The sequence below is a fragment of the Lactuca saligna genome, chromosome 2, assembly GCF_052625555.1.
Source record: "Lactuca saligna cultivar CGN05327 chromosome 2, ASM5262555v1, whole genome shotgun sequence".
Lineage (NCBI taxonomy): Eukaryota > Viridiplantae > Streptophyta > Magnoliopsida > Asterales > Asteraceae > Lactuca > Lactuca saligna.
Genome location: NC_136418.1, coordinates 31,914,894 through 31,986,982, shown reverse-complemented (window position 1 = coordinate 31,986,982; position 72,089 = coordinate 31,914,894).

Here is a 72,089-nt window from a genome sequence, read left to right as displayed (position 1 = left end):
ACTCATGGGGACATGGTATTTGGACCGTAAGCACCTCTAAGGTCTTACTCTTGAAGAGTAAACTCCTTATCTAGGCCCTACACATCCTTACATGCTACTCGGGTCACTTCTAACACTTGAAATAAAGCGTTTTCACGTATCAGAGTGTATTGTCTTACTTATTTGGTAGTTCAATGTTTAATTAGATACCATTTTGTATCTCTTCATATTACATAGGAACCTCACGTGATTCAAGCCCCGAACTGACACTTAGCATTTTAGCCGACACATTTCTCGTCTGGTGAGTTCATACCCCTACACTTTTTTTCTGTGTTTTCAATGTTTTTAGGGGGGGGGGGGAATACAAGCAAAAGTACAAGAATATCTTGTACTCAACCTAATAGTTCTTTTAAAATGTTTCATATTTCGTATACTTTTAAAAATTGAAACCGTATTAACCAACCGTTTGATTTGCAGAGTTAGTTTTCCAACTTATTGCAAATCTTATTATATTGTGTTATATTATATATTTAAAAAATGATTTTCCACTTCATTATTGTTAAAAGTCAATAAACTTAGAACTTTAGATACATCCTCGGTAACACTCCACAGAGATACGCGAGTGAAGGACCCCCCTATGTAACAAGAATCACAAACAGGAATTTCCGCATTATTACTTGTAAATTTGTTAGTCTTAATAATTGGAGACACGTCCTCTGAAACACTCTACAGAGATACACGAGTGGAGGACTGCCCCCATAACTAGAGTCTCCTGGATGGAGAAGGTGACTTGAGTGTATAGATCTATATGGGTTTAACTGCCCCACACCTCGTTGCTAGCTACAGTGGGACCGACAGGCCTACGGGTGATGTAAGTCATAAAATAATACTGGACTTCTTATTGCCATATCTAGTTTGTCGTATGGTTATGGAACTCGCAATTTAGGTAACAGAGATTTACTTATTGGTAATAATGGATCTAGTAAACTAATAACCTTAAGAATTAGTTTACTTCTCACACATTAGTTTTATATAGGTGTTAAAACTAACATACATTTCAAGGAAAACCATGATTTCAGGAAACTTCACATAGACACTTTAAGTATGGTAGATACTTGTACATTACATTTAGAACTGTTAACCAACTACAAACTTTTAAGAAAAATAAGGGTTTTTCATGGGATAACTGAACTGTTCTTAACCAGATTGTGTAACAAACAGATAACTAAACTTTTCATATAAGAAAATATGGGATTTTCTTGGATAACAACTTTTCAGAAAACTAAAGGAAACTTATTCATTTTCAGAAATAAAACCGCTTATGAACTCACTAGCTTTATGCCGATTTTCAAACTGCTTGTATTCTCAGGTCCACATCAGAGAGGTACTCGTGATCTTTTGGAGAAGACGGAGCATTTTAAAAAACACGTCTATACTTTTGTTCAAACTAATGTATAGATAAAACATGTATTACTTTACTTTCAATCAAATGTAAATATTCCTATGTAATGTAATGTTTTGTGTTTACTATGCTTGCTATGTAAATTGGTTGTCATACTTTACATGACGTCCTCTGCCCCGGAATGTTTCCGCCATCGGTTTCGGGGTGTGACATACTAGCTTCTTGGCAACCTTGTGACTTTCCCTGATCCAAGTGCAATTCATGTGCTTCCGTTAGTATAGGCCTCTACTACCATTCACAACTACCCGTACTCGTTCCAAGTATTGTATCGCAGTCTTCCAATTCACCATACCAGAAAATCACATAACAACTTAACACATCAGATAGAAAAACGAAGGTTTTATATTATTCCTTGAAATGATACTATAGCTACTACATAAATTGATCTTCGGATAGGAAGTCGTCATCCTTTATTCCTTGCGTTGTTATCTGGTTCGTCGAGGATCATGTAAAATGCCATTGGCTTTGGCGATGCATTAGGCCTTGCTGCTTCGTTTTTCTTTGGGCAGTCTCTAGATATATGCCATTCTTTGTTACATCCAAAACATACCTTCTTGTTGAATGTGCACTTGTTCGCATAATGGCCAGACTTTCCACACTTGAAACATATAACATGTTCGCCACATTTTCCTAAGTGTTTCTTCTTGCACTTATCACACTATTTTGCGTCGCCTCTTCTTCCTCCTCCAAACTTCGATAGTTTACTCTCTTTGTTGGACCTTGAAGATCCTTCAAACTTCCTCTTTTCTCCTGCCTTATCTTTTTTTTTTCTAGACCCCTTTCTCTTATCTGGCTCTCTTATTCTTAGGTACTCTAACGATTGTTCTCAAAGTAGTTTCCATTTTGACCGTTGGGCCAAAGTCTTCGGGCAATCCGTAAGAGAAACTATCTATCTAGGAGAGTTCAGTAGGCACCAAGTAGGGAAATAGCTTCATCCTCTCAGTGAATACGGTGACATACTCATCAACACTCATCTTCCCTTTCTTCAGGTTCTGAAACTCGTTGTTTAGGTCTATCAGATCTATCTTTGAGCAGTACAACATTTTTAACTTCTTAGTGACTGCTTCCCAAGACATTCTTATGGCTTCTCCTTGTGGCATTGGATTTGCCAGCAACTTCCACCAACTTAACACTCCAGTCTTTGGTTGTCTGATTGCAAAGACGGTCTTTTGCTTATGGCTGCAGTCACAACTCTCAAATACCATCTCCATCTTGGAGATCTAGTCCGTAATCTCCACTAGTTTTGGGCTTCTAAAGAGACTTGGTGGTTTTGCATCCATGAAATTCTTATACATCCGCCCATCCTTGTCATTTCCCTTCTCCGGTCCATTCCTCCTTTCCCTTTGGTTTCCAACTTGATTCACAGTGCGGTTATAAATTCCTTCCTCTGATTGTTCAACGATCAACTCAGGTTACATAATGGGCACCTTAGGTTCATCCCTATTTTCGTGCAACATCTACCTCATCTCTTCTCCTTGCTCAGCCAGCATAGCCTGAATCATGGCTTTTGCTCCAGCCATTGTGAATGGCTCAGGAGTGGCTACTACAACAGGTATTTACTCAATCATTGGTGGTTGAGGCAGTCGATTTCTATTTCCATTTGCGTTTCCACTTAGGGTTCTTGACATTTTCTTCAATACATCAAATCAGATGTGGTGCAAAATGATGAGAATTAAGATATGAAAGATTTTATTTACGATCGACCTGTAAATCTCCTTATTCGTCCGAAAAGTTACATTCTAGTTCTAATATTGTAATTAAACATTTAGAAGTCTGAACACATAAAGTTTCTAGATCCGGTCGGCAATAGACTGTAGATCCGATCATACAATACATATCATAAATCATTTAGGACATAAAAGCATGTTAGACATTTTCCTAAATAAGCTAGTGCTTCTTTCTATTTAGGTGTATTACCTTAATTTATTAGACACACTGTTGAGTCCATTTGTGTTGCGTCTTGGGCCACATATATTTTGTATCCAGATTGGGCATGTCCATCCGTGTCTATCTAGATTAGTTTCAGTGTTATCTTGATTAGCTGTTAGGGTTATAGTATATATATGCATGCATGTATGCGTATATTAAAGAAGTTGTGAATTACGCTGATTCTTGTAACCCTAAACACCTCTACAGATTAAAGTTCTTTATCGAGCTCTTCTGAGGTGTTATTGCATTAATCATACGACATATTCAGTGCCATGCTTTTTTTCTATATTACGTTCTTATTTAAATATCCTGCTTAGAATCATACGATCCTAAAAGAACTTTGTTCTAACAATTGGTATCAGAGTAGGAGATTGTGTGATCAGTACACATTCCTTCTGTATTCATAATACTATAGGGTTTCTGCTTTTATCGTATAACTAGAATCCATCGTCTTCATATCAATGACAACTCTGTTTTTGATAAAACTATAATCTCAAGTTTACAAGTTTGATTCTAGCAGCTCACCATGTCTCACGATGATTTGCATACAAACCCCATTAACATCTTAAACATCATCGGATCAACAACCAGACTACCCATACTTTATACTCAAGACTACGAAGTATGGGCTCATCACTTTGAAGATTACATGGTTGGATCTGAAGACAATGGCTATCTCATCTGGGAAGCTATCACTCTTGGACCATTTGTACATTCAGGGACAAACACGACTGTTAAGATGCAAAAGGATTACAACAAGTTGGTGACAGATGTTGAGAAGATGCCACTGGATGAGAAGGACAAGATCTTGTGTAACGTTAAAGCCATGCGAATGATAAGATTCGCCCTGCAATCTGACACCTTTCGGCTAGTAGGTTCATGCACAATTGCTAAAGAGATCTGGGATAGGTTGAAGGAATTTTACTCAACTGATGAAGATCTGGAACACTCCATTCAAACTCTGTTACTGTCAGAATTTGGAGTTTTCAAACAGAAATCTGAAGAGAAGCTTGTACAAACCTTTGATGGGTTCAATCATCTCATAAGTAAGATGATCAAGCATGGGATAGAGAGCAAGCTAATCGAGCAGAAAGTAACGTTCATGAACGGGCTGAGACCAGAATGGATGGCTGTGGTTTGCACTGTGAAGGCACATGAACAGTTCAAATCGTACTCGCTGGCGAAACTAGTAGGGATACTAAAGTCCCATGAAAGTGTTGTAACCAAGGAAGAAAAAGTGGTCACTGGTGTGGGATCGTTGGCTCTTGTTTCTAAAGGAAAAAGTACTACAAAAGAAGAAGAAGAGTCAGACATGTCAGAGTGCGACCTTACAAGTGAGGATTATGCCTTGATGGTCACAAATCCAAAGAAATTTGGAAGGCGAAAATTTCTCGTCAGCAAGAACCGAAACTGGCAGGGAAGTTATAGTTTTGAGAAGATGAAGGATGAATCGAAAGTCTCCTCTCAAAAGGATGAAGAGGAAAAGGAGATCAAGCTTGCAGAAGACTCTGGATACGACTGCAACTATTGTCACAGCAAGAACCATTTTGCCAAAGATTGCACGTTGAGAAAGATGGTTGAGAAAAGAGAGGGTGAAGATGATGAGGAATATTATATGCGCTAATTAGAAGAAGTCAAGAAGAAAAAGAGGGTGAAGATGATGAATGCCTTAATCGTATAGGAGAATGCTGGGGAAGATGAGTTCGGTGGCGTAGAAGTCTGGTCAACCGACTCTAAAGACGAAGAGGTTAGAAGGCCCACTCATGGAAAGGTGTATGTGGCAAAGAATGAAGGTTCGGGTGGAAAGTTCTTTATCGTCACTGGTGGTCCATCAACCGAAAGTGCAGATACGGAACCGAAACTGACAGAAAACAAGTGTTTTGCGGCCAAGCCGGTGAGTGAGAAGATCATCGACTGCGATCGATTGATCAAAAAGGTACATTCTATTCTTGAGTCTCTTAAAATTTCAAAAACTGATTATTAAGAGGAATTAAACGAATTAAACTTTAAATTTTCTAACCTAAGTAGTAGCCTCATGCAAACCCGCTTAGCGAATTCTAACATAACTGACCAACTCAGCAGGGTGTCACCAAAAAGTGAGGAAAGGAGAATATGGATTCAGCTGAAGGAAGCGGAGTTAGTTAGAGCTAGGGATGAAAGTATTTATCTGCAAAGAGACAATTTAAAGTTATTAAAAAAACAAATGTTTTCTGTTTAATTGCTAAGCGTCTTTATACTAATATTGCTCAATTACATTTAAGCTGTGAAATTGGAAAGAAAATTCATAAAATGATTTTGCCCTTTCTTGAATTTAAGGAAGATGAAGTTATAGCAGAATGTGAATCAAAAGTTTCCTCTGAAGGAACATCAATGTCGTATAGGCTAGGTTTGGATAAGATAGAAACCTTCATTTATTCTAAGGAACATAAAAGTATGTTAAAAGATATCTTAGATGAAAATGATAGGCTAAAGATTAAAACTGAAACTATCCAAACATTCGATCTGTCAAATGCCAAAATTGTTAAAGATAATAAAATAAACTTAGATAATTCGTCTGAATTTGATGCAGAAAGCGAGATGAGTGAAATCTAAGTAGAGGATGAAGTTGATTGCTCTAAGTTTATGAAAAATGAAACCGAGAATGAAAAACCTCTTATATCAAAAAACTCGGTTGAGTTTGCTCGTCTGTCAAAAGAAAAGAAACCAAAACTCAAGGAAAAGGCCTTGGTCTATCAAAAAGTTCAGCCCGTGCCAAATCAGGTTTATACTGTGACTGGGGTCACTCAAAGGCAAACGAAAGAATTAAGAATCATAGTTGACAAAGATAGCGTTGAAGGATGTGAAGACTCTTTCTAGTTTGCTCCTATTAACAACGCAGACGAGACTGTGGGACTATCTGAGAAAATCACATGGAGAGTCAAAGGTAGATACATACCAGAACCCATCAACAAACCCTCCAGTTTTGACATTCTAAGCACAAGCGGAACCAAATATGTTCCTGAGGAACCAATGGTTGAACCTGATGTTCCAATCAAAAGGGAAGAACCGAAAGTTCTACTCAAGTGAGAGGTAGCACCGAAAGTTCAAACTAAAAAGAGTACATAATCTAAAATGGAAGGTAAGACAACTGTAACTCATAATGAGAAATCAAAGGCCAGCATCAATGTCCACAAATCTCAGAAGGAGCTAGCTGAACAGAAACGCTTGAGAAATCAGAGATATGCCACGAATCTGAATGAATGGAAAAGGCATTGGAATTCTCAAAATCCCAACTATGAGCCTCCCAGGAAAGGATCCATGGAAAAGGGAAAGGAAAATTTGAAGGAACATTTTAGTCCAAATTCCTATTATTGCCAATCCCAAAACCGAAAGTCATGTCTCGGTCTTGAACCCACTTTCCTTCCTCAACCGAGTTTCGGTCCTAGACCTAGTTTCGGTCCTAAACCCAGATTTGGTCCTCGACCTAGATTCGGTCCTCGACCCAGATTCAGTCCTAAATCCAGATTCGGTCGCAATCCTAGTTATGGATCCTCCAAGTCCAAAGTTGAAGCATATTCTTTAAAGGACATCAAAGGAAATAGAAAGCTGGTATCAGACTATGAGAAGGAAAATAAGAAATCCTCCACTAAACCTAGGAATCAAACGAAAAATCCTAAATCATCAAAAGCAACCCCAACTGATACACCAAAATTTAAAGAAGATAAAACAAAAATCAAGGTGTATACCATTAAAAGAAAAGATCAAACCACTCTTATTAGACGAACTTATTTAGTTGATGATTCTGTCGTTATTCCTTTCTCTGTGAAAAACTCACCAGGACCCAAGAAACTTTGGGTTCCTAAATCTGCTTGAATTTGCAGGTAATCAGTGACGAGCAGTTTGACGATGAATGGTATATAGACAGTGGTTGCTCGCGTCACATGATAGGGAGGAAGGAGGAGCTAAGGGATTTTCAGTCCCTAAAAGATGGTGGGTCTGTGAAGTTTGGAAACAATTCCTATGGAACAATCAAAGGATACATCATGATAACTGATGAGATTTGTAATCGAGTTTGAATCAAATTCATGTTTGAATTTAGGAAAAGTAACACGATGAACACGAGAGTAAATAGAATATTTGTTCAGCTCGTATTATGCTTCTGAGTTTACAGATTACAATGAATAATCTGTAGAGAGTGAGTGAAGTAGTATCATTAATCACTTAGTACAGACCCCTATTTATAGGAAAACAAAAGCATAACAATACTAAGGACTAGACATTAAGACTACTCATTATAATGCCTTAGTACAAATAACATTACATCCGAAGACTCCTTCTTACGAAGACAAAATATACTTCATAACAATCTAACTGACTCTTCGACTATTACAACACTTAAGCCCTAACAATCTCCCCCTTTGGAATCAAGATCGAAGTCTTCAATTCATCAGTGATTGAATGGCGTACATCAGCACTCTTCGGATCTCCATGTACCAAGAGATAACTTTCTTCGTCTCTTTCTTATCTCCTTCCGAGTTCTTCTTGTAGTGGTTCATACGAACAATTAAGTTCGTATATTATGAGTTGGTGTATCCCTCCACTTCGCATGTTTGGAATAACAACCGCTTAGCTCTTCCAGCTGTGTCTTTTCCTACAAAAACGATCCCCAATGGCTTTAAACAAATTTCTCCATCTTCGAATTTGTTCAACTCATTCTACTTCTTCGATGGCGCCATTGGTGCAGTAATGTCGATACCTTTGACAACTGCGAGTTCGACATTAGTCTGGGCAAAGCACTCAAAATAATTCTCCAAAAATATCTTAATGTGCTTGCACCCAAGGCTAAAAACATTTGGTTCTGTGTCTTGGAGAAAAGAAAATGATTTGTCTTTGAGCATCAAGGCAATGTTGATTAGATCATATGTGTTCATCAAAGGAAAGTCTGCCACTGTGAATTCTTGTAACTTCCCACTCGCTCTTGCTACAATGTACTTTAAATTTTCAAACTTCCCTTCGAATATGACATCCCATTTTATAGATATCACCTTCTTAATTTTCTCCAAAAAACATACTTCCTCTGGAGCCTTCGCCAATACTGCATGAAACCTTATCTTCATCTTCTTTCCCTCTTTAGTTTCCATTAAATTTGCTTCAGCCTTGAACTGTGGCATAACGAACATCATTTCATTGACTGGAAAGTCAAGTTGACCAAAGTTTGTGTTCGTCACCACATAGCTCTTTTTCGGAACCTTTTCGAATGATTACACATAATCAAACAAAACTCTGTACTCGATGGTTTCGTAGTTATAAACTTTTGCTGGATCACCTTTATCAACATTCGAACCATCCAGAGCTCTTTGTCTCATTATGCTCTGTACATGCCTCATTCTTTCCACCTCAGCTGCCACCTCAACTTTCTTCTCATCTTTTGTCTTCTTAATCAAAACACCTTTTCCCTTTCTTTCGATGCTTGACAAAACCATTTTTCTAGATGAAGAAACATCAGCGTGCTTTCCAATCACAACACCTTTCGAACTTGGTTTTGGAAGAGGAATTGTTTTGATCACAATCGAAGTAACTGGACCTGCTGAAATAACACTTGGTTTTCTCATCACCTTCGAAGAATAAACTTTTCCAACTACCTTCGCATCATCAGTTGTCTTCATTTGTTCCCTAGCCTTTGATTGATCAATCTTTTCTCCCCCTTGCACCCCTGTGAAAGCAGGTGGGGCATCTGTAACAGTCGGTAGAAGGCTGGAAATGCGAAGAAGTGGAGCTAAGTTTTTGTGGAGGATGGCTTCGAAATGAGAAAATTTCTGAGAAAGAAATTCTTGAGAAACAATTGGAGAGATAGACTTCGAAGACAAGTCTTGGAGTTCTTTCAACAAACTGACCAACTCTCCAAAATTTTGTTCTTCTTTGGCAGAAAGAGTGGTTAGTTCAGTATTCATCTGCTCAAACAATTTTACACATTTTACAACAACGTCACAAATAATATCAATCTTCTGATTCGCTGACGCATAATCTTGTTGAACAGCCTGATCCTCCTTCGTCATATCTTCACAAAGTTCTCTGATTTGCAAATTAACATCTTTGCGTACCTTTTTTACTTCTTGTACGAAGAGCACATGACGCTCCATCGTAACAATCTTTAAATCCTTTAAACCTGTCACAAAATCAGATTTCAGAGAATTGATGCGATTCTCTGTAGAAATATCATTTTGATTCACCTTCTCAAGAACTCGACTCTCCGAATCCGTAATCAACCCTGATGCCTTCGAAATCACCCTTCCTTCCATCACCTTCATTAAGGAATCAATTTCCATGCTTGTAACTCTACCACTACCCACATCTGCTTGGGATTGTAAGATAGAATTCAATTTCGAATTCAACATCTTAAACTGCTTCATGGTCATCAGCATGTGGTCAGGCAAATCTTCTTCGGCTTGATCAAAATGAAGAGCTTCGAACATTCCTCCAAAGCCTTCGTTATCAGTTTCAACATCAGCAGCCATGGTTTCATCAATAGGTGAGGATGGATGGGGTGGATCAGTTGATTGAGATGAGAATATAGTGGTGAATGGTTGATCCATAATAAGTTGAAATGTAGGAGAATCAGTTGTGGAGGTAACCTGTGGTAGTGAACTTATTGCAACAGGTGAACTGGTCTTCACTTCTTCTTGAAGTTTAATCTCTGGTGTCTCAGGAACTTGCTCGACTTCTTTAAGTCTTTGACTCTTCTTCAAAAAATTTGTAAGATCTTTAGCCCTTCGTTTCTTAAATAATGATGACACCAGAGCTGGAATTTCCCGAACTGTGACCCCTTGATGTGAGACTTGGGTTTTCTTCACCAGCTGAGACTTTCGCTTTATTTTGAGACGTCGAAAAACACGCGTCTTCGAAGGAATTGTTTCTGTCGATGGAGACGCTTCGATTATAGGTATATCAACCACTAAGGTTAAAATTTGAGATACCTCTTCGACAATATCAGCTGTATCCACTGGAAGTTTCTTCTTCTTCTCTACCTTCACCACTATTTTCGAAGACCCACCATCTGTCTTCTTTGATTTCTTTGGCTTTTTCTTCTCTTCTTCATGTAACACCCCTGTAACAACAGTTGTGTCAATGAATTGCAAATATGAGACCAAAACTTGATTCGTCGGATCCACCTTCTTGAGCATCGCATCCGGAATGCGAGCTATTGATGTAAAGACAGCCTTATCATCATTTACCTCCTTTAGACTACCATACATGTGAAACACCGCCTTGTCTTCGAACTCCGGAACTTCGATTTTCTCCTTGTGGTAAACATACTGTATTATCAGACTCCAATAACAAGCACAAGAAATCCCCTGCTTGATACTTGTCTTTGAAATGCTAGTTAAGAACTCTGTCCACAATTGTTCAGAGTAATCCACTTGCAGATCATAATACAATCCAACAACCATTGCATATACCTCCATCCTTCCTTTATCAAGACCCACGATTCTTCTAGTAAGACATCGAAGGAAAATACCAAATAAAAAATTCCATATCGTAGGTAATCCAGACTTCTTGAAGTCACTGATATGCGTCAAAGGAGGTTAATGTCCCATCTCGTTGAACATGAATACTACTTGAGAAGAAGAAACTTCAGTATAAGGACCAGAATTTGGAATCCCCAAAAATTTTCAAATCAAACGCTTGGATACCCTAATACACGTATCATTCACCATAGTGAATTCCACACAACCTATCTCCTTGTTGTATGATGCAGTGGAACCCGCCTTTGATAACCAAGACATTGGAACAACAAAAGAATCGAACATTGCTTTAGACAGAACTAAATTCTGTAAAGCAACCACCATCATTTGGAGTTCCTCCTGATATTTTGACAAATCAGATTCCACATGGTAGTTTGAACCCTAGATTTTCAGAATCGGAACACTAACAACTTCGTCTGTGGTTGGTGTTGATGTAGTCGCCATTGTTGAAGATAAAAACAGAGAATGTTTGAAGAAGATGACTGTTTGAAGAGATGAGTTGCAGAGAGAAGTTTGTATGGCAGAGAATGTTTGATTGCATAAAGTGTTATTGACTCCTGAGTTCCCCTTTTATAGGTTACCCAAATTAATTTGAAATTAAAGCGGGATGCATTTAATGTTATCCGACGTGGCACCTTGAAAATCGGATCATGACGGTAAAAGATAACCACGCTTCAAAAAGTAACTATCCCATCTCCTTGAAAACCGGATAGAATACCAACCATCTTGATTACACAGCCTGTCAAGTTTCCCGTTGTAGATTTCGAACCGTTAAACACCCTTCGCATGGAAGCAGGGCTCTTTCACTTTTGGGATATAAAGTGAAGTCATTTGCCAGATTTCCGAAATCATCAGTCTGAATTGGTTTTACTCAGAACCTCAAGGATTTTGTGTGTGCATTGTGTCAAAAGAATTAGATGAGAAAGTAAAATAAATTTTTTTTGGAATTCTGTGATGTCAAAAATCATATTTGACATAAATGCAGTTAAACCCCAGGCAAATGTTACTTCGTTAATCATCAAGAGAGATAATCAACAGCTTGTGTGGTTTCCCGTGAATTACAATCGATAACTTGTAGAAAAGTTTCGAAGGGTTTCTTTTATAAGTCAAATGGGTGGCTTCGAAAATTTCGTTACATTTCGACCTTAACATAAGGCGATAAAAACAGAGTATTTGTAAAGTAACATAAGGCGATAAAAACTTGTAGAATAGTTGTATGACCAGTGTAGTCAGTGATAACTTGGTTGCGAATGATATGTAAAGTAACAAGGCTTTTCAAAATATACTCACACAGAAATCATATTCAAGATAAAAAATATGCTGGATCTTATTGGGAACAAACATCACAGGTTTCGAATGCTTAATGAAGATCACTCAAAAATATTGAATACGATTTTGAGTATAAAAGGTACTGAAACAAAGGTTTCGTAAGTTCTGGAACATAGTTCCCCGTCAATTCATTGATTTGTTGGTTTTTAGGGTTTCACTCCCATCACAGACTCATGATGTTAGATCATAAAAACAGAGTATTTGTATGTCTAGATTGCAATTGGTTTGATCAACAATCTCTGGGACATATGTCATTGTGTGCAAATGGTGTAAAGAAGTTTAGGATGAAAAAGATTGGTTTTCGAAGCGAATGTACCTCTGTTATAGATGGACAAAATAGACAACTCTTAACCCATTTGAGAAGAGTAAGGTAGGTCTATTGACTTATGCGAATACAAGCCTTGTTGGGAAGAAATTTTCATGAGATAATTTCATCAAGGCTTTCATTTCTCACACATAGAGTCATACGAGGCTTGAGGCAACATGCAGCAGCATGCTTGTAGGGACATCCTAACTAATCCAAAGTGTATCGAAATCATACCTTCCCATAGAACACACAGATATGAATCCTTCGCATTTAAAGCTTGACAAAACTCACAATACACATGTTAAAATCTAAAAGAACAAAAAAAATATTTTTGGTATTTTTGAATTTTTTTTATTTTTAAAAAAATAACAAACCAAAATAAAATATTTTTGGATTTTTTAATTTTTCAACAAAAGAAAATATTTTTGATTTTTCAGGTTTTTCGAAAGAAGAAAAAAAATAAACTAATTAAAATTCTAACCTATTGAAATGTGTACTAATGCGAAGAGGTGAATTAGAAAGATCTTCAAATCATACGAACATGAAGCATTCGAACCGTTGACTTGAACAGTAATCTCTGATTATGTACTTCAACAAGGAATAAATCTTCTGAATGCGAAGCATTCGAAGCGTTGACCATGAACAATAACCTTTGAACACTTAACTTTTTGTAAGCAATTAGTCCTTCAGTTCACCAAAACCTTCGAATTCATCAACTTTCACTTTTATCACATGTAAATGAATTTCCATCAACCATACCCAATCCTTCCAATATACAAAGAAAAGATTTTTCATCCAATGCCTTTGTGAAAATATCTGCCAATTGTTCCGTTGTTTTCACAAAATGAACTTCAACATTTCCTTCTTCAACATGATCTTTGATGAAATGATATATGAGATCAATGTGCTTAGTCTTCGAATGCTGCACAGGATTATGACAAATTCTTATTGCACTTTGTGAATCACAATATAAAGGAATCTTTTTCATATTAATATCTTAATCACGTAATTGACTTTGAATCCAAATTATTTGTGATGTACACGCAGCTGCAGCAAAATATGCAGCTTCAGCTGTACATATCGAAACACATGTTTGCTTCTTTGATTGCCAACTGACCGATTTCCCATCTAGTAATTGACATCCACCATTTGTGCTTTTGCGATCAAGACTGCATCCTCCAAGATCCGCATCCGAATAAGCTTGTACAAAGAACCCTGTTTTCGAAGGATACCACAAACCTAACGAAGTAGTACCTTTCAAATATCGAAAAATATTCTTCACCGCTGTTAAATGTGGTTCACGTGGATTGGATTGATACCTTGCACAATTACAAACAGAAAACATAATATTAGGTCTACTTGTAGTTAAATACAATAAAGACCCAATCATGCTTTGATACATAGTGTGATCAACAGCAGATTTATCTAACGAGGGAGTTAGCTTTATGCTCGTTGCCATTGGTACTCGTAACTTTGTGCTATTCGTCATGCCAAACTTTTCTAACAAACTCTTCGTATATTTCTCCTGATTAATGAAGATGCCTTCCCTGTTTTGACGAATATTCAAACCCAAAAATTTATTAATTTTGCCCATCATACTCATTTTGCATTTGCTTTTCATTAAGTCTTCGAATTCTTTGGATAAAGCAGGGTCAGTAGAGCCAAAAATTATATCATCAACATAAATTTGAACAAGCATCAAGTGATTCTCAATTTTCTTTCGAAATAAAGTGGGATCAACTGATCCTTGTTTAAATTTAGATTGTTTCAAACATGATGTTAAAATTGCATACCATGCTCTTGGTGCTTGTTTTAACCCATGCATAGCTTTATCTAAAATATAAACATGATCAGGATGTTCGGTATTTATAAAACCTGGTGGTTGTTCAACATATACCGTTTCTTCGAGTTCGCCATTTAGGAATGCACATTTTACATCCATTTGATAAACGTCGAAATCTTTATGAGCTGCATAAGCCAGAAAAATACGAACAACCTCGAGTCTTGCGACAGGGGCAAATGTTTCTTCGTAATCAATTCCTTCTTGTTGAGAATATCCTTTAACAACAAGTCTAGCCTTATTTCGAATAATGTTTCCATCTTTGTCAGTTTTTTTTTATAAATCCATTTGAGTCCAACAATTGACACATCAACAGGTTTCGGAATTAATCTCCAAACCTTGTTTCTTTCGAATTCAGACAATTCAGCTTGCATAGCAACAACCCAATCAGAGTGTTCCATTGCAACCTTAACTGTCTTTGGTTTGATTTTGGAAATAATAACATTAAACATGCATAACTCTTGATGAGTATTCAATACCTCATTTCGTGCATCAAGTTGAGCCCTTGTCATTACTCGTGCTTGTGGATCACCAAGAATTTGTTCTTTTGGATGATTTCTTGTCCACTTATCCAATGGTGGATAATTCAGATCAAAATCCAAAGGTTCATCTTCAAACATAACATCTATTTCTGATCCATTTATGGAACATGCATCCTCAGTATCATCAAAGTGTTCTTCTTCAATATTTGGCTCTGCTTCGATATTTGGCTCCTCTTCGATAATTGGCTCTTCTTCAATTAGTGGCTCCCCCTCAACATTAACATTGGTTGACATTTTATTACTTTCACAAGAATGCTCCCCCTCAACAAAATTGTTCGAATCCAAGTGCTCCCCCTCCACTGGACCACTAGTTAGTTCATTTGTGTTTAGATTCGAAACCGAAATTGAATAATTGTCATGCTTCGCATTTTCTGATTGTTGATTATCTGGTGCATTCTTCTCTGCTTCAATTGCTTGATCTGAAATACCAAAAATCGATTCATAATTAGCATCATTCATTTGAATTGAATCATTATCATTCGAAGAATTTTGCAAAATAGGATGATTTGCAAATTGATGATTAGACATTTTAATGTAATGATCATGAAATGTCAAATTAAAAGTTTCTTCCACTTTGCGAGTTCGCTTATTTAACACTCTATAAGCAACCGAATTGTGTGAATATCCCAAGAAAATTCCTTCATCAGCTTTTGTTTGAAACTTCGAAAGATTATCCTTAAGATTCATTATGAAACACCTGCATCCAAAAACATGGAAAAATTTGATATTAGGTTTTCGATTATTGATGATTGCATAAGGAGTAACATTAAACTGTCTATGAACGAATGATCGATTCTGAGTAAAGCAAGCAGTCGAAACGGCTTCGGCCCAAAGATATTGAGGTAAATTCGAATATGCCAACATTGTTCTTGCAGCTTTGCATAATGATCGATATCTTCTCTCAACTACACCATTTTGGTTTGGTGCATATGGAGATGAAAAATTATGCGAAATGCCTTTCTCCACTAGAAATGAATCAAAAACACGATTTTTGAATTCAGTTCCATGATCACTTTTAATTTTTCGAACTGACTTCTTCAACGAAATTTCCATTTTCTTGATAAAATCAATCATCATTTGTGGAACTTCGGATTTTAACCTGAGAAAATAAACCCACGTAAATCTTGAAAAATCATCCACAATAACTAGAATGTACCTTTTCTTGTTAAGAGTAGGAACTGTCGAAGGACCACATAAATCAATATGCAAGAGTTTGATGGGTTCAACAATCTTCGAATCTATTGTGATTGGATGACCTTGTTTGTGTTGTTTTCCTACTTCGCATGCTGCACGCAAACTGTCATTATCATATTTAAGAATGGGTAAACCTCTTACCAGATCTTGTACAACAAGTTTGTTGATGTTTTGAAAATTGAGGTGTGATAACCTCCTGTGCCATAACCAGCTTATATCGGCAGCAGCCTTCGAAAGTAAACACACAGCAGGTTTGCCAACAATTGGAACTATATCCAATGTAAACATATCACCTTTTCGTTTCGACTTGAGTAAAACTTCGTTTGTCTCAACATTCGAAATGACACTTCCTTCTTCATTAAACAGAACTTGATTGCCAATGCCCACAACAAGTTGTGATACACTTATCAAATTGTGTTGTAAACCTTCAACAAATGCAACTCGATTAACAGTGAAAGTGCCATTCGTTATCTTTCCATAACCCTTAACTTTGCATTTGTGATTATTGCCAAACTTAACCACTCCTCTATTTTCTAAGCTTCGAAAATCACGCAAGTTTTCCTTCTTCCCTGTCATGTGACGTGAGCAACCACTATCGATATACCACTTGTTCTCATATTGCTCGTCACAAAGTAACTGCGATTATTGAAAAAATTTAGGTACCCAAGACTTGTTGGATCCATTCATATTAGGTTTGTTTTTCAATTGTAGAGTACAACCAGTAACCCAATCACAAACTTTTGTTTTGAAACTGTTAGTAAATTTAACATTTTCATTCGAAGGGTCAGATATATGAGTTTTTATTGTTTTCAAATTTTCACTGATTATACCCTTCGCATTTTGAGTTTGTAATGTATCACTTTTAACTTTCATGAACGGCTTCCAAACTTTAACTGAAATGTTTGATTCTTTGGATGATAAACTACCATTCGTTGAAGGATTTACATACTTTTGATATGCCTCATGTATCTGTTCTTTTGAAAACTTACTTGATTGATACATTTGTCCCTTTCCTTCCAACCAATGATCAATATTTCTTTTAGTAGTTATACCTTTCGCATTTGAGATTTTGTCAGCTTGCCTCTTCGGAAGATTAGAACATTTTGCTGAACTTGGAACATAATCCACTTTTGGTTTCGATAGATAAGACTCATGATAAAAAGTATTCATTTGTGATTTTGAAATCTGTTTTTCAACCTTTTTCTGAAAACTTTTTCTTGGAAGTGTTGTTTTTGTTCCATTTGAAACGTTTGTTTTAATATTTCAAAATGAAGCATTTTTCTTTTCACAAATTTGAGTCTTGAATATTCCTCTTAAAACTTTTCTTTCTTTTGAAAAATTTATTGATGTCATATTTAATAACTCAATAGTTTGCCAAATTTTTTTTTCTTGCTTGACGTTTTGAAATATTATTTTCCGTTGAAAAATTTTCAACTTTAGCTTTAAACTCATTTGAAATCAATTTTATTGCGTTGTTGACTGCTTTAACATCTGTTTTAATACCTTCTTCCTTCGTGAACACATTTGCATTTGTGTTAACTATCTTCTTTTCAGCTTTCAACTTTTCAACCCATATTCTTTTTGGTTTTTGACGTTGAAATATATATAAATTCGTTGTGAGATTATTTTCAATTGTGTTTTGATTCGAAAAGAAACCTTCTTTTGAAGTTTGCTTATTATCTTCCTCAACCAACTTTTTGAATTCAGGCTTTATATTTTCAACATTGCCTGTTGTTACGAAGACTTGGTTTGGAAACACAATATCATCAGTGCATTTGAAGATTGGATAAACAAGAGTATTCGATTCAAGATGATGAGCACCTTTTTCACTATGAATTTTCTCAAATTCTTGTGTATCCAAATAAACTTGATCAACAACCACTCGAGGAATTTCAATTTCTTTCGAACTTTGAATTAACTTCGAATTTGTGTTTTCTTCCTCATTATCATTATCATCGGTTTGACTATCATGTATTTCCACAAACTCCATATCACAAACTTTCAAAGATGAGGGTTTATCAGTGTCAATTTTTATGAATAAATCTTCACATTTTTCTTTCCCTTTAAAAGGATTTGCTATATTTATGATAGACAATTGAGAACAATCTACATCCTCTAAATCACTAATTTCACTAATATTATCAGAATTATCTTCAATATCAGCAAAATTAGTTTGACAATTAGATGTAGAATTCTTAGTCTTTTTCAAAATTCGAAGTTGTTCTGATTTAGTTAAGGTCTCATTTAAAATTTTTACTAAATCATTAGCATCAAGATAATCTTCGACTTTAGCAATTCCATATCTATACCTATCATCTGGTACTTTGTTAAAATTAGAAATTTTTTTTTCACAATCATAAGAAACACTATCTACCTTAGTTCTATCATATGCTAAAAATGGTAGCAATTTTCTGTGTTGTTCCTTACTTATCTCACTCGAATGATGTAACTCAGTTAATTTCCCATACAATCTTTTTGCAGAATTACAGAAAATATTTCTCTGTGCTAACAACAAGTTTATTTCCTTTGCTAAACTCTCCCTATCCTGCATAATATTCGACACTTGCAATTCTAAATAGTCAACCCTAGTGACTTTTGATTCTAACTTCTTTCTTGTCTCTAGTAATTGATCATTTAACTTTTTAGCTTCATTGCTAGCAGACACAACAATTGAATCAAAGTAAGTAACAGTTTCATCAAAAGATACTAACTCATAATTATATGCAGAAACTGGAATATTAAAGGATTCAAGAAGTTTATGTACCTTGGTAGTCATGGGCGACCTATCTGTAGACTTCGATATGAAGCACTGCCCACGTACTTCGTAAGTCTCTTCTTCATCTAAATCTTTTTCAACTTTTGCATACATGGCCCCGTGTGTTGGATTCATCATTTCTTCATCGTCTGAACCTGAGGACCATATTTGATATGTGCCATCCGATTCAGTTTCTCCATGAGCCACCAACGACAAATTGTTTGTCTTCAAATTTACTTCCTCCAGTTTCTCAGTGTAATACGCTTCATCCTTTGTTTTATTTTTCTTTACCTCCTTCTTTCTCAACAAGCAATATACTGCCAAGTGATTTGCACCATAAGAATAATGGCAATTAATCCCTGTATCACCTTTCAACAACTTCTTCATTTGCTCCATTTCATTCTTCGAATCCGTCTTCACTTCTTTCTTATTTTCATCCACTTTATTTTTGTTCACAAAACTACCCTTCGAATCTGATGACTTGTTCTTCGAAATAAAAGGTTTCTTAAAAAATTTCTTTACTCGATTGTTAGAGTAAAATGCAACTGCTTCATCATCAGAATTCATCAGAAAACCTTCTTCTTCATCAGACTTCGATTTTTCATTCTCTCTTTCTGAAAACTTCGAAACGAGTGCCAATGGTCCACCAAGACTTGCTATCGCTTCCTCAGCTATTTCATTAACCTCATTTTCATGAGATTTCAATTGATTGTACAAGTCATTCAAAGTTGAAGTATTAAAACTCTGTTGGTTTTTCACCATCATACTCACACTCCTCCACTCCTTTCGAAGTCCCATTACAAATATCAAGTTGTACTCCATTGATGACCTTGTAATACCATAACGATTACAACGATAGATTAAATCGTTGAACCAATCATAGTATACTTCAATGGATTCAGATTCTTTCTGTTTGAAATCTTTGAGTTCCACCAGGCATTGTTTCACAGATGTGATCTTTGTCTGTTCACTTCCTTGAAATTTGTCTTTGAGATTGTTCCAGATTTCTTTAGCTATTGTGCATGTTTTGACATAATTGTACACAACAGGAGGCAAGGCACCTCTTAATTCCCTCATGGATTTCTTCTCCAGTTGTTTTAAATGATTGGATTGATTGTCAACTTCCGAACTGCTTGAAGATACACCAATTGGCTGAACTGTTGCAGGTTGATTGATGTCTCCTGAAATACACTTCAATAATTCTTCATCCAATCCATTCAAGTAATCTTGCATACAATCTGCCCACTGATTGTAATATTTTGGAATAAGCATCAGAATTTTAGTGGATGAACCAAGCAAATGAGAAAATGATGTCATGGAATTCAGATCGAATGACGCCATTGTTGTACGGACAAAAACTTCAAGATGATAAGAAAACTTTGAGAATTTTGAAATCAAATTATATATTTCAAATCAGAATCACACAACGAACACTCGATTAACAAATATGTTCGCATAATCAAATACTAGATTTAGATCAAGAATAATTTTTCACACTCAAAAAGAACAGAAATTTTTTGAATCAAACAGTAGATTCAAAAATCTTTTGAACGTATGAAAATCAGATCACATAAAGGATTCCTGCTCTGATACCAATTGATGAGATTTGTAATCGAGTTTCAATCAAATTCATGTTTGAATTTAGGAAAAGTAATAACGATGAACACGAGAGTAAATAGAATATTTGTTCAGTTTGTATTATGCTTCTGAGTTTACAGACTACAATGAATAATCTGTAAAGACTGAGTGAAGTAGTATCATTAATCACTTAGTACAGACCCCTATTTATAGGAAAACAAAAGCATAACAATACTAAGGACTAGACATTAAGACTACTCATTATAATGCCTTAGTACAAATAACATTACATCCGAAGACTCCTTCTTATGAAGACAAAATATACTTCATCACAATGTAACTGACTCTTCGACTATTACAACATTTAAGCCATAACAATAACTAATGGAGACTTCTCAATCAGACAGGTGGCTTATGTAGAGGGATTGCAACACAATCTCATCAGTGTGTCGCAATTTGTTATGGGCACAGGTTTGAAGGTATCATTCGATGATGAGGGGTCTGAGATAATGGAAAAACAATCCAAGAAGGTTCTGCTGAAATCTGCACGAAAGGGAGAGATGTACCCTCTGAATCTTAACCTAATTCAAGGGACACGAGCTATCTATCTGCTATCAAAGGCAAACACCGATGAAAGCTGGTTATGGCATCGACGGCTATCACACCGAAATTTCAAAGACATGAACAAATTAGTGATTGGTGATCACATTCGAGGCCTTCCTTTTCTCATGTTTGATAAGGAGCATTTATGTGCAGCATGTGAGATGGGTAAATAGAGCAGAAGAAGCCACCCTACACGTATCAATACTAAGATAGTAGAAGCACTTGAACTGCTACACATTAATTTGTGTGGACCTTCTGCTATAGAGAGTATCGGTGGAAGTAAGTACATTCTTGTCATTGTAGATGATTTTTCACGCTTCACTTGGGTTTTCTTTCTTAAGCAGAAATCAGATGCTACTCCTAAGCTGAAGGCATTCATCAAGCAAGTGGAAGTACAACTAAAGAAGATGGTCAGAAACATCAGAAATGACAATGGTCTGGAATTCAAGAACAAGGATTTTAAGGACTTTCTGGCTGATAAGGGGATAACTCACAATTTTTCGGCCCCTTATACACCACAACAGAATGGGATTTTTAAAAGATGAAACCGCTCATTATGTGAAGCAGCCAAAACCATGCTCAGTTTCGCTTCCCTACCTTTAAACTTCTAGGCTGATGCAATTGCCGCTGCATGCTATACTCAGAATCGGTCCTTACTCAACACGAGATTCTCCATAACTCCTTATGAGATCTTAAACAATAGGAAACCGAATGTCAAATTTTTCCATATCTTCGGTTCAAGGTGCTATATTTTTAATTCTTAAGAGAACCTAAATAATTTTGATGTTAAAGCCGGTGAGGGCATATTTCTGGGTTACTATCTGTCATCCAAAGCATACAGGGTGTTGAATAAGCGTTCCAGAAAAATTGAGGAGACTTATTATGTTACCTTTGATGAAAATTATATGAAGAAGGTTCAAAGGACTGGAAGTGCCTTAGGAGACATATTCCCAGAATCTGGACAAGTCTCGGTTCCAATATTCAACCTGTTTGAGGAATACATTCGGCTATTCGATGAACCAGAAAAAGTAATTCTTTCAGAGGCAACAGCAATAGATAACAAAATCGATAATCTTAAGAAGGTCATAGACAAAGATACTAAAGAGATGGAAAGTGAACCACCTAGTACTAAGTCATCAACAAGCTCTCCAAAAAAAGATTCAACATTCCAGGGGGGAGAGCTCTACAACTTCAAAGACAACCGAAGTTTTTGTTGAGGGGGAGAATCCAAGTTCATCCCCAACATATAAAGGTTCAGATGATAGGGAAAACACGGATCCAAAACAAACAAGTGATAGTCAAATTGAAGGGGAGAAACCAATTTCCACAAGAAATGCAGACTCTGATGCTGACAGAGATTTCACTTCGCCAGTCGAGGGGGAGAAGGAGAAAGAAAGTGATAGTTCTACTAACGAAGGTGAGGGTGATATGTCAGACGTTGATATAGAGGTAGAAGCTGAATTGAATCCAGAATATGATCCAAGCTATCCTCCATTAGTGAAATGGACAAAGGACCATCCCAAAGAGAAAATTATTGGTGAAACTTCAGAAAGTGTTCTTACTCGATCTCAACTGAAGGCGAAACAAACTGCATTATTCTCTAAAGTGGAATTTTGTATGTTTAATTCGTTTATTTCCAAAATTGATCCGAAAACTGTAAATGATGCACTTGATCATTCAGATTAGGTTCAAGAAATGCAGGATGAGCTCCATGAGTTTGATTGCAACAGAGTTTGGAGGTTGATTCCTACACCGAAAGATGCTTCTGTTGTCGGCTTGAAATAGGTGGTTAGAAATAAGATGGACAAAGAGGGGAATGTCATTCGTAACAAGGCTCGGTTGGTAGTAAAAGGTTATTGTCAAGAAAAAGGGATAGATTATGAAGAAACCTTTGCTCTAGTAGCAAGGTTGGAATCTGTCAGAATCTTCCTTGCATATGCTGCTCACAAGAACTTCGAAGTTTTCCAAATGGATGTCAAATGCGCTTTCTTGAATGGAGAATTAGAAGAAACTGTCTATGTTGAGCAACCACCTGGTTTTGTGAATGAAAATTACCCTGTTCATTGCTATGTGCTGGATAAAGCTATCTATGGGCAAAAACAATCACCGAGAGCATGGTATGAAACGCTAACCCGCTTCATGAAAATGTCAAAATTTAAACAAGGTTCGGTTAACCTAACCTTCTTTCGTAAGAAGGAAGGAGAACACTTGATGATTGTTCAGATTTATGTTGATGATATCATCTTCGGCTCCATGAATCCTAGCTTAACAGCTGAATTCAGGAAGTTGATGGAGACTAAATTTGAAATGAGCACAATGGGTCCAATTAACTTTTTCCTTGGTTTGAATATTAGACAGGGACCAGAAGGTATCTTTATAAACCAGGAGGCATACACTAAGAACTTACTGACAAAATTGGGAATGAAGGGTGATTCAAAAGTGAAGGTTCCTATGGCATTTGGCACTAAGCAAACCCCATCTCTGGAGAAACCAGCTGTGGATATAACACTTTATCGTCAAATGATAGGGTCCCTTATGTATCTAACAGCTAGTAGACCAGATATTATGTTTCCTGTTTGTTACTGTGTCAGGTTTCAAGCCAATCCAAGAGAACCTCACATGCTTGCTATGAAGAACATTTTTCGATATCTGAAGAAAACTTCATCTCTCGGTCTCTGGTATCCTGCATGATCTGGATTCTTCATCCAAGCCTTTCCTAATGCTGATCTAGGAGGATGTGGACTGGATAGAAAGAGTACAACAAGTGGATGCCAATTTCTTGACAGGAAACTTGTTAGTTGGCAGTCCAAGAAACAAACCTATGTTTCGTTATCCACATCCGAAGCGGAATATATTGCTGCAACATCTTGCACCTCTCAAGTGGTTTGGATTCAAAGTCAACTAAGAGATTATGGGCTAAGTATGAAGAAGATTCCTCTCTATTGCGAATCTAAAAGTGCAATTAGGATTTGTCATAATCCAGTGCAACACTCAAAAACCAAGCACATTGCAATTAGGTATCATTTCATCAAGGATCATGTAGAAGATGGGAACGTGGAAGTACACTTTCTTCGATCTGTTGATCAACTGTCTGACATCTTTACTAAAGCCTTACCAGAAGCAAACTTTAACAAAATCATACAAGACTTGGGCGTGATGGAAGGAGAGTCGGTACTGAATCCTCAAATCTCACATTAAAAATTAAACAACCGAAATGGACAGACCGCTCGGTCTATTTCAGCTCTAGACTTTTAGGGAACTGAAATGGACAGACCGCTCGGTCTATCTCGGCTTCGTAATTTTTTGGAAACGAAATGAACCAAATGCTCGGTCTATTTCGCTTCACTCATTTAAAGATAAGGTTTCGGTTGTGTATTTTGTGCATATCTTTGTTTTGATTTGAACTTAATTATTCTATCTTTCTGTTTTTATTCTTTTTCAGAAAATATCAAAAATCCAAAAATATTTTATCTATCTGTTTTTATTCTTTTTCAGAAAATTTCAAAACTCCAAAAACATTCTATGTTTCTATTTTTATTATTTTTCAGAAAAATTCAAAACTTTCACTAAGTTTTATTTGACTCGTTTGTTTGTCTGTTTGGTTTGTTTGGTGTGATTGTTTATTCTTCTTAGGTGATACGAATACCCGTATAACCGATTGTGGATCTAAGGATGGTATGATTCAATTTTAAAATGAACTAGTTAAGGATCCCTAGAAGCATGTTGCTGCATGTTGTCTTAAGCCTCTACGATCTTGAGCAGGCCTTAATGATTCGATCTACACCTATCGTTTCTTCCAAATCAGGCTAATTTATACTACTCGGTCTAGAGCTACCTTACTCTTCTCATATGAGTTAAGAGTTTCTCTGCTCTGTCAGGATTATCTAGAAGAAGGTACATTGGTTCTTTAGCCACCTCCTTATATTCTCCATCTACTTTCGGTTCACCAATGTAACCTTTGAGACTCTCGGTCTTTACCACTGAGGTTTATGGTAACACAACATCTGTGTTTGTGATCTTAGATACATTTACCACGTGATGAGTGAAACCGAATATCCAACACCAAAAATGAATTGACGGTGAATTATATATTCAAGAACCTACTGGTTACCTAAGGAAATCTCTCTTTTTATTTTTGTGTGATCTTTTATGAACATGTCTACTGCCAAGGCATTTCTTCCCAAAGAGATCCAGTTTATTTTTTTTGAGATTTCCAATTTCTCTATAGTCAGTAAAATAATATCTCCCACCTACCTGTTCTACAGACCATATTGGTTTCACAGGTACTTCTTCCAACGTTCGGTTTTATGTTAAAACTCGAAGTTCATTTGAAGACAAGCTACCTTAAGCCCATGATTAAAAGAAGCCTTTCAATGTTTATTAACAAACAGTTGATCGTATTTTTCGGGAAACCACACAAGCACTTTAAGTCTCTGATGACTTTGAAGGAAGTGATTCTTTCCCGAAATCCTCTGCTTTCTGTCTGATAATAAGACATCACTAACATCCCATACACATTTGATTTGTTTCTTTATCTTTGTCACACTTATGCATGAAAATTTTTATTTTCCAACATTCTAGTTACTGTTTGGTTTGAGTTTTGGGTTATCTATTGCAACCAAACAAGGGGCTATTATGGAATTTCAAATGCCAATTAAAGATAAGATTTAGGCGCATGAATTTTATCGGTTTCTAAACCCATGCGTGATGACGTATACCTGCGAGTAACTACACTGTCACATCGCGCTTTTTCAGGCGACGTTCTAATGATCTCATCATTATCATCACAGTTTTCTCTCTCCAGGCAATGGTATATAAAGGGTTGAACGTTTTATTTGTCTTTTACCAGCACTCAATTCTCTCAAACTTAAACAACAAGTAAACACTGTTCATCTTCCTCTTCATTCATCAATGGCGACTTCCTCTTCAGTACATGATCAGACGGAATCATCATCCTTGCTCACCATTAAACCTAACCAAAATATGATCATTGAACTTAATCCGTTCTTGTATGACTCATATATGTTGCAGGTTGTGGAATGTCTAAAATACTCCCCCCTGGTTGTAGCCCTAACCCAGGTTGAAGCAGTCCCAATGTCGTTGTTATCACAAGTTTATTCCACGGTGACTTATGACAAAAACAAAGATCGTATCTATTTTACCATCCACGACAAGAAGACTTCGATTTCAAAGGTGAAGTTCAGTTCGATTTTGAATCTTGCAGTAGAGTCTTCTATCATCTCGCCAGACTTTATCACCACATCTCAGTTATTTTCAATGATGTATGAGATGGGGTATATCGATGTGCTAACGACTATTACCAAAGTGAAGAAATCTTGTTTACCCTCTCAATGGAATGGTGCTCACTCTACTGATTAAGGGTTTAGCATAACGAAGTGGTGGTTCCGATACTACTAGAAAGGGTTTTCTCGCTATTCTTTAAGGCCTATACAACGGGATCAGTCTTGATTATGGCTCTATAATCTGGTCTCAGGTGGTGTAGAGTCTCAATACATCGTCACGGCATTCTGAAGTTTCATGTGGATGTTTTCGGACCCTGATTACAAGGAAAGAAATTATTTCTTTAGAGATTCCGATGATGCAGGATGCTCTACCTGCTTCTATTGCCACATTTCATACAAAGAAGATAATTCTCTCTGATCTGCTCAAGTTTCCTCATTATGGAACGATTCCTAAAACCATGTATTGTGGTGTTACGGAAAAGAGCATTGTCTTCGCCGACTATAGGAAACTTCCTCCTATCGGACCTAGAGTTCTATCTCCTGAGCATCAAACAGCTTTGGATGCACTAAAGAAGCCTACCAATAGAGGAAAGAGGGTTTCAAAGAAAGAGGATCCTGAGGAACGTAAGTCCAAGTTCTCTAAACGCAAGTCTGGTGAAGGAGATACTTCTCAACCGAAATAGAAGAAAATAAAGAAGGTGGCTCGCAGACTTAGAGAGAACACCCCTCCAAGCACAGATCATGCAGATGAGAAAAGTGCGGAAGTAGAGATTCGTCATGTCTCACCCCGAGAGCCCACTCCTCCACGTTCTCCTACTCCACCAGAATCTCCAAATCATAACAGAGTTCCAACTCCATCCCAATCGCCGAAACAGATTGTTCCACTTTCTGTTCCCGCTGTTACTACACCCCTTACCACTCAAGCAACAACTTTGCCAACCCCAACACCAATTACTTCAGTTCCTATTTCTACTATAACTTTATCTTCTCCACTTATAACCGAATCAACAACAACTACCATTCCCAAATCCACAGTGGAAGTCAATGTATCTGATACAGGGGCTACTACTGTGACTGAAACTCCAATCATTACCAAACCACCTTCACCAACCCCATCATCTGATTCTGGTGCTACTCTTGGGGGAGAAGATGAGGAATTTGACTCGATCTACTACAGTCCTTACAGACTTCCAACTGATGATGAGGCCGATGCTCCTGTCATAGGTCAACAAATACATGGCATTCATGAGAAGTTGGATCGATTGCTTGACGACAGCAAAGCATATAGTGGTGTTGTTCTTAAAGCATTTCTGGAGAAAGCCATTGAATAGTATACTGAGGCAATTGACAAATATACGATGATAGTTAATGAGTCTACATCCACCTGTAAGCAGGCTACCAAAGAAGTTTCTGAGGTTGTTTATACAACTCAGATTTTCCTTGAGTCGTTGAAGTCTCATGCTGACACCCATGCAGCAAAGTATCAATCCTATGTGGACTCCTTTTCTAAGTCCCTTCACGATGAAACAACTAAGTTTGAGGTTGTATGCTCTAAGCTCAAAACAGAAACCACTTCTTTCTTAAAATCAGTGGATTCTCGTTTTGATGCTCTTGCTGCTAATCTTGCAACAGAGAGTGACTTGAAGGAAGATTTGGCTAAACAGCAAGAACCAATTGATGTTCAGAAAGTGCAGCTGGCCCAAGCAGAGATAGAAATTTCCTTGTTGAAAACTCAGAGGGATGTTTATAAAAGTTGTGCATGAGATGTGAAAGACTTGCTGACATATTTTCTTGAAGCGCATGATCCGATCTTAACTCTGACTATTCGGAATCATCTTCAATCCAAACTCCTCCCTGCTATTGCCATTTTAAGTGAAATGAAAGGTGTTTTGGAGGGAGTTGTACCTCCAAAACAAGGGGAGAGAGTAGTGCTCATCATTTTATAAAAGTTCCACACCCGAAAGTCACAACATAACCGAAGGTTAATTTAGCTTCGGGTTCTGGTTCTCAATCAAAGCAAAAAGAGATTAATGCTGACAGTGAGAGTGATGTTGATGAAACTATAGCCGATGATCTAAAATGAAAGAAAAGAGACAGATAGCTTGATGAAATGATAAAAGTGGCTAGAGAAGCAGAGGAGCGGGAACAGAAAAATAAGGAAGAAGAGGATGCCTTGCAATGCAAGAAGGCTTTGTTTCCTGTGTGGAACAGAGACACACTTATCAATCAGGCGATTGAGTTTCCTTATGTTTATTGGTTGGAACCAGTTGCTTCGTTTGATTTTGATAACTCTAAAGACTCGCAGTTTGATATGCCTATTAACAAAAAGGCTTTTACATTTCACTGCTTTTAGGCGACTGTTAAGGTTCCGCATCCACACCCGAAGGTTGATAGGGAATTGATCGATTTTTACTTGAAGAATGGTCAACAACAGTACTTGACTTGGAGTGCACAGAAGATTACGAAAGTCAAGGTACTGAAACCTTCACCTGCTAGGAGATTCGTAAATGTCAATTTCAAAATCACCCGTGGTTCAACAAACACGGAGTCTATAATCTCTCTAGCAGATCTTCCTAACCTCAATCCTCATGACTGGATTCTGCTATACAACATTCTGCTCTCTAATCTTAAGGAGTATGAGCCGATTCTAGAACATCTTAAGAGAATGTTGGCCTCCTATATCCATGAGCTTGCAACTATGGATCAGGAGATAGCAAAGGTAATGAATAAAAAGTTGACTGTGAAGCCAACACCTAAACCTGGTGATGTAAACAAGATGAAATTAGGACAGATAGATTCAGCAAATCTAACTGTCATGTTTACAAAAGGTGGAAGACACAAGTTTCTGTTTGCTCTGGTTGATAAGCATATGTTTTCAACAGACTGTTTGGAGCATATCATCAGTATCATACACCGATGCAAGCAGAACTCAACAGCTGATAAGAAGAACTTTACTGACATGCTTCGGTGGTATATTACTTTTTACCATCATATGTTAGCCATTATACCAAATGTGTTCAAAACTATGAAGAAGCCTCCAGCTGTTAAAAAGGAATGAGGTTTCGGCTCCAAAGACGCAAAGGGGGAGATTGTTGAGTCCATTTGTGTTGCATCTTGGGCCACATATATTTTGTATCCGGATTAGGCCTGTCCATCCGTGTCTATCTAGATTAGTTTCATTGTTATCTAGATTAGTTGTTAGGGTTATAGTATATATATGCATGCATGTATGCGTATATTAAAGAAGTTGTGAATTACGTTGATTCTTGTAACCCTAAACACCTCTACAGATTGAAGTTCTTTATCGAGCTCTTTTGAGGTGTTATTGCATTAATCATACGAGATATTCAGTGCCATACTTGTGTTCTTTCTTATGTTCTTATTTAAATATCCTGCTTAGAATCATACGATCCAAAAAGAACTTTGTTCTAACACACTTTTCATGATCATCACTTAGCACTCTAAGTTTAAGTCTAAAAATAAATTCATATTCCTAGTTCACTTAAACTAATGCTTTGATACCAACTATGACATCATCATTTTCATGGCACAAAATGACCGATTTTGTTTATGCTTTATAAAATCAGAGTACCTCTTTTAATAAAATGTTGTGGAATTTGTTCTCAGTAAAAAATGATAAACACATTATCAAAGCATTTCCGAAGAAAAGTATTTTTATTCATTTTAAAACATTTGGGATGTCATCGTGAATACAAACACATAAGCATAAACAGAGCTTACATTCATTATCACTAGTGATTTATATCTCCTTAATCTCTCAGTGTAATGTGACTTCATATCAACACTTGTGATATAAATAAACTGAGTGGGTCAGGTTAGGAAACCTAGTGGGTACATAGGGTTTTAAACCCACAATAATATAATTATTATGTTTAATCATCAAATAATTAACCCAATTACACATCCCGATTATCTTATTTAATCTTAAGGATCTACCATAGGATCCAACTATTCCTCGTTCATTCATTCCTAAGGAGTATCCTAAGGAATCGGCACTAAGTCTACATAGTCGCCAGGGTTTGTCTCGTATATTGACATTATCATTTTCGAGAGTCCACTCGTAATACTTGTCAATGGGTTTTTAGAGTACGCTGGCTGAACACATCATTCACAACACCTACAGGTTGCGAGCCTGCTAGTGTTCCACTAGACTATCTAGAATAGTCTGTGGTTTTCATCCATACTCTGCTAGATGATGGGGCCATCGCTTGGGTAATCATTTGGCTGGTCATTTTGGCTCATCGCTTCACACCATATTTTAGCACTCATATATCATCTCTCATCATTCATCTCATCTTTCATCGCTCATCATTTATCTCATCTTTCATCGCTCACCATTTATCTCACCTCTAATCTACCCATGTTTTACCCAACAAATTTTTTAGATATAAAATACATATACAATTTAGATCATTTAAAACATGCATAAAACGTTTCATCAGCATAGGCACCAAGTATTCAGACAGTATACACACATAGCACATAATTTATATAAAATACTTCATATCTATCTGTAAGATGAAAGTAACTATGCAATCAATTGTTAAAGTGATGATTCCAAACTCGGGTAGTGCTTTGCTTCTGACGATTCTATTTTTCCTTCGACGAAACCTAGCATTATGATCGCTAAGTTTTTAGTCTAATCTTTATTGCGACTAATTATTAGTCTAGATTTATCATTAGCTCGAAGTCTGCTTAATGATCTATCAAGTAAGGAACAACCAGTTAGGATCACATCGAAGGTAGGGTTCGTTCGGCATACAAGGTATACTGTTTCGAAATCCCACTTTAAACACCTCACTAAATCGCAACGTAGACATCATTCCTATAAGTAGATCAATCAGTATAACAACTTTGAATCACTGATAAATCTTATTTATAGGTTCATAATAACGATATTGTAACATCCATAAATTTTATGCCAAATTTAAATGTTTTCAATCACAAATAAAATCAAACAACATTTGTTTACAAAAATGTTTTGAAATCATTATCCATCAGAGTGTCCCAAAATCATATCATAAGGATGAGGAGTGGTACGGTCATGCCTTCTCCTTGCCATGATCTCCTAAAGTACCTGAAACAATAAACTGAAAACTGTAAGCCCGAGGGCTTAGTGAGCTACCCCAAAATACCAATACCACACTGACAATACCATATCATTAATAATCAATCAATCAACATGCATACTGGGCCATCGGCCTGACTGGAATGCCCGACAGGGCCTATAATCTATCTGGATCTATCCCGAGCCTTCGGCATGACTAGTCCACCTCCTGGGCCTACAGTCTCCCCGGACAACTCATAGGGTATGCTGACCTTCAGCACAAAGCATGACCGCCTCAACCCATCCAACAAACAAATAACCATGTACGCATAACTATCATCCAATGGCATATACAAACATCAAACATATCTATCTCACTTATCATAAATCATAGAATTCTCTCGTAACTAGAGCACCAACCTAGCAGGTCACTAACATACCAATCCCTACAGATCATAAGAGCATAACATACTGTCTACCCTGATTCCGATCTAACAGATCATAACCACATGTAGCATACCGTAACAATAACAACTAAAGGGCCATCCTTGGTGCCGTAGACCCTATCATTATATGTTGAGGATAACTCACCCCGCAGATGTCGACTCGGAAGGTAAACTCCAACTCTCGGATCACTTGACACAGGCTCCACCACCTATGATCATAGAACAATATACTTATAATTCCTTAACCTTATAAGGTACTCCATAACCCACTAGTCAACCCCTGGTCAAAGTCAAAGTCCTCAGTCAAGGTCAACAATCCATGTTGACCTCAACTCTCTGAGTAACCTCGGCTACTTGCCGAGTTCATTGAAGCACATTCCATCTCGCTGAGTAATCGGGGTGACTCGTCGAGTTTCATCGATTCTCGAAAAAACTTTAAGGCCACCCATCGAGTTTCCTCCTTGTAACTCGACAGATACACATGCATACATATCCTAGAGAAAACTCATCTGACTCGCTGAGTTGTTCTTCAACTCATCGAGTCTATGGAAATCTTCATCGGACTTGCCGAGTTGTTCATCCAACTCATTGAGTTCACGGCCATCTTCATGTGACTTGCCGAGTCAACCTTGCGACTCGCCGAGTCCATTTAGTCCTTTTTCCATACAGACTTGTTTTGAGCCATGCAGCAGCTCCAAATCATAGATCCAAGCTTCTAGGGCATGCTTATCACGTAAAGTTCAAATTTACGTGCATGCATGATTATAAAGGCTCTAAATGCCTATTTTAAGTTCTTAATGGAGCTTCATGCTTAAGAGGGACCACAATTATGACCAAAACTGCAACTTTATGCTTCTAGAACCCAAGGAGGGTCCAGATCTGAAGTTACAACTTCAGATCTAGCCCATCGCTTAGCTTATCAACTTAATATTCCATAAAAACCCTAAAACTCAACCAATATAAGAGATCTACAAGGAATAATGGCAATTTAGGTACCTCTAGAAGATGATAACCAAGATAAGTGTTGATTCCCACACTCTACTTGCTCCAATCTCTGTCTCCTCCAAGCCTTCTCCCTCTAAAGGTCCTCTTTTCAATCTTCAAGCACACAATAGCACACACACACACACGTATTAGGGTTCTCAAGGACTCTATAGAACTGTAAGGAGGCCCAAGGGAGGCTAAGGTTCCTTTAAATAAGGTGCAAAACCCTGGCATTTACGATTTCATCTACCAGCTCCTACTCACCGAGTCCTAATATGGACTCGTCGAGTAGGTCACTTAACATGGGATCCCACCCCGCTGCTACTCGACGAGTAGGGCAACCAACTCGTCGAGTAGGGCTTAACCCAGGAAATCTTATCTAAAACAATACCTGAGAATAAGGGAGTTACAAATATTATATTTAAATATAAGTATATTTAAAATAGGGTAGGCGTAGCTCACTTATAGTAGGTTTTATTTAAAATCGGGCTTCGCTGGAGCAGCACTTCCGAGCCAAAAAGCTCTTTTTCTTGGAGCTATTGGGATTTCAAGGGATTTCTTCTTATGCTAGGGAGGTACCCTATTCTTTGAGGGGTTTGAGGGAGTTAGAGAGAAGTTAGATAGGGAAACAAAGACTTATGGTGTGAAGAGTACATACTAAGTTTCGTTGAGTAGCCCCTAAGTTTTGTCTGTATCTTCGCGTACGAGCTCCATTTTCTATGTTATTTATAACTAGGCATTGGTATTTACGAGTACTAGAAATTTCATTTAGACCACATTGGCTAATTCTCATTCTATCTCAGATTTACAAAACTGTATCAAATTTGTCGCGCTTGAAGAGTACAGACTAAGTTTTGTCCATATCATTAACATACGAGCTCTATTCTCGATGTTATTTATATCAAAGTCTTGATATTTACTATTACTACAACATGCATTTAGACCCCGTCAGCTAATTCTAATTGTATCTCAGATTTACAAAACTATGTTGAATTCGTCGTGCTTGAAGAGTAGGGACTAAGCTTCGTCGATATCTTTCGCATACGAGCTCCATTTTTTACTCTATTTTTCTCATTTAACTCCTTTTAAAGATATCTTCATTTCTCGTTTATATTATTTTGGTTAAAAATCGACGGATCTAAAATTCGAATTTTCGGGCTATGTACTTTTATGCTAAATCTTAGAAAAATCGTAACATCCTCGTACAAAGTCAGATTTGGACGTTCTTTTTATGCACGCTCTTGGTTTAACATATACTGTGACTTTTTTTTTAAATCGCTAAGGCTAGAAAGTATTTTATCGTAAATTCAGTTTTTACGATTCCTAGTGTCGTGTCGGTTTTGTCGTAAAACTTCGACCGGTCATAACATCTTCGTTATAACTCGGATTTTGGCGTTCTTTATATGTACGGTACCCTTGTGACATATGATATATCTTGGTTAAGATTCTTTATTGTAAATAATCTTCTAATAAAAAGCCATTTTTGAGGCTTATTGTCTCCAAATTGACTAGCTCGAATCTGTGGTCGTTACAATTATCTCCCCCTTAAGATGATTACGTCCGGAATCAACAACAAAATAGGGCTTGCATAATGACTCCATACATAATATCTTCATTCTTGTTTATAACCGTAACCTGTATGTTCCTTCAAATGAATATCTATCTCTTGGACTTCTTATTACATACGATGTTCGGTGTTGCACTCGCTCTCTATCTCATGTTGGTATTTCAATCGTGACACTTAAGTCACAATCTCGATCCTTATTAGATATTTCTTCTTCTTCTTAACAAATTTAAGATAATTTCCTTCCTTCGATTACCATAATACACCGATGGGTCATGTTCTAATGACCTCTCATTGTATGATGCAACGCTTAGACTCAAGTCTTTTAGAGTAAAATTCCAGACTTGAAGACAACTTCCTTTATGCTTTAATGTGATATAATTACATTCTAGCATGTAGCACTTCTAGCTACAAGCTCTTACAATGATCGTGATACTTCTATTGCTCGTTTCAGATATCTTTCACTTCAACTATCTGGATTAAGTCAGCTGCTACATTGAACATGGTTCTCTGAACCAGGTAACATACTTATCTTAGTCGGACTCAATTTCATCAGACCACTAGGGTCGGAATAACAATCATCTTCTTAGTCATTATCAAAACAATGGTAACGACATACACAAACAAAGCGGAATCAGTTACTAGCTTATTGGTAACCTTGTGACTTTCCCTGATCCAATTTCATGTCCTGTGCTTCTGATATAGTAGGCCTCTACTACCATTCACACCTACCCATACTCATTCTAAGTATTGTATCGCAGTCTTCCAAGTCACCATACAAGAAAATCACATAGCAACTAAACACATCAGATAGCAAAATGAAGGTTTTATATTATTCCTTGAAACAATTACCTAGGTGTTCAAGTTCACCCTAGACTATGCCTCTAACAGGCTACATCATACTATACTATAGCTACTGCATAACTCAATCTTCAGATATGAATTCCTCATCCTTGAATCCTCGCGTTGTTATCTGCTTCGTCGAGGATCATGTGAAATGTCATTGCCTTTGGCGATGCATTTGGCCTTGCTGCTTCATTTTTATTTGGGAAGTCTCTAGAAATATGCCATTCTTTGTTACATCCGAAACATATCTTCTTGTTGAATGTGCACCTGTTGGCGTAATGACCAGAATTTTCACACTTGAAACATATAACATGTTCGCCACATTTTCCTAAGTGTTTCTTCTCGCACATATCGCACCACCTTGCTTTGTCTCTTCCTCCTCCTCCAAACTTCGAGAATTTACTCTCTTTGTGGGGCCTTGAAGGTCCTTCAAACTTCCTCTTTTATCATGCCTTATTTTTTTTCTAGACCCATTTCTCTTATCTGGGTCTCTATATTCTTAGCTACTCTAACGGCTATTTTCAAAGTAGTTGCCATTTTGACCGTTGTGCCAAATTTTGCGGATAGTCTATTAGCGAACCTATCTATCTTTGATAGTTAAGTAGGCACCAATTAGGGAAATAGATTCATCCTCTCAGTGAATGTGTTGGCATACTCATCAACAATCATCTTCCCTTTCTTTAGGTTCCAAAACTCGTTGTTTAGGTCTATCAAATCTATCTCTGAGTAGTACTACATATTTAACTTCTCCGTGAATGCTTCCCAAGACATTTGTGTGGCTTCTTCTCATAGAATTGGATCTGCCAGCAACTTCCACCAACTTAACACTTCGGTTTTTTGTTGTCTAACTGTAAAGACAGTCTTTTGCTTATCGCTGCAATCACAGCTCTCAAATACCATCTCCATCTTGGAGATCCAGTCCATAATCTCCAATGGTTTTGGGCTTCTAGAGAGACTCGGTGGTTTGTCACCCAAGAAATTCTTATACATCCGCCTATCCTTGTCATTTCCCTTCTCCGAGCCATTCCTCCTTGCCCCTTGGTTTCCAACTTGACTCACAGTGCGGCTATAATTTCCTTCCTCCGATTGTTCAGCGATCAACTCAGGTTGCACAACGGGGACCGTAGGTTCATCCCTATTTTCGTGCAACATCAGCCTCATCTCTTCTCTTTGCTCAGTCATCATAGCTCGAATCATGGCTTGTACTCCAACCATTGTGATTGGCTCAGGAGTGGCTACTACAACACGTATTTGCTCGATAACTGGTGGTTGAGGCGGTTGCTGTCTATTTCCATTTGCGTTTCCACTTCGCGTTTTTGTCATTTAGTTCTATACACCAAATCAGATGTTCAGTGTGAAACGACGAGAATTAAGATATGAAAGATTTTATTTACGGTCGACGCTTGGACCCCGCCAGGGGCTCTTACACTTGGACCCCCATTCATTTAAGAGCTTCTCCCCTAAATAATATATACTTTGAATCTTGAAAATCTTAAAAAAGTGTGCACTCCTACACCGTCCTAACTTGTTCAATATTCAACAAGATCACTTTTGGTCAACAATTATAATCATATTACACATAAATAATATTGATGATATAAAATCACTAACAAACCTCCCCCATTCAAGTGTAATCCTAATTAAACTTAAAACACAACATAATCAACAAAAAACTGATGCATAAATGAAATGTTGTGACAATTGAATTTTATATTAGTATATTACTCAATCCAAATATTCGAATATCAGGGTGTCACTAAGGATTGAACCCTTTCTGATGGGGATGGTGATGGTGATGGTGGTGGTCATGGTGATGGTGATGGTGATGGTGATGGTGATGGTGATGGTGATGGTGATGGTGATGGTGATGGTGATGGTGATGGTGATGGTGATGGTGATGGTGATGGTGATTGTGATGGTGATGGTGATGGTAATGGTGACGATGATGATGGTGATGCTGATAGTGATGGTGATGGTGATGGTGATGGTGTGACAACCCGTAAATTATTCCGTCGTTGTAACCTGTTCCCGTTAGTAAAACCGTTTGTCTTCCAATTTTTCTGTTAACTTTTGGTAAATTAATTAAAGTGTAACTTTTTATTTTGACCTTGTGAGTGTCCAAACCCATTTGAAACAAGTGAAAACGCCCCAAATTTTTATTTGGAAAACTTTTAGTTTTAACCACATCGGGTTACGACAACTAAATCAGGTACGACCATAAGCCTCGTTTAACATCAGTATCGGGTAGATTTCCACCGGGCCACTAACTCAATCCTTATATAAAGAATGAGTGAACTTCAATTTATATTTTTACCACCACCTCATAACCTTCTCTCTCTACTCTCTCTCTAAAACTCGAGTTTGATATAAAAACGCCTCTACAAGCTTCCAAAATCGTAAGTAATCTACCCTACCTTGTTGTTTAACTTGTTAGGCATGCAAATCTATGTTTTAATCACCCAAAACATTCAAGAACAAGTGTTTACATTTTGGGAACACCTCCCAAAACCATGAACTCCCTTAAAGGGATTTTGAAGCCCCAAAACCCTTTCATATCCTTTCTAGCACTTAGCTATGACTTATGGACTTGCATGTAAGAGCCTAGAACACCAAAATCATGTTATTTGGGTAGTAAACATGAGTTTATGGTCCAATAACATTCTTGGACCGTAAACACATCTTCAAGGACAATAAACACCTTTTAGGGTGTTAAATTACCCCTTAAACACCTCCAACGGCTTCCATGAGTGCCTAGAACCTTATATTACTTCATGAGATGCACCCAAACATACAAAAATGAACTAAACATGAGTTTACGGTTTGAGAAGGTCTCCCAAAAATGTAAACACCTTCAATGGGGTGTTTAAGTGCCCTTAACACCTTGGATGGCTTAGATTTGGATCTAGAACTTTGTGTGCTTAACCTACAACCACCAAAACACATGATTCATGGAAAAACATGACTTTACAGCCATAAACTCATGTTTTTAAGGTATTAAACTCCCTAAGTGTCCTTGAAGAACCATAAACCCTTTTTCCAAGGTTAAATCAAGTCCCGATCACTTCCTAAGCCATGGAATCAACCCTAGAAGCTTCCCTTGAGCAATGTAAGACCTTTAATCATCCAACAACACACCACCCATGAGTTTACGGCCATAAAATCATGGGAATATGGTCTTTGGACCGTAAACACCCCTAAGGGCTTACTCTTGAAGAGGAAACTGCTTATTTAGGCCCTACACACCCTTAGATGCAACCTGGATCACTCTTAACATTTGAAATGAAGTGTTTTTCACGCCTCGAAGTATATATTCTTATTTAATTAGTATTTGAAAGCCTAATTAGATACAATTATGTATCTCTTCATATTACATAGGAACCTCGTGTGTATTCAAGCCCCGAACTGACACTTAGCATCCTAACCGACACATTTCTCGTCTGGTGAGTTCATACCCCTACACCTTTTTCTGTGTTTTTTAAATGTTTTCAGAGGGGAATACAAGCAAAAGTACAAGGAAATCTTGTACTAAAACTTATTATTTCATTTGAAATGTTTCATATTTCATATGCTTTAACACTGGAAACTGTATTAACCAAACGTTTAACTTGTAGAGTAAATTGTCAAACTATTTCAGAAATTCATTATAAAATGCTATATCTTATATTTCACAATTGATTTTCCATATCATTACTGTTAAAAGCATGAACCTTACAACTTAAAAAATGTCTTTGATAACACTCCCCTAAGATATGAGAGTGAAGGACTAATAACATTAAACTTTGAACTTTAGCCACATCCTTGATAACACTCCCCCTCGATACGAGAGTGAAGGATTAATAACATTAAATTTAGAACACTAGACACGTCCTTGATAACAATCCCCTAGGTACGAGAGTGAAGGACCAATAAAACAGAATTTCCCGTTCTATTTTCTTTTAATTCATTAATCTTAAGATTGGAGACACGTCCTTGTAACACTCCCCCTAGTTACGAGAGTATAAGACTACCCCTATAACCAGAATATCTTGGAGGGAGAATGTGACTTGAGTGTATAGATCTATACAGTATTGACTACCCTGCACCTAGCTGCTAGCTACAGTTGGACCGAAAGGTCCAAAGGTGACAAAAGTCATAAAATGATACTGGCCCCACTGCGAATGTTATCTAGTCTATTGTATGCTTATGGAACTCCCAATTTAGATTATGAAAAATTTTCTACTTACTTATTAGTTTTATATACGTGTTAAAATTAATGCACTTTCCAAGGATAATAGGGTTTTCAGAATACTTATCTTAACACTACAAGTATGGTAGATACTAGTACACTGTATTCCGAACCGATAACCAACCACCAACTTTTAAGGAAAATAAGGGTTTTTCGTAGGATAACATAATCATTCTTAATCAAACTGTGTAACAATCGGATAACTAAACTTTACTTATAAGAAAATATAGGATTTTCTTGGATAACAACTTTTTCAGAAAACTAAACAAAACTTGTTCATTTTCAGAAACAAACCGCTTACGAACTCACCAGCTTTATGCTGATATTTTTAAAACAGCTTGTATTCTCAGGTTCTCCTTAGACAGGTATCCCACGTTCTTTCGCAGAAGACGGAGCATATGGAATTCACGTCTTTACCTTTGTTCAAACTAATGTATCTATAAAACATGTATTACTTTTTTCAAACAATTTTAATGATTCCTATGTAATGTAACGTTTTGTGTTTACTATGCTTACTATGTACATTGGTTGTGATACTTTAAATGACGTCCTCCGCCCCGGAATGTTTCCGCCATCGGTTTCTGGGTGTGACAGATGGTGGTGGTGGTGATGATGATGATGACGATGATGATGGTGATGATCATGATGATGATAATGGTGATTGTGTTTGGGATGATGATGACGATAACGATGATGATGACGATAAGGATGATGATGACGATGATGATGACGATAAGAATGACGATAAGGATGATGATGACGACTATGATGATAATAACGACGATGTTACGACGACGACGACGAAGATGATGATGACGATGATGATGATAATGATGATGATGATGATGTTGGTGATGGTGGTGGTGGTGGTGATGATGATGATGGTGATGGTGATGGTGATGGTGATGGTGATGGTGATGGTGATGGCGATGGCGATGGTGATGGTGATGGTGATGCTGATGCTGATGCTGATGCTGATGTTGATGCTGATGATCATGGTGATGGTGATGGTGATGGTGATGGTGATGGTGATGGTGATGATGATGATGGTCATAATGATGATGATGGTGATGGTGATGATGTTGATGATGAGGATGATGATGATGATGACAATGATGATGACGATGATGACAACGATGATGAAGTTGATGATGATGATGACAATGATGATGACGATGATGATGACGATGATGAAGTTAATGATTATGAAGACGAGGATGATGATGACGATGATGATGACGACGACGACGACGATGATGATGATGATGATGATGATGGTGGCGATGGTGATAATGGTCATAATGATGATGATGGTGATGGTGATGACGGTGATGATGGTGATGGTGATGGTAATGGTGATGAGGATGGTGATGGTGATGGTGACGGTGATGGTGATGGTGACGGTGATGGTGATGGTGATGGTGATGGTGATGGTGATGGTGATGGTGATGGTGATGGTGATGGTGATGGTAATGGTAATGGTGATGGTGATGATGATGATGATGATGATGATGATGATGATGATAATCATGATGGTGGTGATGATGGTGATGGTGATGGTGATGGTGATGGTGATGGCGATGATGATGATGGTGATGGTGGTGATGGTGATGGTTATGGTGGTGATGATGGCGTTGGTGTGACATCTCCAAAATCACGGCTAGAAAAAAAACCGGTTTTATTTATGTTTTTAAAATAATTTCAAAGTAAATCCATTGATTTAAAAGAGTTCCGGAATTTATCCCCAAAACACAATATGATAAAATAAAGTTTATCATAGCATTTCTATAGGAAATGTATTTTATTATATACCAAAACTCGGGATGTCATGTTCCGATACAGACATAAAAGCATAAACAATAAAACATAAACCTCACATACTGGGCTTCTCGCGGGCAGAGCTTTGGCTCGAAACTCATTTCTTCTTGGGATCTTCGAGGCTTCGGGACTCGCTTCGAGCTTTGGGATGATATCTGGGCATCGGGTGTACTTCAAGATGGCTAGAGAGAGTATCGGGAGTGAGAGAGTGAGGAATTAGCAACCATGGTCGGCTGCCCTTCAACTTCCATTTATAGGGCTGAATTTATGTGCTCACGTCGTGAGCCACGACTGCTAACGTCGTGAGCTCAGTATGTCACTTCGTTCGTCATTCAGCCACTTCCTCTGGAAAGCTTCCATTACCCGGTCACGTCATGAACACTATGCTCACATTGTGAGATCTGACACAGGTGGAAGTTCATGCCCCAAACTTTAGAAATTCATATCTTTCGCAATCAAGCTTCGCTTTCGACGTTCTTTATATGAATGCGTAGGTGACATTATGCTCTACAACTATCGGTTAGACTCTGTCGGCTAATTTTGACTTTAACTTTATTATATTCTTTTATTAAGCCGGGACATGATAACTCCATTAGGAATTCACAACTCCTTCCTCTGACGTCTGTTTTCGTCTGTCTTTTTATCGCTGGACTACTATCAACGAGATATTCGATTTTTGTTTAGATTGTTTCAGCTAGAAATCACTCGATCTCATATTCGAACTTCAGGGTGCGCACCACTAAGTCGAAACTTCAAAAAATCATAGCTTCCTCATACGAAGTCATATTTAGGCATTCTTATGCACGATCTCGGTTTAACGTATTTTACGACTTTCTTTTATATTACTAAAGCTAAATAGCGTTCTATCGTAAATTCACTATTTATGTCACACAGTGTCGTAACGGTTCTGTCGCGAAACTTCGCTAGGTCATAACTTCTTCGATATAACTCGGATTTCCACATTCTTTATATCTTCGGAATCCTCGAAATGACCACTACAACTTCATGTATAGATATCGGGTTTATCTAATATTTTATTATTACACTTATTCTTGTTCTTAATTATTTAAGTCACACAATTTAGCATAAAACACATAACACTCAAAATAATACATTTTTATTATTTCACAACGGTTTACAAAGGTTAACCTAGACTATTACATCATCATTAATGTCTAGCCTCGAAAAACGGGTGTTACAGATGGTGATGGTGATGGTGATGGTAATGATGATGATGATGATGATGATGATGATGACGATGATGTATGTGTATATATGTATGTATATGTGTTTGTGAGTATTTGTATGTGGATTTATTAATAAGCATTATTTAAACCATTAAACGAGTAATGGATCCTATATGTGCACACACAAGGTGGAAAAAAGGACGTTTGGTGCCCGAAAAATAGAAAATAAGAAAAAATATGTAGCTAACTAGCTACGGATTAGGTTCGGAATATGCTTTCCACTAGAATTTCGTAGCAAATGCGTAGCTAATTAGCTACGTATTTTTCTTATTTTCAATTTTTCGGGCACCAAACGTCGTTTTTTCCGCTCTGTTTTTTTCACACCTCTATTATACATGATTATCTATATTTTCACCAACTAATATATATTAATATCATTCATAAAGCCGTGTGCAAATACAGGATCCACTACCCGTTTAATGGTTTAAAACTATAATGCTTATGATCTACATTCACATATAAATACTCTCAAGCATGTATACATACACATATACACGTACATATATACCACAACTCATTCATGTATATAAATATACTTATACAAACATAAACCCATCACAAGTTGGTGAAAAGTATAGTCATTACATTGTTAAACTATGAAACGTGTACTTGATCCCAAAGGTGCACACAACTTTATGAATGATATTAACAACTATAAGTTGGTGAAAATATAGATAATCATGTACAAGATAATTATGAATGATTGTCTATATTAAATTATACCTATTAACATCGGTCATAAATTTGTGTGTATCTTCGAGATCTCTTACTCATTTAATGGTTTAATATTGTAATACTTATTAATATTTGTTATTTTTGATATGCACACATGTAGACATATACACACATAGATAAACATAAACATGCACATACACAAACACATTCAAATACATACATATACACATATGTACTTACATACATATTCAAATACACACACATGCATACACATACACATACACATACAAATAAACATACACACACACATTCAAATACACACGTACACATACATATACATACACACATACACATATACACATACATTTACATACACACCCACATCCATGTACATACACATACATACATACATAAATACACATACAAATATACATATTTTCCTTTATTATAATCATTTTTCATTATTTATAAATTAAACATAGTTTATTTCAACTTATTGATGTGTTAAACGTAGCTTTTTACGTTTAATCGTTTGTTTGTGTGTTAAATACATTTGTTACAAATATTATATATTATTATGATGTTTATAAATATTATTATTAATAATATTATTAGTATGCATTTTAATTGTTGGTGTCTTAAATATGTAAGAAAAGTTGATCCAAAAAAATTAAGAGTCGAATAATAAAAAATAATAATAATGGGTGTAATCATAATAATAATGGAAATTATAAATCTATCGCTATTTCGTAGCTATTCTGTAGTTATTTTCTTCCGTCACTAGCCCGTAGCTATTTCGTAGCTAACTAGCTACATAATAGCTATGGATTTGTATACGTAGCGATTCCGTAGCTAATTAACTACAGAATAGCTAGGGATTAGCATCCGTAGCTATTCTGTAGCTACTCCTTAGTTATTCTATTACTAAATTAGGGCGTTCCATTCTTTAGCTGATCCGTAGTCATTCCGTAACTAATTAGCTATGGAAATTTTCCGTGGGAGAACCACCTATTTTCTAGTAGTGTAAAAATACATCATATATATGTTGACCCCTATGAGTCTCTAAATTTCGTAAAAAGCCTATGAAAGAATATATCATAAACTTATTGACAACAAATTAAAAAATAAACTATAATCTTATTTTATTATATTATATTCCAAGAATTATCTGGAATTAATAATATCATCTAACAGCGCCACATAAATTACAAAAGACAACAAAATTCACATTCTCTTTCTTCACAATCTGCCCGTGGGTTTCTGGTTTATTTTTTTAATGTGAGATATAAACAGTTAAATAATCATTTATATAATGCAATTTACAAAATGGGTACCATAACTTATGAGGTTGAACATATGCGGTATATCTATTCTTATGCGATGTTGTCTTACTATTGGAGTGAACATAACTCATGTAAGTGTCATAGGAAAGCAATCAATACCATATGTAAACAAAAAAACATGATCTTTTAAGAATATATAGAAACCTGTATATTCTAATATTAGAGATAAATCATATGATATCCAAATTTTCCTTTAGATGTTGTCAAATCTCAAAGAAGCAATTAAGACTTCAAATAGGTAAAAATCAATGTTAATTAACAGGTGACTAAGAGTTTTTCTAATAATCAACACAAAGATCACATATTTGTTGATGTGGACTAACTTTTGTTCCTCTGTAGTCAACCACATAGTAATCTGGTGTGGATACAGTAACCCTGGAGTATGAAACAATTTTGTTCCACCAAGAAGCACACCCTCCACCCTAACAATCCCTAATGTAGTCCCCGGTATTGGACAATCGGTCAAAATGGTCATTTTACCACCTATGGATTCTGATTGATAGAAAGAATCCAACGGCACAATAACCCCTTTTCTATCCGTCCTTTACTTTAAAACCCTATACCAAAAGAGAGATGCCCTTCCACTTTCTTCGAATCCTACAGCTTCCAATGTCGTCTTCATACCTACCGACCATGGCTGAGATTGTCGGTGGCGATGATCTAGACTTTTCTTCCATTCATCCTTCTGTCAAGTCGGTCATCATTCATGCCCTCTTACGACACCGTGACTGACCACCAACAGCAGCGACGTAGCATAGATAAGTTTCCAAAGCAAAACCTAAGTTTTAGAAGTAATTTCCTACATAATTGGCAATAGATTTATGAAATATATATCTACTTAGCGGATAAGTTAAATAAAATCAATATGTATAGCTAAAAGAAAAAACATATCCTGAAAACATAAATGGAGAGCCAAAACGGGAAAACCAACGTCGGTCACTGCTAACTATCAGACTAAGTTAACAAAGAAGCAATCTCAGTTTTGGAGAGGTGGGGTTTTGGATGAGTTTGGAGAGAGACAGTGGGTTTTGGAGGCATCAGTGTCGTCGAAAGCCATCAGCGAAGGAGGAAGTTTGTTTGTGAGAAGCAATGTATCAGTGGTTTATGGAATGAATGAGAGACAAGAGAAGGAAAATAGGATATGATCAGTATATGAAAGAAATCGAGGTGGTCTTGAAAAAACCTAGCAGTATGCTATTGGATATCAGAAGCGGTGGATTATAAATGGAAGACACATGTGTTGTCACACCGAATTTTGTGTCACATCTGTAAAAAAATAATTTTCCCCCATATTAAAACCAAGAACAATTGTAAAATATTCAAAATGGCATAAAATGCCCCATAATAAAAACAAAAACCAACTGTAAACACATCCATAAACAAAGGACCATTTCTGCCAAAAAACCACACAGTTTATTATTCCTAACAATGATACAACTTTAATATATACTAGGTGTAAGACTCGTGTACTACATGGGTATAGTAAAAATATTACTAAAGCATAGAAGATGTCATGCCCCAAACCAAAATAGTGGAAACGTTCAGGGGTAGAGGAACTCATGTACAGTATCATATCAATGCATAATAGTAAACAAGCAAAAACGTCAACAATTGCATTAATAGAATAATTTAATACAAGTTTTTATGTATAGTTTGAAAGACACCCAAATATGAATAAAAATAAAAGATAAGTCTTGAACATGCTCCGTCTTCTCAAATGTCTGGTCCAGATGTACCTGTCTACTATTGACCTGAGAATACAAGTTATTTTGAAAGAGTAGATCAGCATTAAGGTTGGTGAGTTCATAAGTATTTAGTGTCAAATGTTGTATAAGTTTTATGAAAGTGTTTGTAAATGTTTTTAGTGTTTGTTGTAAATGTTTGTATCTCCTAGAAAATCCAATATTTTCTACTAGAAATGTAGCCTTCTACAAAGACCTGAATGTTCTGTATGTTGTTAATTTGTAAAAGTGAGTGTTTTTCCCAAGTATGACTATCATTACCAAAATATAGTTTACATTTCCGTTCATGTGAGAAGATCACAATTGGAATGCAATGGGAAAATAAAGATGTACTGTAGTATTGTATATAAGTAACTACCGATGTACTAACTACCTTAAACCAGTTTGTTTAATTAAGGTAAAATGTGATATGATTATAACCATACTGATTGACCAGTGTATAACACGACGAACTACTGGCATCGAAATTGATGTGACATTTGTCACCCCCTGGCCTGCCGGCCAAACTATAGCGAAAAGTCAGGATGAGGGATTGTCAGTCCCGTATAGATCTATACACACAATGCCCACTCTCCCTCCAGGAGACTCTTGTTACAAAACATGACACAGTAGTATGATGTAATTCCATGAAGTAGTGGCTCACATTAACGTTACAGTATTCTTGTATTTGTATAGTATGCTCGGTCTGTTCTAGTGTATTATGTGTTCTCTACGTATAGTGTATAATTTTTTCCTCCTTGTTTCTCATTATAGTATGTTCTTTCTGTTTCTTGTTATAGTATGTTTGAACTGACTCATGTATGAACTAACACTTGTATGTTTCATTGTTCTTAGAAATAGTTAGTAGTAAACCTCTAAACTATACCTATTATAGTTTACTACTAGTGTTGTTTGAATGACTGTGTATGTTTGTACACCTTTACTAGCAAAAGGTGTTGAATTGAGATAAAAGCTTGTATATCTATATACATATACATAATATATAACTAAGATTCAAACAATACTCGGACAAACAACCGGATACCCTAAGTCCACAACTAAACAAGGATCAGGAAATAAAGCGAGTTATCAGTCCTAAGCCCTTTCAACCCTACTTATATAACTATATCTATATAAATATGATTTTGACAATATATATAAGTTTAAAAAGAGTTTTTAGTAAAGAGTTTAGTATATAAAAGAGTTTTAACCATTTTAATGGTTATAGTTGACTTGATGTCGGTTTATAAGATGTTTTGAAATAGTTTCTTTGATAACACAGTTTGAAGTATAAGTGATCTACTTGTTTTGATAGCTATAAATCAAGTGTGATTGATTCGATAACTATAATGTTTTCTACTTATATCCCCCCACCCCCATAAAAGCATTTTAAATCATAAAAAGTTAAGTTATGGGTATGAACTCACTTGGTAGAAGTGACGATTTGACGAAAAGTATACTTTACTCGAGCAGCACTTTGACCGGAAAGATGTTGATTTCTCGGAAATCTCGGGAACTTTGGGACTTCGGGCTTCCATTAGAGCTTCGACACGTAACCAGGGCGTTGGGTTAGTCTCGGGATGCTTAACACAGAGTAAAAGTAGAAAGGGAAGTAGAGTTGAGCAGCCAAAACCCGAGACCTTCGGTTTCTATTTATAGGGAGCAATTCTGGAGCTCACATCGTGAGCATCGAATATATCAAGTCGTGAAGTCAATCCTATCCATTTGCTGACTCGACTTCTGACAGCCTGGAACCTATCCATTACTAGCTCACGTCGTGAGCTTAAGGCGCACGTTGTGAGTCCTCTGACAGCGTAGGAATTCGTGTCCCGAACTTTGGAAATTCATATATCTCGCATACGAGTTCCAATTTTTACGTTGTTTATATCCATGTGTAGGTGATATTATGCTCTACGACTTTCGTTTAGACTCCGTCAGCTAATTTTGACTTTATTTTTAATATTATAGTTTTAACAGGACGGGATTAGAAAAGTCCGTTAAAAATCCATAACTTCTTCATCTGACGTCCGTTTTCATCTGTCTTTTTACTATTGCACTACTATTGTCGACATCTTCGACTCTCGTTTAGGTTGTGCCGGCTAAAAGTCGCTCGATCTCTATTTCGAGTTTTTAGCTGTCTACTGTTATATCTGAAACTTAGAAAAATTGTAACTTACTCATACAAAGTCAGATTTCGACATTCTTTTTATATACGTTTAAGGTTTAATGACATCTATGACTTTCATTTAGATACCTAAGGCTAAAGAGTATTCTATTGAAATTTCGCGTTTTATGTTCAAAAGTGTTTTACCCGTTTTGTTGCGGATCTTCGATTGGTCATAACTTCTTCGTTATAACGCGGATTTTATTGTTCTTTATATTTCCGAAAACCATGTTACGATATCTATCACTTTTTATATCCCAATTGAGATTTTTGGACATTTCATTTTTGACGTTATTCATAGTATTTCAAAAATAGGTTATAATACTTGACTTTAGATCGTTACAATGACTTGAAAAATATCAGGTTGTCCCATCATCCCCCCATTAGACGGAATTTTGTCTCGAAATTAGAATTTTATCAATTACAAATAACAAAGTAAAAAGATGAGGATATTTCAGTTTCATTTTATCCTCACGCTCCCAAGTGAATTCAGGTCCATGCTTTGCTTTGATTGCTTGACCTCTCGGTCCATGATCTCTACTAGTTCTTCCACGAAGTTAAGGCTCTCATCGATCTCAATCTCATCGAATGGGATTACAAAAGTCTCATCGGACAGATACTTTTTCAAGTTAGATACATGGAAAGTAGGATGTACGTCACTAAGTTCGTGAGGTAGTTTAAGTTTGTAAGCTACAGGGTCGATTCTAGCGATAATCTCGAAAGGCCCTATGTATCTTGGATTTAGCTTTCCACGCTTTCTGAAGCGTATCAAGCCCTTCCAGGGTGAGACCTTTAAAAGAACTTGGTCACCAATCTGGAATTCCAAAGGTTTCCTTCTCTTGTCTGCGTAGCTTTTCTATCGGTCTCTAGAGGATGTCAATCGTTCATGAATTTTTACGATTTTCTCTGTCGTTTTCCGTATGATCTCTAAACCTATGAGAGTGCTGTCAGGAACTCTTCCTTTAGCTAACTGTGTATCACCCACCTCATCCCAGCACAAAGGGTATATGCACTTTTGGTCGTAGAGGGCTTCAAATGGAGCAGCCTTTATGCTTGTGTGATCATTGCTCTTGTAGGACAACTCAACAAAGGGTAGATGAGTATCCCATGCCTTCCCAAAGTCTATCACACGGGCTCGCAACATATCCTTCAAAGTTTGAATAGTCCTCTAACTTTTCCCGTTAGTTTGCGGATGGTAGGCTGTAGTCATGTACAGCCTAGTTCCTAGGGAACCTTGCAGTGACTACCAGAACCTTGAAGTGAATCTACTATCTCTATCAGAGATAATGGATATGGGAACGCCATGCAGTCGTATGATCTCCCTAATGTAGTTCTCATTAGTTTCTCCATCTTGTCTGTTTATTTGATAGGTAGGAAGTGTGCTGACTTTGTTAACCTGTCTATGATCACCCAAATGGTATTGAGACCACCCGTTGTCTTGGGAAACTTGGTTATGTAGTCCATTGTTATCCGCTTCCACTTCCATTCAGGTATCTCTTATTTTTTTAGTAAACATGAGGGTTTCTAGTATTCGACCTTAACCTTGGCACAAGTAGGGCACTTGCTCATGAAGGTAGTAATCTTCGCTTTCATGTTAGGCCACCAATATAACTTTTTAAGATCCATGTACATCTTATCTGAACATGAGTGGACGAATATCGAGTGTTGTGCGCTTCAGTCATGACCAAGTCTCTGAAACCACCATGCCTCAGTGTCCAGATCCGGTCTATGAGATATAAGGCTCTACTACCCTTGACTTCTAGGTTCTTATCCATCCCTCGCAGGTAATCACCCACCCCATTTTCAAGTTTTAAGGCTTCTAACTGAGCCTCCTTAATTTTTGTGGACACATGTGAAAGGATAGGCATAGGTACCGGTATGATAATGAATTTCACATTCGTAGTCATTGAGTAGCTCGACTAACCATCGTTTCATCATATTGAGCTCCCTCTGGTCGAATATATGATCAAGGCTCTTGTGGTCTGCAAAGATAGTTCTCTTTGTAGCATACAAGTAGTGTCTCCAGATATTCAAAGAAAATACCAATGCTCTTAACTCAAGATCATGTGTGGTGTAGTTGACTTCATGTGTCTTTAGTTTTCTTGAGGCATAGGCGATGACCTTACCTCGCTGCATAAGAACACAGCCGAGCCCTTGCTTGGGTGCATTACAATAAACCATGAAATCTTTTATTCCTTCTAGGAGGGATAGTATCGGTGCACTGCATGAGGCTTGCTTCAATGCTTAGAACGCCTTTTCTTGTTTCTCTTCCAAGTCAAAGGCCACGCCCTTCTGGTTCAATGTTGTAAGCAGTTTCGCGATCCTAGAGAAGTTCTGAATGAACCTACGATAGTAGCCAACGGGAGCTAGAGATTGACGAATCTATGTAGGCATCTTCGGTGCTGACCAGTTCTCAATGGCCTTTATTTTGGAAGGGTCCACATGAATTCGCTCATCACTAACAACATGACCCAAGAATTCAACTCTTCGAATTCGAAACTCGCATTTAGAGAACTTTGCGTAGAGCTTCTCTGATCGTAATGTTTCTAAGATCTGATGTAGATGTTTACTATGCTCCTGCTTACTATGAGAGTAGATACGTATCACATCAATGAATACGATAACGAACTTATCCAAGTAAGGATGGCACACCTTATTCATTAAGTCCATGAATACTGCGGGCGCATTAGTCAATCTGAATGGCATCACTACAAACTCGTAGTGTCCATAACGAGTTTGAAAGGATGTCTTTGGAACATCCTCCTCAAGAACTCGTAACTAGTGATACCCAGATCTTAGATCTATCTTTGAAAAGGAATTCGCCCCTTGTATTTGGTCGAACAAATCATCTATTCGAGGTAGAGGTAACGATTCTTGGCGGTAAGCTTATTTAGTTCTCTATAGTCGATGCACATACGGAACGATCCGTCTTTCTTCTTCATGAATAAGATCGGTGCTCCCTAGGGCGAGAAGCTTGGTCTAATAAAGCCCTTACTGAGAAGTTTGTTATGTTGACCAAATAGCTCCTGCATATCAGCTAGTGCTAGACGATAGGGCGATTTGGCTATAGGGGTAGCCCCTAGAATTAAGTCGATTATGAACTTGACTTGATGCTGTGGTGGTAATCCTAGTAGTTCTTCTGGAAAGAAGTCGGGAAAATCGTGTACTTTTGGGATGTTCTTTATGTATTTTGTATCTTGACTCATATCGACAACATGAGCAAGGAATGCATGACATTCCTTTCGTAAGTACTTTTTGGTTTGTGTACTCGAGATGATACGAAGGTTCGTGCTGGGTTTGTCGTCGTAGATCACTAGGGTTTCGTTAGATGGTAGATTAAGGCGAACGACCTTCTCGTTACACATAATGTCGGCACGATGAGGACCCAACCAATCCATGCTGATAATGGCGTTGAAACTTTTAATTGAGACTGTCATGAGGTCGATTGGAAATTAATGGCTATCTAGAGTTAAGGAGCATCTTGTGTATATAATGTTAGTGCTCTCAGTATTTCCGTTATCAATTTCAATTGTGAACGGTTCTTCCAATGCACGTGGTTTTTGTTTAAGTAAGTTAGCAAATTTTTGGTTCACGAAACTCCTCTCGGCTCCACTATTAAACAGTATGAATGCATAAGAGTTATCGAGGAGAAACGTACTAGTGACCACTATGGGGTCGGCTACTGCTTCCTCATGGCCTATAGCCAAATCTTTTCCTACTCCGCTCGTGTTCCCTGCCTTCGGGAAGTTCCTTTTGTAGTGACCCACCTCGCCACATCCGTAGCAAGCACGGCCCACACTAGCGACAGGGACTTGGTTGATTCACCTTGCAGGTTACTTGCAGAAACAGGCAGTGTATCCCCTCCTGTTTCATTTAGCACACTACATTTCCCGGCAGGGTCCGTTATGGTGGAAGTTATACTTGCTGCACTTGGGCAAGCTTCCAGCATACTGCTTCATTGGTACAGTAGCAGTCTGCATTATCGCAACATGAACAACCACAACCTACTGCTTTTTGGCAGAGTTCTACGCCGCATTCTTTTTCTTGTTATCCTAAAACTTATGCTTGTTTTCAGTGGCCTTGGAGGGTTCTGGGATGGCCAGGATTTTTGTTGTTGTTGTCGGGGTGCAGACTCCATGATCGATGAGCCGCTATGCCAATCGCTTGGCACTGTCGTAGGTAGTGGGGTTTAAAGCTAAGACATTCCCCTAAAATAGAGGAACCAACCCCCGGATATACCTCTCAACTTTCTTTCCCTCAGTAGGGACCATTCCCAGACATAGTGCCACTAGATCGCTGAATCTGGATGTATAGGTAACTATGTCGAAGCCCTTCATGTTTAGGCTCCGGAGTTCTTGTTCAAGTTTCTGAACCTCACCTCTCGGTCATTACTCTTCTATCATGAGCTCCTTCAAAGCTTCCCAGCCCATAGCATTAGCTATTATTAGGGTTAGTGACTTGATATGGCTATTCCACCAAGTGAGGGCTTTGTCCGCGAAGGTGCAGGCAGCAAATTTTACTTTGCTTCCTTCCGGACAGGAGCAAATCTCGAATATCGAATCTGTTTCTCGAACCATTACGAGAGGGAAATGACCCCGCCAGTCTTGTTAAATGACCTGGGCTTGCAGTTAGTGAAGTGCTTATACGAGCACTCTCTAGAGAGCACTGGAGAATTACCTTGAGTTAAGTGCACGGTCATTCCACTCCCGCTAGTACCACTAGCACTGAATTGAGCTAAGGCTACTAAAACAGCCGCAACCACTACAGCCTGGATAGCTTTTGGATTGTATTGTGGGGGAGGTGGTGATTGAGTTGGATTTATTTGAGGATTACGACTTGTCACTCTTTGTTGAGGCATTTCTTGACTGAAAGTTTACAAAGATGACAATGAAAATAAGAATCAACTAAGAGTACAATGAGAGTGGTCCATGGACTAAATCGCCATAGCCCAACAACGCAGATGAGAGTATGTTTGAAATAGAGATCTAAAAATAGAATAACAAAAGCATTTAGATAAAGATTTACCCTAAGATCAGATGTATGTCAATAATATTGGCATTAATGATGTAATAAGTTCGGGAAAATGACCGAGAAGTAGGTCTTACATCAAACCATAAAAGAAAATTTTGATAGCGTAGAAACTAACAGACTGATTGTTCAAAGATCTTAACATATGAGGGAAATTACTACAAGAGTCTTGTTGGATTAGTGTCTTAGTCCATAACTATTTTGGTATGTACTTAACCCGATGGTGCATGGTCCTTTTGGGTTGCCTTCATCAAAGCAACTTGATAGGATGAATTATGGAGAGAAAGGATTAAATATGATTTATTAATATATTATGAGAACAATATATTAAAGGAGAAATCATATTGTTTAATTAATATTAGTCAAGAATTAATTGGTAGTTAGTTTTGTGACTAAAAGAGATTAATTAAACTTAAGGGACTGGAATTGTAATTATAAGATAATTGCAATTTGGGCCATGGATTGCCTTATATTAAGGAGTGGACGAATTCTATGGGGAAACCCATAAGAAATCCTCCAAGGCCTTAAGGAAAGGAATCCATGGGTTGCTTAGGGCTTAAGCATCCAAATTAGGGTTTCCTTGTTGGATAACCCTAATAGCCTAACTATATATACATCCCTTATGACCCAAAAACGTGGCTAAGCATCTTTCTAGGCTTTCACACGTTTTTGGGCAACCTCCATCCTCTCTCCTCTTCATCCTCTTGCTCTTGGTGTTTGTGAACCATTAGAGGAGTGACATTTGTGAGTCTAAGCTTTCTAAAGTCAATACAAGGAGGAATTGAGATTGTTATTGCTACATAACAATCAATGTATGATCTTAAACCTATTCTCATGTTAATATGATTACTTGAATGCTAGAATTAGGGTTTATAGTCTTGGGATAACTTGCATGTACAATAGAGAAACCTAGATCCAAGCATTAGGGTTAGTATGAGCACATAGGATGTTCTTATGACCAAAACCCATTAGTGGTATCAGAGCCTTGATTGGTTTCTATTGTATTGATGCCTTGTATGTTGAAAAAAATTCGTTTTTTTGTGGTTCTGCTTCCTGAACTTGCCGAGTCCATAGATGAACTCGCCGAATCCATGCTGACTCGACGAGTCAGTTGGTCAGAATGAGGGAAAACCAGGATTTCTTGCTGTTTTTGCTTGAGGATACTTGCCTTATCATGTTAGATCAATATAAATCCGTTTTTTTTGATATATATATATATATATATGAGTATATTCTTGATCTAATTGAAGATATTTATCAATTAATAAAATATTTGTTTCCTTATGTGATAATTGATTAATTATTTTGATTAAATAGGTAAATTGTTTTGCAAGAAATCATTAAATAAATCAAATATGGATAATTATGTAATTAAATGTTAATTTGGATTATTTGTTATTTGATCCTTGTGTTATGAAAAGTTTCATATTTCCCCCTTTAGGTTTTATAGTTTAAATTTGAACTCAAAAGTTTTGTTGTTTTGAAATTTAAATAGTCAAAACCCTCATGTTTTGAAAAATGTTTCAAAACTTGCCCTCAAGTTTTGGAATTTAAATTTTGATTAAATGTTTAATTTTGATGTATATTTAAATTCTAACCCTAATGTTTTGAAATGTTTCAAAACTTTCCCTCAAGTTTTGGAATTTAAAAGTTGATTAAAAGGTTTAATTTGGAATGTTAAATTCTAAAACCGTAGTAATGTTTTGAAAAGTTCAAATCACACCCTTGTGGTTTTATTAATTAATTAAGGTGTATAATTAAAAGAGGTTTAATAAATCCATAAAAGTTTAGGTTTACAATTTAATTGAATTAAAAGTATAGTTGTTAAATTTGACCACCTAGTATTTTAAAAGTGTAAAATACACCATATACTATATATAACATTAAAAGTCTAACATTATATATATGTATGAGTAAAAGTCAGTCTTACCGTTAGTAGGCCTCATTCACGAAGCTGGTCTTTAAGGGGTGTTTAAGGAAATTGCCTATAATATGGCGATTGAATGGGTATCCACTCTTACCCACCGCACTCTTGACTGGTGGAGGGTTGTTAGCCGAACGGGTAAGATAGGACGAAACCTTCCATTATAAGTATGATGAAGTACAAAAGTAACTAAATGTTTTTCAAATTCCCAATCTTAGTTACTTAGGCAAAGTGAATTGATGCAATTCCATGAAATTACACTTTGTGCCCTTGCGAAGACGTTAGTGGAGAGTGTGTGGTTTACCGGCACACTAAATGGTTCTAAGCAAAGGTAGAAAAGGGTGACTCAATGTTTGTCATAGTTCGGTGGAGCGTGTGTGGTTTATCGGCATATCGAATAGGTGACTGTAACATGTGAGGGCACCATGTAAATTTGCATGGTTATTGTCACCCGCTTTGTGATCCTCAGCATCCCAGTCACAAACAAGAGGGGCATATGGAGATTTAAACATGCCATTGAAATGTTCAATGAATCTCAAAGGATCTAGGAGTTTTCATAGATTTAAAATGTTCAAATTTTCTAGGAGTTTTTTCATGGTGGAAATTAGTGAATCGTCATTCACTTACCTTCAAATGTTCTGCAATTTGGGTTACGGCATCCCTCTCCCGAGTTGTAGAATATTGTGTTGGGTCCTAGCCTTAGTATCTCATTTGGGTGATTTACTAAGGACTCAATCAATCAACTAACTTGAATTCGTTTTCTCCCGTGTTGTAGATGTCAAAGTTCGACAACTATGGTCTTCCCAAATCATGTGGAACAAGCATTCCACATGAAGATGGTATTCCACGATTTGATCGAGGAACAAGAAATCATGCTTCACTTCCTCCACCTCCTCCAGTTGTTCTCCCTAACCCACAAGATCGAAGAATTGAAAGGTTCAATATTACTAAGGCCCTGTTGGAAATGAAACATGAAGATGGTAAATTCGTGTGTGCCCACATTCTAGGAATGAAATCACACATCGATAGGTTGATTATGTTGGGTGTGTCATTTCCCGATGAGTTGGCTGTGAACTGGGTTCTGCAGTCACTCCCTGAATCATATAATGAGTTCAAAAGAAAGTATTATATGATGGATCATGACGATAACCTCATTGACCTAACTTACATGCTCATTGCTGCTGAATCAAAAATGATTTGGCGAAGCAATGGAGTGTATTTGTTAGGAAAGTCAACCGACCATGCTTCCGAGGACGTTCTAAGAGAAGCGGCATGTGTTTGTTGCCAAGAGAAAGGGCGTTGGATAGATGTCTGCCCCAAGAGCCTGAAGATTCCAAAGATGGGAGAGTCAAAGAGTATGGCTGTGCTTCAGGTAAAAAAATCCACTATCTAACTCCATTAAGTTCCTATTCGTTGATTCTTAATACATGATGTGATAAAATTGCATTTGAATTTTTTGCAGGATCGGTGAAAAGAAAGGAAGCTTGATGAAAGAGCAAGATGAGTCTAATCACAAAGAAATGGATCTCGATCGCATGGACTTGAAGATTAGATTTTGAGCTTAGATAGTTATGATAGAGTTGTTAGAAATTTTCTTTTTGAATACATAGTTTTCAGTTGATTTTGCATTGTAAGGACAAATGTTTTCCGCTGCTTTTATAAATAAAATAAATTTTGGTTTGACTTATTTATTTATTTGTTTATTCCCTTGCAATAAAATCGTAATGAAAATTGATGTTTGCATATTTTTACAACGAATGGATATGATTCTTATTTATGGAAATGTCGAGAATTTACCAAATAGGAAGAGTTTCTCATCGCCCAAATTTCAATTGGACAGAAATTTGGAATCACGCAACTTGGTTGCATGATGAATGAGAAATTTCATATTTGGAAATTAGACTAATTCATTGACAAAGTGTCAAGTGAAGGACTAGATGATCGAGTACACAAAGTTGTGTGTTGATCAAGTCCACCATAAGAGTAACAAAGATATTCTTCATGATTTAGTAAAGGTTTAGTAAATATGATTATACTTATAAGATTAAATGTAATTCGGAATTGATTAAAAAGGTTTAAATGAATAGCAAAACGAATAAGAAGAATCAAGTAGACAGAAAGATAAAAGTTTCTCCATTCTAAGAAGAAGGGAGAGTACCTTTTATGCTTTATGATAGGTCTTTATGATTAAGAACCATATCTTAATTGATCCTCTAAGTGAATCTTAGTACAATTGTATGTCTAAGTAGAGGAATCAAGAATTGAAGAAATGGTTAGATCAAGAAGTCAATCATACTTCGTTCCAAAACAAGTCTTAGAGTTAAGATTGTGACAATGAGTGATAGGTATTAAAAGGTTTATAACGTTCATCAAATGTGGAAAGTTGTGATGTCTTGGATAAGACAAAGAGCAACTAGGACCAATTTGTGAAGTGTTTTGATAAAAACTACACTAACTCTTGAATATTTTTTTGTCAAGAAATGTTTATTGACAAGAGAATCTTATATGTCAAGGAGTCAGTAGGAGTCTTAATGGTCTTGAAAGGTTTCAAGAACAAATCAAAATAAACCTTATCGATCATCACTAGCACACGAGTTGAGGTTTACAACCTATTGTGTTGACATTATTTTGTTTCTGTGCTGTTCCAATTGAGTTAATTATGCATGTGAGTTCTATGAGTTCTCATTTTGAATGCATAAAAGGCAATGCAACTTAATCAATGAAAGGTACATTGATAGGAAAGGGTGGGCTGCTTAACTACTTGGAAGACATGGTGGGCAGCTGTGCTACCATAAGGCAAGAAAGCAAGATTAAGAAAGTTCGGTCCATATGAGTTTGAATTTTTCGTAAACTTTGGTTTTAACAAATTCACATGGATAGAAACACATACACCGTTTAAATCTAAGTGTTATAAGATTTCCTCCTTCATGAAAATGATTGTGAGGAAATACTTTCACTAAGAAAGATTTTAAGAAGATAGTGATTGTAAAATTGCATTCTCGAATTCAATTATGGTTACGGTATCCCTTTCTATAATTTGAATTGTGAGGTTTGGCAATCAGTCTTAATTTTTTAGACACACATATGAACTATCTAAGGCAAAGGTGTATAAGTTCAAGAAGCCTTGATAAAAGATTATCAAAGCATTAACTATTAGAAACATGGACTTAAGAAATTCAATAGGTATTGTTTTTCTGAAAGTTAAGATGTTTATGAATACATGTCGAAGCTAGTGGGAGCATAAGTGTTATGTTTATAATAATCATCATGACAGTGAGAGCATAAATGTTATGATTGTATGATTAATATGGAAAGTATTGCAAGTTAGCAATATTAATTATAGAAAACAAGAGTTATACCTTACAAAGTCGTAAGGGTTGTAAAGTTGTTTTGCTGTAATTAAGGGAGAGAATATTATGCTTCATTTCAAATCTAAAGGCTTAGGTTGAGAAATGTTGATAAATTTAGTCAAAGGTACATAGTGTGTTCTTAAAATTTCGATTATGATTACGGCATTCCTCTTCACAATTCGAATTTTGAGAACATAGCAAATAAAACATTATGCATCGTGTCCCATACGCTTCGGGTATATGATCGATTGCAAATGCTTGACCATTCTAAAATTTTCCAAATGTCTAGCGCATTTAGAGGGAAGAGGGACTAGAATCGATTTTGACTATAATAATTAAACAACTATCAAAGGTCAATCTAAAATTCGATGAGGAATTGTTGCTTGTGAGTAGTTGGAAGAATGGTATTGGATGGACCATATCGACATTATTATGAATAGAAAAGATTCTATTAAAAATGAGTTGTCATATGGAAAATATGGAAATGTTTCCATATTGGATGGACCATGTCGACATTATTATGAATAGATAAGATTCTATTAAGAATGAGTTTTCATATGGAAAATATGGAAGCATGTCCATATTGGGAATTGAATATTGAAAATCTATGTCTAGATTAGAAACTTTTATGCAAAAGGATGTTCAAAGGAATGTACTTTGAATGAGAGACATCATATCTAAGGAGTGGGCTTGTAACAATCTCTGATAAAAGACTTTGTAATTTCATTGGAAATAGTCTTTGTGACTTTAGTGTAGTGATATTACGAAAGGATCATTGCATAAAATGTTAAAATCTAGCATATTCTATAAGTAGCAAGAATTTGATATTCTTACACTTATGAAAAAGGATTAGGAGTTGTGAAATGAGAATGATTGGAAATGTGTTCAATTTGATCTATTTCACAAATTAAGAACCATAGGTAAACATTGTGTGCATGCTAGGAGCATGGGACAAGTGTAGTAATAATTCAAGTAAGAAGTTGATTACCCGAAACGACAAATAATGAGTAATCGATATGGTAATAAATAAAAGGTGTTTTATTTATACTCAAAGGTTTGAGGCCATATGGGATTGTTATTATTCTTGTGTTTCACTTTGCATGTTTTGACTTCTGAAATAATTTAATTGGTTGAGAGCAGTCAAATTATTCGAACGAGCCAGAGTTGTTCATATGTTGGAAGTAGATATGAAATGAAGATTGTCATGAATTGGTGTGTGGATTGTCTAAAAGGGTATTATACATAAGCAAATGTTTGCTGCAACATTCATGAGTGCTTATGAATAAGATTTGAGCATTGGATTAAACCCACGCTCACTTGGATCACTCCATGAATTGTATCACGAGTGATTGGTGAGATGATAACATCTTATATTCTTGAAACCAAGATGTGTGAGTTGTATCTTGCAAATCGGTTGCACATTGATAATATGTAAACGCACCAGTAACTTGGTGTCATAAAACATATTGTTGTGTGTGATTCGGTGAGTGAGTACAAGCAAGCATTGTATCAAAGTTTATCTGTTCCATTTATCCAAAGTAGGATAAAAGCAATATCTTTGGGCCCCTCGATGATTTAGTGATAACAAACGTAAATGCTCGACCGGGCTAGGGCTAATTTGATTTGTTCAATTAGTCAGTCGTCATAAATCGGGAATCGATAAATAGTACAAAGAGAATGATTTGAAATCATGTCAATATATGATCCCTTATCTAACGGACACGCGTATCTGATAGGATCATAGTTGACAGAGGCTTTGGAAAGCTACAATTGCAGATCAGGATCTGAAGTCATATGCAGAATAGTTATTAGACTTATCCAAGTGGTAGACTGTTGGATTAGTGTCTAAGTCCATAACTATTTTGGTATGTACTTGACCCGATGGTGCATGGTCCTTTTAGGTTGCCTTCATCAAAGCAACTTGATAGGATGAATTATGGAGAGAAAGGATTAAATATGATTTATTAATATATTATGAGAATAATATATTAAAGGAGAAATCATATTGTTTAATTAATATTAGTCAAGAATTAATTGGTAATTAGTTTTGTGACTAAAAGAGATTAATTAAACTTAAGGGACTGGAATTGTAATTATAAGATACTTGCAATTTGGGCCATGGATTGCCTTATATTAAGGAGTGGATGAATTCTATGGGGAAACCCATAAGAAATCGTCCAAGGCCTTAAGGAAAGGAATCCATGGGTTGCTTAGGGCTTAAGCATCCAAATTAGGGTTTCCTTGTTAGATAACCCTAATAGCCTAACTATACATACATCCCTTATGACTCAAAAACGTAGCTAAGCATCCTTCTAGGATTTCACACATTTTTGGGCAACCTCCATCCTCTCTCCTCTTCATCCTCTTGCTCTTGGTGTTTGTGAACCATTAGAGGAGTGAAATTTGTGACTCTAAGCTTTCTAAAGTCAATACAAGGAGGAATTGAGATTGTTATTGCTACATAACAATCAAGGTATGATCTTAAACCTATTCTCATGTTAATATGATTACTTGAATGCTAGAATCAGGGTTTATAGTCTTGGATAACTTGCATGTACAATAGAGAAACCTAGATCCAAGAATTAGGGTTAGTATGAGCACATAGGATGTTCTTATGACCAAAACCCATTAAGTCTAAGCATAGACCTAAATATATCCAAAAGACAAAGCAGAAAAGGCTCTAATGGCAACGGGAACTGCTTGAACGAGTCTCTGATTCTGCCACACTACGCTCCATGTCTCGCATGTGCCTTTCAATTGTTTCCTAACGAGCTTGAAATTCTCTGACTTCGGCTTGGGTTGCATTAAGTTCTCCCTGAATGGCCGCATTTTGGTTAGGGTCCTTCCCTGAGCAAAATCCAGATGGCGGATGCGAACAGTGCTGACTCTCGCATCGGCATCGACCTCAATGACCCATTCGATGCTCGCCCTTCCATGTTCCTCATTTCGAGCAATCCTATGGGCCATAACAGGAAGCACTCTGTCTGCTGATCCTCCCTCGCTTAGATTGTAAAAGCTTCAGTCTCCATTGTAGGATAAGTGTTGACCCTACTCATGACTCCATCTATTAAAGTTTGTTTCCCATAGAGGGGTGGGGCCTTGATATCCTGGTTGAGGGTTAGGGTTTGAAATCATGGCTCGGAGTTAGAATCCTCCGGAAATTTTTCGGCGAAGTCATCATCCAAAGGAATCTCATGATTCTCTTTTGGCTCTACGCCGAGCCATCCACCATTGCCTTGGTTGTTAAAGTACAGGTCGCCAGGGAGGTTGAATCCAACCATGTTATCTACGCGAGAATATGGATAAAAGAGATAGTTAATGTTGGATAAGGTGTCTAAGTCTGTAACTATTTCCGGTATGTAATTGATCCGGTTTGGCATGGTCCATTTGGGTTGCATGGCATCATGCATTTGGATAGACTAAAATGAGAGAAATAACACTTATGGTTTATTAATATATTATAAGCTATAATATATTAATAATATTATTTAACTAGTATTGATCAAGAATTAATTTTGAATTAATTAAGTGATCAAAAGGTGACTAATTAAATATATGGGTTAATTGTGTAAATCACTCATACATGTATAGCAGGCTAATGCTCCATGGATTATCAAGTTCAGCAAAAACCCATATGATGCTCCATGGAAGTTATACAGCCCATGGGTCATGGAAATGTAAGGTCATGACAATTAGAGTTTACATGGTGTAACCCTAATTGTAACACACTATATAAGGACCCTTATGTTCACCAAAATCGGTCACTTAGAAAGAAAGAAGAGGGATAGCCGATTTCATGTAGTGTGACATTTCTCTCAAAGTTTATTCCAAGTGTATTTGGCTATGTGTGAGACATTTGAGGCATCACACTTAGGCCGCTAGGCTCTCAAGGTTTTCAAGGAATCCAAACTACTACAAGGTATGTTTTCTAGCTAACTTTTATATTGAAAAAGCTCCCCATGTATGCTAGATAGGATGATGAACCTTGAAAATCAATTTTGCATGTATCTTAGTCAAACATAGATCCAAGGTTTCTAGGGTTAGATGAACACCTTAGGAGTGTTAGAATGCTGAAAATCCTTTAGTTAATAGATGTACTACTTACGATAATTATAGGATGATCCTTACCAGTTACTTCAATACTTGCATAGTGGATACTAGTCATATGTAACCAAAAGAGGATAGACCTTCGAATGAGTGATCCTAACTCTAAGTCCACAACTAAACAAGGAAGAGGAAATAAAGCAAAGATCACAGATTCTAAGTCTATGACACCTTAGTTACATATAACCTTAGCGTATCCACTCAGCAACTATTGACCTACTGATAAAGACCTTTTAGTTCTCAAATAAGTAATTATAGTAACACAAAATAATCCTTTAGTATTTTACGTTTTATGTTCTGTTCTAAAGTTTTCATTGTAGTAGTGTTGGTAAGTTGTTAGTCTTGCTACAACACCACAACTATTCCTAGGCACATGCTAATCATTTCTCAGAAAGATATAGTTTATCAGGCTATATCATTCCCAGATCAGATTATATGTCCCCAAGCCTGCTTGTGTTGTCCAACAACCTAAATACTTTTGTTCTATCCAAGTATGACACTGATTTTAGTATGTATGCTGGTATCTATACTTTGGTTAAATATTTTGTTATTTAAAAGTATAAACTCTTGCTCAGAGTATTTTAATCCCAATGTGTTTATAGTTTGTATATCTTTTATGGGTTGATAGAATTAGTTCACAATAAACAATGCTCTGATACCAATCTGTCACACCTCCAAACCAGAATGGTGGAAATGTTCACGAGCGGAGGACATCATGTACAGTATCATATCAATGCATAATAGTAAACAAGCAACAACATCATCCATTACATTAATAGAAGTTTAATACAAGTGTGTTCTGTATAGTTTGAAAGACACCCAAATATTGAATTAAAATAAAAGACGAGTCTTGAACACGCTCTGTCTTCTCAAAATTATGGTCCAGATGTACCTGTCTACTGGTGACCTGAGAATACAAGTTATTTTGAAAGAGTAGATCAGCATTAAAGCTGGTGAGTTCATAAGTATTTAGTGTGAAATGTTGTATTCGTTTGATGAAAGTGTTTTTAAATGTTTGTAAGTGTTTGTAGTAAATGTTCATATCTCCTAGAAATTCCTATATTGTCTACTAGAAATGTAGCCTTCTAACAACACCCGAATGTTCTGTATGTTGTTCGTCTGTAAAAGTGAGTGTTTTTCCCAAGTATGACTATCATTACTAAAATATAGTTTACATTTCCGTTTATGTGAGATAATCAAAATGTAAATGCAATGGGAAAATAAAGATATATTATAGTATTGTATATAAGTAACTACCGATGTACTAACTACCTTAAACCAGTATGTTTAATTAAGGTAAAATGTGATATGATTATAACCATACTGATTGACTAGTGTATAACACGAAGACCTACTGGCTTGGTTATAGTTTAGTATATAAAAGAGTTTTAACCATTTGAATGGTTATAGTTAACTTGATGTCGGTTTATAAGATGTTTTGAAATAGTTTGTTTTATAACACAGTTTGAAGTATAAGTGATCTACTTGTTTTGATAGCTATAAATCACATGTGATTGATCCGATAACTATAATGTTTTCTACTTGTGTTCCCCTATAAAATCATTTTAAATCATAAAAAGATAAGTTAGGGGTATGAACTCACTTGGTAGAAGTGACGATTTGACGAAAACGATACTTTGCTTGGCAGCACTTTGAACGGAAAGACATCGATTTCTCAGAAATCTCGGGAACTTCGGAACTTCGAGACTTCTGGCTTCCCTCAGAGCTTTGACATGTAACCAGGGCGTCGGGGTAGTCTCGGGATGCTTAACACAGAGTAAAAGTAGAGAGGGAAGTAGATTTGAGCAGCGTAAACCTGACACCTTCGGTTTCTATTTAATGGAGAAATTTTAGAGCTCACGTCGTGAGCATCGAGTGGCTCAAGTCATGAGGTCGATCCTATCCATCTGCTGACTCGACTTCTGAAAGCCTAGAACCTATCAATTACTGGCTCACATCGTGAGCTTAAGGATCAAGTCGTGAGTCCATTGACAGTGTGAAAATTCGTGTCCCGAACTTCGGAAATTCATAGCTCTCGCATACGAGTTCCGATTTTTACGTTCTATATATCCATGCGTAGGTGATATTATGCTCTACGACTCCGTTGGCTAATTTAATATTATATTTCTAACAAGACGGGACTGGAAAAGCCCATTAAAAATCCATAACTTGTTCATCCAACGTCCGTTTTCGTCTTTCTTTTTACTCACTATATTTTTAAAGCGGTTGTAGAGTTTAGAAATCTCATTTAAGGGGCAAAAGGTAACAGATCAAACCGCTTCTGCCACTTCCTTCACCTGCAAAAGGATCAATTATTGCACTACTATTGTCTAGATCTTCGATTCTCGTTTAGGTTCTTCCGGCTAAAAGTCGCTCAATCTCTATTTCGAGTTACTGCTATATCCGAAACTTAGAAAAATCATAACTTCCTCATATGAAGTCAGATTTGGACATTCTTTTTATATATGTTTATGGTTTAATGATATCTACGACTCTCATTTAGATAGCTAAGGCCAAAGAGTGATTTATTGAAATTTCACATTTTATGTTCAACAGTGTTTTACCGGTTTTTGTTACAGATCTTCGATTGGTCATAACTTCTTCGTTATAACTCGGATCTTAGTATTCTTTATATTTCTGTAAACCTTGTTACGATATCTATCACTTTATATATCCCAATTGAGATTTTTGAACATTTCATTTTTGACGTTATTCTTATTATTTCAAAAACACGTTACAATACTTGACTTTAGATCTTTACATTGACTTGAAAAATATCGGGTTGTCACAGGAGAAAACAGAAAAACTGAGGCACATGTTTAACACATTGTCCTTAAAACAAATTTGTCCATTACCGGTTGTTTGTTTCTTCGGATACTACAGTTTGAAGTGACTCTTCAAGACCACCTAAACCCCCGATAGGCGTAGATTATACTTTTGATATAGCAAAAAACTAAGAATACGAACTGGAGAATAAGATAGTTTTGGCATTCTTTTTGGTGTATTCAAATTGTTGTAGAGTAGTGGTATTTATTTTATACATTCTATAACCCCCCACTTAAAAGCTCTATTAATCACAAGATTAATGTGTGTTTCATATGTAATTGAAATTACAAAAGAAAGAAATATTTGCAAGAAAGGTCCCTGATCTTTGCTTTTCTTTCCCCCACCTATTAAACTCTATTATTTACTTTTTCCAATACCCTTGTTTTAAGAATTAATTTCTCATTCATATTAAATCTATTTTGAACGTGTAAAAATGGGGACAATCGGTTGATTAAAATAAAAGTTAAATATGAATGTATAAATATTAAACATTTTTTAAAGTAAAATTTAGGGATAAATATAAACTAAATGATGAATAAGAAAGTACTTTAATATATACTAATAGAACATTAGATTTCCTAAATCACATTCTTTTAAAGACATCTTTAAATAAACATTAGATATCCTATTGTTGAGTTTACGGTTATTTTTTAAAATGCATATTTTTAATCAATCTATGTGTATGTACCTTTCTATCTCTTCCAACACCACAAATATATTGCTAAAAGTTCTAGGTTAGATCTACGTCATAGCTCGTGTAGTTACTATACTACACCGTTGACAAATTAAAATAATATAGATAATAACAAAAACATTGTGTTAATCATAAATTTGCAAACATCAAAACAACTACGTATTGGTAACATTGCACTTTCGAATGACAAAATAACACATTTAACGATAATTAAAAAAAACCATCAAACTTTGATTAGAAAAACTACATAGCAACAAGCATAAATAACAATATATAAATATACATATGTTCATGACATGAAATTGATTATTTATCCCGGATACAAATATTAATAACAATACAAATATTGAAATATGCATAATGTTGGATGTATGCCGGTTTACTGGCACCGTGTGAAATTATGGAAAAACTATAATTTTCATTTTGGAATACGCGATAAACAATTTACCATACTTAAAGAAAAGCTTCATACATCTAATAACAATAACAAATTGTCAAATCTGATTGGTGGAAGTGATTTTGAGGAAACAAACTAAAACGAAAGTACTTTGTTTTTAAAAAATTTATATACCTAAAACAATGACTCAAACATACGTGGCATAAACATATATTTAACACACTAGACACACTAATGAATTTCATGTCATGAACATATGTATAATTATAATACATATACACATAATGTAAATTAACTTTTAGTCATTACGGCAACATAATTTCTAAGTAGCTTGCCATTTCGAGTAAATTTTAATGGATGTTGTTGTAACCAGGAACAAATCAAAAGTAGGTTGCTATTAACATTTAGAAATTTAATCGAACCAAATAAAATGCAACTGCAACACAATATATTTTCATCAACAAACAGTCAAACATACCACATTAACAACTAACTATAGTTCGTAAATCAATTTAATTATAATAATCATAATAAACTAAAACATACCATATTTATGGTCGATCAAGTGTAATTTTTACATAGATGATACACGTGATCTTTGTGTAGCAGCTTTATGAATTGACATTGTCCGGTGTACTGACCTCCATGGAGGCTCACATGACTTTTTTCATATTAGCCTTGTAAAACCAAAAACAACAATAAGTTGTTATATCTACCAGTAATATTAAATTCTGCAAAGAAATTCGATAAACATTACAGTTTAAGTGTATTGTCATAACCATAAACATCAAATTCAGATATTTTAATTTGGTAAATTTATAAAGTATTTTTTTCCTTATAAGAATTAAAATATGATTTTTCAGGCTACACCCACTCACATATACATATCTTCAGATCAAAGAAATTATTACAAGAAAAAAAACATGTTATGAACAAAAATATAATATTTGTTTCATAATTTTCCAAAGGTTCACATTAATAAATAATAATGAATTTTTCACAAATCCTGTATTTTGGTCACTACATCCAACAAACAAATGAAATTAAGTTTAGAGGATTGATTTAAGAAGTGTATCCATGACTTCTTGTAGCCAAATTTGGGGAAATGCTAAGACCTACAAAGATATGAAGGAACGGTCTATGAGGCTACAGCTAGTTTCTGGAAGGCAATACAAAATCAAAATCGTTAGCACGTATCTTTCGTACCTGCTTCAATTATTAAATTTTGATCAAACTTGTCAAAAAAAAAAAAAAAAAAAAAAAAAAAAAAAAAAAAAAAAAAAACATGATATATAACCTAGCAATCAAACAACATATTTTTCATAAAAATAAATATCACAAATCCACAATTTATACTTTATATAATTTTCTTAAATTATATATTACATTTTCATCTTTAATGGTTACTAACACCTGTTTTTGCCTTATTGTTGTGACATGCACGTATATCAAAAATAAGAGAAAGAACTTTAGAGAACAAATGCTGATAGAGTGATCCTTCATTGAAAACGTAGCAAAATTATTCATAGAGCCGCTAGGATTCTTCTATAGACCGCTAGAAGATCTATATAGTGACAACCGGTGTAACTTCTATGAGAACGCACCATTTAAAGTAACATTTTTAATTAATTTAAGTGAAAAATCATTTAGAATACATACCAATTGTGATTGTTTCTACTTGAATGTGAACATTAACATTAATTAGATAAACTAATATCGCGTACATAAATAGAATGATATGATGTAATTGACAATGTAATTATTGAATTTAAAGATTCTATAATTAAATGTAATTGTGTTTGAATTTTATTTGAAGAAGATGATGTCAACAATCTAATCTAATGGTGGAAAACAGAGGATTGAAATGCAATCAAGGGTGCTGATTGCTTTATTGGTGAATTAAGGGTTTTCTTTTAACAATATTTAGAGATTAAGGGTAAAATGGAGATGATAAAACAGTCAATTTGAACCATTCCTTATTGTATCCGGTAACACAAACACATTGCTCGTAAAAAAACATAATAATTTGCAAAAGGAGCAGGTTAGTACTTGATTTTGAAGTTGACACAAACACAATGAGTTGGAGTTGGAGAAAGGACCAACAGTTAAGAAAACACCGATCATATAGTACTAATAAGAATTATATCTATGTGAAATATAGTGTGAAGATTGCAAATTTATCAATATCGATATCATTCCATAAAAAAACAGTGTGATGTTCGATGATAAAAATAATTTAGGAAATTATTCATCTAATTAACACCTTAATATTAGCTATCATATCAAAAATTATAATTAAATTGTATTCCCCCTACTAAATAGGGACTGGATTAATGGATATATAGAAGGAATGAATGGTTATTGAGCTGACATTAGCACATGGAATTAATGAAACAAATAAGAAAATGACATGTGGAAAAAATATTAAATAAAAAATGTTTAGAAAATGTCATGTGTCCAAATCAAAGAGAAGATGACATGTGACAAAAAGTTCTTTATTTATTAGAGAGGATATATATATATATATATATATATATATATATATATATATAAGAATTTATATGTTTAAAATAATTAATAATACATGTGGATACAAAGTCAACACATCATGTGGTGTTAAGTTGAGTCAAATATGCCAAATGGGATGAGGTTTAAGGGAGCGGACTGTGGTTTGGCTTTAATCAGTGCCATATAGGTGGGAACACCCCCCCCATATACGGTTTTAGGTGCGGTTTGACCACAGCTCTCCCAAATCTACCGCACCTCTCTTGTAACAACGTAATTTTTTCAAAACAAATTTTCATTTCTTAAAAATATAATTTCATCCAAATCAAACCATAAAAATCCAATGTATCATAATCATAATACAAACCATGTCAAATCCAAAGATCAAATAAATCCAAATCCGTCTGCGTGTGTGTGTACAAGTCATGTTGGCGCCTTCCCACGGTCCCCCGCTAGTACCTGAAACACATAACACAACAACTGTAAGCATAAATGCTTAGTGAGTTCCCCAATTTACCACTTACACACATAAGCGGTTCGGGGCAATGACCTTCCGGTCCATGTGTCTCAGGGGACTTCTATCCCGACCCAGTAACCTTCCGGTCCCAACCGTGTCGACCTACCGGTCCATAACTCCCTGACCTTCATGTTTACATCATAATGCCTTCCGGCCCATAACATAATGCCTTCCGGCCCAAATCAAGCATAACATACATAGCGCACACAAACAGGAAACTAATAACATACAATGCATATATCTTGTAGCATACCAGACCTTCCGGTCACACATAGGTACCCTTCCAGGTACAGTATAGTGAGAAGACTCAACTTGTATAATGTCTAAGTCTCACGTGCTCGATATTTCTGAATCTTGTGACCTCGACTTAGCCTCACCTAATCACATCAAATAATCATTCTAAATCATTAACGACTCTCAAGGCTATACTATATTCCTTCTAAAATTCCACAGAAGGGTAAAAGACCATTTTACCCCTCCCTGACCCAAAAGTCCACATGTTGACTAAAACCCTAAAAGTCAACAAAAGTTAATAGCAAGCAGTACGCGGTGCGTACCAGCTCCTGTATGCGGGGCGTACTCTTGCATTCCAGAAACGGGATACGCAACCCCTTACGCGGCCTGTACTGGGATTACGCCTGGCGTAACGCCCAGTTTCTTTATTCAGCACATTCAGGTCTTAAACGGTTAAGACTTGCATCCAAACTTCAGATCTGACCCCTCTACTGTGTCTTAAACCATAAAGTTGGAACCTTTAAGCCTTTGCATGGCTGTAAATGTCACTTTGTGCTCAAAACACCTTTCCTCTTTCCATAATGAGACTATAACTCATGCATGCCAGAAGTTCCACGTCCAAGACTTGATTTTCATTAATCCATAACACATATTACACTAGAAAAGGTCAGATCTAAGCTTATGGAGACTCTTTGCACATAAAGTCTCCAACTTTGAACCAAAAACCCTAAAAATAGTCCAATAAGCAAAACTTATGAAGAACAAGGGAAGCTTTGAGCTTTTTACCTCAGGAAGGATCTCCAACCACTATAGAACTCGGATCTACACTTGTTCTTCAACTTCTAGCTCCAACAATGGCTCCTTCTTCTCCTCTTCACCTTGAAAAGACAACTTCAAGCTCAAAAACTCACACACAAGCTAAAGCACAAATCTCAGCTCTTCAAGGGTTCTCTCAAGGGTGTATGGTGGCTAGGGCAAAGGACTACATGTTCCTTTTATAGTGCAAGGCCACAAATTAGGGTTTTACATCTGGGTCGGTTACACTAGGCGTAACCTTGGGTACGCCTAATGTACCCCAGATAAACACACGTATAAATTAAGCGCGCGAGTACGCGGGGCGTACGCCCCAGTACGCCCAACGTACTCACCAATTCATCTTTTCAACTTCAAGGGACTAAAATGCCAACTCTCAAAAATAGAAGGGACATAAAGCTAACCTGGATTTCGAGCTGTTACAATTCTCCCCCACTAGAACCAGACTTCTCCCTCGAAGTCTTATACGGAGAACAATTTCGGATGCTGCTCCCGCATTTCTGACTTTGACTCCCACATCAGCTCGGACCCCTTTCGATGCTACCACTGAACCTGCACCAACGGTATCTCCTTGTTCCTTAGAACCTTGATCTTCTGATCCCGAATCGCAATTGGTTTCTCAGCATAATCCAGGCTTGAGTGCAGCTGGATCTCCTCTAATGGTACCATTTCCGAATCATCAGCATTACACTTCCTTAGCTGCGACACGTGGAAGGTATCATGAATCTGGTCGAACTCCGCAGGTAGCTCCAAGCGATATGCTACCTTGCCCACCCTCGCGATCACTCTAAACGGCCCAATATACGGGGGTCTCAGCTTACCCCTCTTCCTGAATCAGATCAATCCTTTCCAAGGAGATACCTTCAGGAGCACGAAATCACCTACCTGAAATTCGAGTTCGGATGGTCGCTTATCCGCGTAACTCTTCTGGAGACTCTGAGCGGCCAATAACCTCTATCGGACCAGCTGTATCTTCTCTGTCGTCTGAAGCACTATCTCTGTACTACCCATCACACGCTGCCCTACCTCGACCCAGCAAATGGGGGTACAACACATCCTTCCATACAACAACTCAAAAGGTGGCATACCAATGCTTGAGTGATGGCTGTTGTTATAGGAAAACTCAGCCAAGGGCAAATACGTGTCCCTACTTCCGTCTAAAACCAATACACATGCCCAAAGCATGTCCTCGAGCGTCTGAATCATCCGCTCGCTCTGCCCATCGGTCTGTGGGTGGTATGCGGTACTGAAATGCAGCCTCGTACCCAACTCCTCATGAAACTTCTTCCAAAATCTAGAAGTAAAACGCACATCTCGGTCTGAAACAATCGAG